The 72,089-nt window shown below is 43.3% G+C and overlaps 4 protein-coding genes across 5 annotated transcripts; 1 reads left to right on the top strand and 3 right to left on the bottom strand.

Moving 5' to 3' along the window:
- The first annotated feature begins 50,453 nt into the window (after positions 1-50,453).
- EMB2775 (ATPase family associated with various cellular activities (AAA)) lies at positions 50,454-54,845 on the top strand. The gene is made up of 11 exons (XM_048676193.2): positions 50,454-50,752; positions 50,851-50,961; positions 51,088-51,120; positions 51,458-51,626; positions 52,034-52,215; positions 52,611-52,747; positions 52,913-53,011; positions 53,555-53,624; positions 53,714-53,788; positions 54,025-54,070; positions 54,496-54,845. Exons 1-11 carry the CDS (start codon positions 50,669-50,671, stop codon positions 54,552-54,554), a joined length of 1,065 nt encoding a protein of 354 aa, XP_048532150.1. The 5' UTR covers positions 50,454-50,668; the 3' UTR covers positions 54,555-54,845.
- A 1,007-nt stretch (positions 54,846-55,852) lies between these two features.
- On the bottom strand, positions 55,853-59,403 carry LOC125510902 (BTB/POZ and MATH domain-containing protein 5-like). 2 transcript variants are annotated; one of them, XM_048676191.2, is made up of 4 exons: positions 58,771-59,398; positions 57,442-57,817; positions 57,072-57,345; positions 55,853-56,233 (listed from the first exon to the last, which is right to left on the bottom strand). In XM_048676191.2, exons 1-4 carry the CDS (start codon positions 59,247-59,249, stop codon positions 56,049-56,051), a joined length of 1,314 nt encoding a protein of 437 aa, XP_048532148.1. In that variant the 5' UTR covers positions 59,250-59,398; the 3' UTR covers positions 55,853-56,048. The 2 variants fall into 2 exon arrangements, with proteins under 2 accessions (XP_048532148.1, XP_048532149.1); XM_048676192.2 differs by having other exon boundaries at positions 56,094-56,253; positions 58,771-59,403.
- Positions 59,404-59,894: 491 nt separating this feature from the next.
- Positions 59,895-67,591, bottom strand: EGY1 (Peptidase M50 family protein). The gene is made up of 10 exons (XM_048676190.2): positions 67,111-67,591; positions 65,060-65,530; positions 64,835-64,978; positions 63,881-63,982; positions 63,173-63,384; positions 62,200-62,250; positions 62,049-62,118; positions 60,832-60,900; positions 60,453-60,503; positions 59,895-60,352 (listed from the first exon to the last, which is right to left on the bottom strand). The coding sequence occupies exons 1-10, from the start codon at positions 67,450-67,452 to the stop codon at positions 60,194-60,196; spliced, it is 1,671 nt and encodes a 556-aa protein (XP_048532147.2). The 5' UTR covers positions 67,453-67,591; the 3' UTR covers positions 59,895-60,193.
- Positions 67,592-68,299: 708 nt separating this feature from the next.
- LOC125507434 (zealexin A1 synthase-like) lies at positions 68,300-69,933 on the bottom strand. The gene is made up of 2 exons (XM_048672012.2): positions 69,019-69,933; positions 68,300-68,932 (listed from the first exon to the last, which is right to left on the bottom strand). The coding sequence occupies exons 1-2, from the start codon at positions 69,931-69,933 to the stop codon at positions 68,300-68,302; spliced, it is 1,548 nt and encodes a 515-aa protein (XP_048527969.2).
- Between the last annotated feature and the right edge of the window lie 2,156 nt (positions 69,934-72,089).

Genomic DNA, 72,089 nt, shown 5'->3' with positions numbered 1-72,089 from the left:
TTTTGGGGTTAAGCATTAGAGACAGCTGCATTCACGTTAAATAGGGCACCATCTAAATCCGTTGAGACGACACCATATGAACCGTGGTTTGGCAAGAAACCTAAGCTGTCGTTTCTTAAAGTTTGGGGCTATGATGCTTATGTGAAAAAGCTTCAACCTGATAAGCTTGAACCCAAACCGGAGATATGTGTCTTCATAGGATACCCAAAGGAAACTATTGGGTACACCTTCTATCATAGATCTGAAGGCAAGATTTTCGTTACTAAGAATGGATCCTTTCTAGATAATGAGTTTCTCTTGAAAGAAGTGAGTGGGAGGAAAGTAGAACTTGATGAGGTAACTGTACCTTCTCTCAAATTGGAAAGTAGTTCATCAGAGAAATCTGTTCCCGTGATGCCTACACCAAGTAGAGAGGAAGTTAATGATGATGATCATGAAACTTTGGATCAAGTTACTACAGAACTTCGTAGGTCAACCAGAGCACGATCCGCACCAGAGTGGTACGCTAATCCTGTACTGGAAGTCATGTTACTAGACCATGTTGAAATTACGAACTATGAGGAAGCGATGATGATCCCAGATTCCGCAAAATGTCTTAAGGCCATGAAATCTGAGAAGGGATCCTTGTATGAGAACAAAGTATGGACTTTGGTGGACTTGCCCGATGATCGGCAAGCCATAGAGAATAAATGGATCTTCAAGAGGAAGATGGACGCTGATAGTAGTGTTACTATCTACAAAGCTCGAATTACCGAAAACAGTTTTCGATAAGTTCAAGGTGTTGACTACGATGAGATTTTCTCACTCGTGGCGATGCTTAAGTGTGTCTGAATCATGTTAGCAATTGGCACATTTTATGAAATCTGGCAAATGGATGTCAAAACTACATTCCCTAATGGATTTCTTAAAGAAGAGTTGTATATGATGCAACAAGAAAGTTTTGTCAATCCTAAAAGATGCTAACAAAATGTGCAAGCTCCAGCGATCCATCTATGGACTGGTGCAAGCTCTCGGAGTTGGAATATACGCTTTGATGAGTTGATCAAAGCATATAGTTTTATACAGACTTACGGTGAAGCCTGTATTTACAAGAAAGTGAGTGGGAGCACTACAACCTTTCTGATAAGTATATGTGAATGACATATTGTTGATCGGAAATGATGTAGAATTTTCTGGAAAGCATAAAGGAGTGTTTGAAAGGAGTTTTTCAAAGAAAGACCTCGGTGAAGTTGCTTACATATTGGGCATCAAGATCTATAGAGGTAGATCAAGACGCTTGATAAGATTTTTCAATGAGTACATACCTTGACAAGATTTTTGAAGTAGTTCAAAATGGAACAGTCAAAGAAGGAGTTCTTGCCTGTATTGCAATGTGTAAAGTTGAGTAAGACTCAAAACCCAACCACGGCAGAAGATAGAGAGAGAATGAATGTCATTCCCTCTGCCTCAGCCATAGGTTCTATAAAGTATGCCATGCTGTGTACCGAACCTATTGTATACCTTACCATGAGTTTGGCAAGGGAGTACAATAGTGATCTAGGAGTAGATCACTGGACAACGGTCAAAATTATCCTTAGAAGACTAAGGAAATATTTCTCGGTTATGGAGGTGATAAAGAGTTCGTCATAAAGAGTTGCGTCGATGCAAGCTTTTACACTAATCTGGATGACTCTAAGTCTCGATCTAGATACATATTGAAAGTGGGAGTGATTTTCTAGAGTAGCTCCGTGGAGAGCATTATAGACATAGAAAATTGCAAAATACATACGGCTCTGAATGTGGCAGAACCGTTGACTAAACTTCTCTCACAAGCAATACATGATCACTCTTTGGGTGTTAATCACATAGCGATGTGAACTAGATTATTGACTCTAGTAAACCCTTTGGGTATTAGTCACATGGAGATGTGAACTAATCACATAAAGATGTGAACTACTGGTGTGAAATCACATGACGATGTGAACTAGATTATTGACTCTAGTGCAAGTGGGAGACTGAAGGAAATATGCCCTAGAGGCAATAATAAATTTATTATTTATATTTCCTTATATCATGATAAATGTTTATTATTCATGCTAGAATTGTATTAATCGGAAACTTAGTACATGTGTGAATACATAGACAAAACATAGTGTCCCTAGTATGCCTCTACTTGACTAGCTCATTAATCAAAGATGGTTAAGTTTCCCGAACATAGACATGTGTTGTCATTTGATGAACGGGATCACATCATTAGAGAACAATGTGATGGACAAGACCCATCCGTTAGCTTAGCATAAATGATCATTTAGTTTTATTGCTATTGCTTTCATCATGACTTATACATGTTCCTCGGACTATGAGATTATGCAACTACCGAATACCGGAGGAATACTTAGTGTGCTATCAAACGTCACAAGTAACTGGATGATTATAAAGATGCTATACAGGTGTCTCCGATGGTGTTTATTGAGTTGGCATAGATCGAGATTAGGATTTTTCACTCCGATTGTTGGAGAGGTTGATGACCCACAAGTATAGGGGATCTATCGTAGTCCTTTCGATAAGTAAGAGTGTCGAACCCAACGAGGAGCAGAAGGAAATGATAAGCGGTTTTCAGCAAGGTATTCTCTGCAAGTACTGAAAAAAGTGGTAACAGATAGTTTTGTGATAAGATAATTTGTAATGAGCAACAAGTAACAAAAGTAAATAAAGTGCAGCAAGGTGGCCCAATTCTTTTTGTAGCAAAGGACAAGCCTGGACAAACTCTTATATAAGGAAAAGCGCTCCCGAGGACACATGGGAATATCGTCAAGCTAGTTTTCATCACGTTCATATGATTCGCGTTCGGTACTTTGATAATTTGACATGTGGGTGGACCGGTGCTTGGGTGATGTTCTTACTTGAACAAGCATCCCACTTATGATTAACCTCTATTGCAAGCATCTGCAACTACAACAAAAGTATTAAGGTAAACCTAACCATAGCATGAAACATATGGATCCAAATCGGCCCCTTCCGAAGCAACACATAAACTAGGGTTTAAGCTTCTGTCACTCTAGCAACCCATCATCTACTTATTACTTCCCAATGCCTTCCTCTAGGCCCAAAAAATGGTGAAGTGTTATGTAGTCGACGTTCACATAACACCACTAGAGGCTAGACAACATACATCTCATCAAAATATCGAACGAATACCAAATTCACATGACTACTAATAGCAAGACTTCTCCCTTGTCCTCAGGAACAAATGTAACTACTCACAAAGCATATTCATGTTCATAATCAGAGGGGTAATAATATGCATAAAGGATATGAACATATGATCTTCCACCAATTAAACCAACTAGCATCAACTACAAGGAGTAATTAACACTAGTAGCAACCTACTAGCACCAATCCCGGACTTGGAGACAAGAATTGGATACAAGAGATGAACTAGGGTTTTGCGATGAGATGGTGCTGATGAAGATGTTGATGGAGATTGCCCTCTCCCGATGAGAGGAGCGTTGGTGATGACGATGGCGATGATTTCCCCCTCCGGGAGGGAAGTTTCCCCGGCAGAACAGCTCTACCGGAGCCCTAGATTGGTTCCGCCAAGGTTCTGCCTCGTGGCGGCGGAGTTTCGTCCCGAAAGGTTGCTTCTAGTTTTTTCTCGACGAAAGACTTCATATAGCAGAAGATGGTCATTGGAGAGCCACCAGGGGGCCCACGAGGTAGGGGGGCGCCTCCCACCCTCGTGGACAGGGTGTGGGCCCCTGGTCTTCATATTTGGCGAGGATTTTTCATTATTTATTATAAGGTATTCCGTGGAGTTTCAGGACTTTTGGAGCTGTGCAGAATAGGTCTCTAATATTTTCTCCTTTTCCAGCCCAGAATTCCAGCTGCCGGCATTCTCCCTCCTTATGTAAACCTTGTAAAATAAGAGAGAATAGCCATAAGTATTGTGACATAATGTGAAATAATAGCCCATTGCAATAAATATCGATATAAAAGCATGATGCAAAATGGACGTATCAACTCCCCCAAGCTTAGACCTCGCTTGTCCTCAAGCGAAAGCCGATAACAATAAATATGTGAAGGAAATATGCCCTAGAGGCAATAATAAAGTTATTATTTATTTCCTTATATCATGATAAATGTTTATTATTCATGCTAGAATTGTATTAACCGGAAACATAATACATGTGTGAATACATAGACAAACGAAGTGTCACTAGTATGCCTCTACTTGAATAGCTCGTTAATCAAAGATGGTTATGTTTCCTAACCATGGACAAAGAGTTGTTATTTGATTAACGGGATCACATCATTAGTTGAATGATCTGATTGACATGACCCATTCCATTAGCTTAGCACCCGATCGTTTAGTATGTTGCTATTGCTTTCTTCATGACTTATACATGTTCCTATGACTATGAGATTATACAACTCCCGTTTACCAGAGGAACACTTTGTGTGCTACCAAACGTCACAACGTAACTAGGTGATTATAAAGGAGCTCTACAGGTGTCTCCAAAGGTGCATGTTGAGTTGGCGTATTTCGAGATTAGGATTTGTCACTCCGATTGTCGGAGAGGTATCTCTGGGCCCTCTCGGTAATGCACATCACTTAAGCCTTGCAAGCATTGCAACTAATGAGTTAGTTGCGGGATGGTGTATTACAGAATGAGTAAAGAGACTTGCCGGTAACGAGATTGAACTAGGTATTTGGAATACCGACGATCGAATCTCGGGCAAGTAACATACCGATGACAAAGGGAACAACGCATGTTGTTATGCGGTCTGACCGATAAAGATCTTCGTAGAATATGTAGGAGCCAATATGAGCATCCACGTTCCGCTATTGGTTATTGACCGGAGACAGGTCTCGGTCATGTCTACATTGTTCTCGAACCCGTAGGGTCCGCACGCTTAAGGTTACGATGACAGTTATATTATGAGTTTATGCATTTTGATGTACCGAAGTTTGTTCGGAGTCCCGGATGTGATCACGGACATGACGAGGAGTTTCGAAATGGTCGAGACATAAAGATTGATATATTGGAAGCCTATGTTCGGATATTGGAAGTGTTCCGGGTGAAATCGGGATTTTACCGGAGTACCGGGAGGTTACCGGAACCCCCCGGGAGCTATATGGGCCATGATGGGCCTTAGTGGAAAAGAGAAGAGGCAGCCCTACATGGGCTGCGCGCCCCTCCCCTCCCTTGGTCCGAATAGGACAAGGAGAGGGGGTCGGCCCCTCTCTCTCTATTCCCCCCTCCGCGAATCCTATTCCAACTAGGATTGGGGGGAGGGGGGAATCCAACTCCCAGAGGGAGTAGGACTCTCCTGGCGCGCCTCTCCTAGGCCGGCCGCACCCCCCCCTTTAGTACTTTATATACGGAGGCAGGGGCACCCCATAGACACACAAGTTGATCCACGTGATCTTACTCTTAGCCGTGTGCGGTGCCCCCAGCCACCATAGTCCTCGATAATATTGTAGCGGTGCTTAGGCGAAGCCCTGCAGCAGTAGTACATCAAGATCGTCACCACGCCGTCGTGCTGACGGAACTCTACCCCGACACTTTGCTGGATCGGAGTCCGGGGATCGTCATCGAGCTGAACGTGTGCTAAAACTCGGAGGTGCCGTAGTTTCGGTGCTTGATCGGTCGGGCCGTGAAGACGTACGACTAGATCAACCAAACGCTTCCGTTGTCGATCTACAAGGTATGTAGATCATGCTCTCCCCTCGTTGCTATGCATCACCATGATCTTGCGTGTGCGTAGGAAATTTTTTGAAATTACTACGTTCGCCAACAGTGGCATCCGAGCCTAGGTTTTATATGTTGATGTTATATGCACGAGTAGAACACAAGTGAGTTGTGGGCGATATAAGTCATACTGCTTACCAGCATGTCACACTTTGGTTCGGTGGTATTGTTGGACGAAGCGGCCTGGACCGACATTACGCGTACGCTTACGCGAGACCGGTTCTCCCGACGTGCTTTGCACATAGGTGGCTTGCGGGTGACAGTTTCTCCAACTTTAGTTGAATCGAGTGTGGCTACGCCCGGTCCTTGCGAAGGTTAAAACAGCACCAACTTGACAAACTATCGTTGTGGTTTTGATGCGTAGGTAAGATTGGTTCTTGCTTAAGCCCGTAGCAGCCACGTAAAACTTGCAACAACAAAGTAGAGGACGTCTAACTTGTTTTTGCAGGGCATGTTGTGATGTGATATGGTCAAGACATGATGCTAAATTTTATTGTATGAGATGATCATGTTTTGTAACTGAGTTATCGGCAACTGGCAGGAGCCATATGGTTGTCGCTTTATTGTATGCAATGCAATCGCGTTGTAATGCTTTACTTTATCACTAAACGGTAGCGATAGTCGTGGAAGCACAAGCTTGGCGAGACGACAACGATGCTACGATGGAGATCAAGGTGTCGCGCCGTTGACGATGGTGATCACGACGGTGCTTCGGAGATGGAGATCACAAGCACAAGATGATGATGGCCATATCATATCACTTATACTGATTGCATGTGATGTTTATCTTTTATGCATCTTATCTTGCTTTGATTGACGGTAGCATTATAAGATGATCTCTCACTAAATTATCAAGAAGTGTTCTCCCTGAGTATGCACCGTTGCGAAAGTTCTTCGTGCTGAGACACCACGTGATGATCGGGTGTGATAGGCTCTACGTTCAAATACAACGGGTGCAAAACAGTTGCACGCGCGGAATACTCAGGTTATACTTGACGAGCCAAGCATATACAGATATGGCCTCGGAACACGGAGACCGAAAGGTCGAGCATGAATCATATAGTAGATATGATCAACATAGTGATGTTCACCAATGAAACTACTCCATCTCACGTGATGATCGGACATGGTTTAGTTGATTTGCATCACGTAATCACTTAGAGGATTAGAGGGATGTCTATCTAAGTGGGAGTTCTTTAAGTAAATTAACTGAACTTAAATTTATCATGAAACTTAGTACCTGATAAGTATCTTGCTTGTTTATGCTTGTTTGTAGATAGATGGCTCGTGCTGTTGTTCTGTTGAATTTTAATGCGTTCCTTGAGAAAGCAAAGTTGAAAGATGATGGTAGCAATTACACGGACTAGGTCCATAACTTGAGGATTATCCTCATTGCTGCACAGAAGAATTACGTCCTGGAAGCACCGCTGGGTGCCAGGCCTGCTGCTGGAGCAACGCCGGATGTTATGAACGTCTGGCAGAGCAAAGCTGATGACTACTCGATAGTTCAGTGTGCCATGCTTTACGGCTTAGAATCGGGACTTCAACGACGTTTTGAATGTCATGGAGCATATGAGATGTTCCAGGAGTTGAAGTTAATATTTCAAGCAAATGCCCGGATTGAGAGATATGAAGTCTCCAATAAGTTCTATAGCTGCAAGATGGAGGAGAACAGTTCTGTCAGTGAGCATATACTCAAAATGTCTGGGTATAATAATCACTTGATTCAATTGGGAGTTAATCTTCCAGATGATTGCGTCATTGACAGAATTCTCCAATCACTGCCACCAAGCTACAAGAGCTTCGTGATGAACTATAATATGCAAGGGATGAATAAGACTATTCCCGAGCTCTTTGCAATGCTGAAAGCTGCGGAGGTAGAAATCAAGAAAGATCATCAAGTGTTGATGGTCAACAAGACCACTAGTTTCAAGAAAAAGGGCAAAGGGAAGAAGAAGGGGAACTTCAAAAAGAACGGCAAGCAAGTTGCTACTCAAGAGAAGAAACCCAAACCTGGACCTAAGCCTGAAACTGAGTGCTTCTAATGCAAGCAGACTGGTCACTGGAAGCGGAACTGCCCCAAGTATTTGGCGGATAAGAAGGATGGCAAGGTGAACAAAGGTATATGTGATATACATGTTATTGATGTGTACCTTACTAATGCTCGCAGTAGCACCTGGGTATTTGATACTGGTTCTGTTGCTAATATTTGCAACTCGAAACAGGGACTACGGATTAAGCGAAGATTGGCTAAGGACGAGGTGACGATGCGCGTGGGAAACGGTTCCAAAGTCGATGTGATCGCAGTCGGCATGCTACCTCTACATCTACCTTCGGGATTAATATTAGACCTAAATAATTGTTATTTGGTGCCAGTGTTAAGCATAAACATTATATCTGGATCTTGTTTGATGCGAGACGGTTATTCATTTAAATCAGAGAATAATGGTTGTTCTATTTATATGTGTAATATCTTTTATGGTCATGCACCCTTGAAGAGTGGTCTATTCTTATTGAATCTCGATGGTAGTAACACACATATTCATAATGTTGAAGCCAAAAGATGCAGAGTTGATAATGATAGTGCAACTTATTTGTGGCACTGCCGTTTAGGTCATATCGGTGTAAAGCGCATGAAGAAACTCCATACTGATGGACTTTTGGAACCACTTGATTATGAATCACTTGGTACTTGCGAACCGTGCCTCATGGGCAAGATGACTAAAACACCGTTCTCCGGTACTATGGAGAGAGCAACAGATTTGTTGGAAATCATACATACAGATGTATGTGGTCCGATGAATATTGAGGCTCGTGGTGGATATCGTTATTTTCTCACCTTCACAGATGATTTAAGCAGATATGGGTATATCTACTTAATGAAACATAAGTCTGAAACGTTTGAAAAGTTCAAAGAATTTCAGAGTGAAGTTGAAAATCATTGTAACAAGAAAATAAAGTTTCTACGATCTGATCGTGGAGGAGAATATTTGAGTTATGAGTTTGGTGTACATTTGAAACAATGCGGAATAGTTTCGCAACTCACGCCACCCAGAACACCACAGCGTAATGGTGTGTCCGAACGTCGTAATCGTACTTTACTAGATATGGTGCGATCTATGATGTCTCTTACTGATTTACCGCTATCGTTTTGGGGATACGCTCTAGAGACGGCCGCATTCACGTTAAATAGGGCACCATCAAAATCCGTTGAGACGACGCCTTATGAACTGTGGTTTGGCAAGAAACCAAAGTTGTCGTTTCTGAAAGTTTGGGGCTGCGATGCTTATGTGAAAAAGCTTCAACCTGATAAGCTCGAACCCAAATCGGAGAAATGTGTCTTCATAGGATATCCAAAGGAGACTATTGGATACACCTTCTATCACAGATCCGAAGGCAAGACTTTTGTTGATAAATTTGGAAACTTTCTGGAGAAGGAGTTTCTCTCGAAAGAAGTGAGTGGGAGGAAAGTAGAACTTGATGAGGTAACTGTACCTGCTCCCTTATTGGAAAGTAGTACATCACAGAAAACTGTTTCTGTGACACCTACACCAGTTAGTGAGGAAGCTAATGATGATGATCATGAAACTTCAGAACAAGATACTACTGAACCTCGTAGATCAACCAGAGTAAGATCCGCGCTAGAGTGGTACGGTAATCCCGTTCTAGAAGTCATGCTACTAGATCATGATGAACCTACGAACTATGAAGAAGCGATGGTGAGCCCAGATTCCGCAAAGTGGCTTGAAGCCATGAAATCTGAGATGGGATCCATGTATGAGAACAAAGTATGGACTTTGGTTGACTTGCCCGATGATCGGCAAGCAATTGAGAATAAATGGATCTTCAAGAAGAAGACTGATGCTGACGGTAATATTACTGTCTACAAAGCTCGACTTGTCGCAAAAGGTTTTCGGCAAGTTCAAGGGATTGACTACGATGAGACCTTCTCACCCGTAGCGATGCTTAAGTCTGTCCGAATCATTTTAGCAATTGCTGCATTTTATGATTATGAAATTTGGCAGATGGATGTCAAAACTGCATTCTTGAATGGATTTCTGGAAGAAGAGTTGTATATGATGCAACCAGAAGGTTTTGTCGATCCAAAGGGAGCTAACAAAGTATGCAAGCTCCAGCGATCCATTTATGGACTGGTGCAAGCCTCTCAGAGTTGGAATAAACGTTTTGATAGTGTGATCAAAGCATTTGGTTTTATACAGACTTTTGGAGAAGCCTGTATTTACAAGAAAGTGAGTGGGAGCACTGTAGCATTTCTGATATTATATGTGGATGACATATTACTAATTGGAAATGATGTAGAATTTCTGGATAGCATAAAGGGATACTTGAATAAGAGTTTTTCAATGAAAGACCTCGGTGAAGCTGCTTACATATTAGGCATTAAGATCTATAGAGATAGATCAAGACGCTTAATTGGACTTTCACAAAGCACATACCTTGACAAAGTTTTGAAGAAGTTCAAAATGGATCAAGCAAAGAAAGAGTTCTTGCCTGTGTTACAAGGTGTGAAGTTGAGTAAGACTCAATGCCCGACCACTGCAAAAGATAGAGAGAAAATGAAAGACGTTCCCTATGCTTCAGCCATAGGATCTATCATGTATGCAATGCTGTGTACCAGACCTGATGTGTGCCTTGCTATAAGTCTAGCAGGGAGGTACCAAAGTAATCAAGGTGTGGATCACTGGACAGCGGTCAAGAACATCCTGAAATACCTGAAAAGGACTAAGGATATGTTTCTCATATATGGAGGTGACAAAGAGCTCATCGTAAAAGGTTACATTGATGCAAGCTTTGACACTGATCCGGACGATTCTAAATCGCAAACCGGATACGTGTTTACATTAAACGGTGGAGCTGTTAGTTGGTGCAATTCTAAACAAAGCGTTGTAGCGGGATCTACATGTGAAGCGAAGTACATAGCTGCTTCGGAAGCAGCAAATGAAGGAGTCTGGATGAAGGAGTTCATATCCGATCTAGGTGTCATACCTAGTGCATCGGGTCCAATGAAAATCTTTTGTGACAATACTGGTGCAATTGCCTTGGCAAAGGAATCCAGATTTCACAAGAGAACCAAGCACATCAAGAGACGCTTCAATTCCATCCGGGATGTAGTCCAGGTGGGAGACATAGAGATTTTCAAGATACATACGGATCTAAATGTTGCAGACCCGTTGACTAAGCCTCTTCCACAAGCGAAACATGATCAGTACCAAGGCTCCATGGGTGTTAGAATCATTACTGTGTAATCTAGATTATTGACTCTAGTGCAAGTGGGAGACTGAAGGAAATATGCCCTAGAGGCAATAATAAAGTTATTATTTATTTCCTTATATCATGATAAATGTTTATTATTCATGCTAGAATTGTATTAACCGGAAACATAATACATGTGTGAATACATAGACAAACGAAGTGTCACTAGTATGCCTCTACTTGAATAGCTCGTTAATCAAAGATGGTTATGTTTCCTAACCATGGACAAAGAGTTGTTATTTGATTAACGGGATCACATCATTAGTTGAATGATCTGATTGACATGACCCTTTCCATTAGCTTAGCACCCGATCGTTTAGTATGTTGCTATTGCTTTCTTCATGACTTATACATGTTCCTATGACTATGAGATTATGCAACTCCCGTTTACCAGAGGAACACTTTGTGTGCTACCAAACGTCACAACGTAACTAGGTGATTATAAAGGAGCTCTACAGGTGTCTCCAAAGGTGCATGTTGAGTTGGCGTATTTCGAGATTAGGATTTGTCACTCCGATTGTCGGAGAGGTATCTCTGGGCCCTCTCGGTAATGCACATCACTCTTGCAACTAATGAGTTAGTTGCGGGATGATGTATTACAGAACGAGTAAAGAGACTTGCCGGTAACGAGATTGAACTAGGTATTTGGAATACCGACGATCGAATCTCGGGCAAGTAACATACCGATGACAAAGGGAACAACGTATGTTGTTATGCGGTCTGACCGATAAAGATCTTCGTAGAATATGTAGGAGCCAATATGAGCATCCAGGTTCCGCTATTGGTTATTGACCGGAGACAGGTCTCGGTCATGTCTACATTGTTCTCGAACCCGTAGGGTCCGCACGCTTAAGGTTACGATGACAGTTATATTATGAGTTTATGCATTTTGATGTACCGAAGTTTGTTCGGAGTCCCGGATGTGATCACGGACATGACGAGGAGTTTCGAAATGGTCGAGACATAAAGATTGATATATTGGAAGCCTATGTTTGGATATCGGAAGTGTTCCGGGTGAAATCGGGATTTTACCGGAGTACCGGGAGGTTACTGGAACCCCCCGGGAGCTATATGGGCCATGATGAGCCTTAGTGGAAAAGAGAAGAGGCAGCCCTACATGGGCCGCGCGCCCCTCCCCTCCCTTGGTCCGAATAGGACAAGGAGAGGGGGCCGGCCCCTCTCTCTCTATTCCCCCCTCCGCGAATCCTATTCCAACTAGGATTGGGGGGGGAATCCTACTCCCAGAGGGAGTAGGACTCTCCTGGTGCGCCTCTCCTAGGCCGGCCGCACCCCCCCTAGTCCTTTATATACGGAGGCAGGGGCACCCCAGAGACACACAAGTTGATCCACGTGATCTTACTCTTAGCCGTGTGCGGCGCCCCCAGCCACCATAGTCCTCGATAATATTGTAGCGGTGCTTAGGCGAAGCCCTGCAGTAGTAGTACATCAAGATCGTCACCACGCTGTCGTGCTGACGGAACTCTACCCCGACACTTTGCTGGATCGGAGTCCGGGGATCGTCATCGAGCTGAACGTGTGCTAAAACTCGGAGGTGCCGTAGTTTCGGTGCTTGATCGGTCGGGCCGTGAAGACGTACGACTACATCAACCAAATGCTTCCGTTGTCGATCTACAAGGTATGTAGATCATGCTCTCCCCTCGTTGCTATGCATCACCATGATCTTGCGTGTGCGTAGGAAATTTTTTGAAATTACTACGTTCCCCAACAATATGTCCCCATGTTTAGAGGTAGAGGCGTCGATAAAAATAAAATACGGACATGAGGGCATCATGATTATTCTCATAATAGCAACATACATAGATATTTTCATTTGATTACTTATGTTCAAGTGATGATCTATTCACAATGCAAAAGTATGAATCAGAAACCTTATTGAGAACCAACAAACTATAACCTCAGTCATTGAAGCAATTACAATTTATCATAACACCAGAAAGAGTCTATGTCAGAGCTAAAAAGCAAGTCCACATACTCAACTATCATCTAGTCCTTCATAATTGCTAACACTCACGCAATACTTGTGGTTACGGAGTTTTAATCGGACATAGAGAAAGATAGGGGCTTATAGTTTCGCCCCACAACCTTTTTCCTCGAGGGTAATGTCAACAATAATAACGCATGCCCCCCTACATCCAATTAGGTTCTTTCCAACATGATGGGCTTGCCAAAGGATAAAATGAAAAAGGAAAGGTGAAGATCACCATGACTCTTGCATAAGGTAGAAGGTAATAATAAAAGATATGCCCTTCGCAGAGGGAAGCAGAGGTTGCCATGCGCTTTTATGGTTGGATGCGCAAAATCTCAATGCGAAAGAACGTCACTTTATATTGCCCCTTGTGATATGAACCTTTATTATGCAGTCCGTCGCTTTTATTACTTACACATCACAAGATCGTATAAAGCTTATTTCTCCCACACTAATCATACATATTTAGAGCAATTTTTATTGCTTTGCACCGATGACAACTTACTTGAAGGATCTTACTCAATCCATAGGTAGATATGGGGGACTCTCATGGCAAAACTAGTTTAAGGGTATTTGGAAGCACAAGTAGTATCTCTACTTGGTGCTGAGAATTTGGCTAGCATGAGGGGGAAAGGCAAGCTCAACATGTTGGATGATCCATGACAACATACTTTATCTCAGATATAAGAAAACATAACCCATTACATTGTCTTCCTTGTCCAACATCAACTCTTTAGCATGTCATATTTTGATGAGTGCTCCCAATCATAAAAGATGTCAATATTAGTATATTTATATGTGAAACCTCTCTTTCCTTATTACTTCCTATTAATTGCAACGATGACCAAAGCTATGTCTGCCAACTCCCAACAACTTTTAATCATCACACTCTTTCTATGTGAACTCATTACTATCAATAAGATCAATATGATCTCTTTGTTTCTTCTTATTCTTTTTCTCTTTTCTTTTACTCACCCAAGATCATAGCAAGAAAATCAAGCCCTTGACTCAACACTAATCTTTATTATATAGCTCACGGACTCGATTACATAGAGAGATCATAAGGCAAAACTCAAAACTAGATCATGCCATAAACTTTATTCTACTAGATCAAAATACTACTAATAGGATCGAACTAAGGAAAACGGTAAATATAGGAGTTGTGATTGTGATACGATACCGGGGCACCTCCCCCAAGCTTGGCGGTTGCCAAGGGGAGTGCCCATACCCATGTGATTATATCTCCTTGGTTGGTGAAGAAGGTGGAGGTGTTGTTGATGATGCGGGCTTGTCATCCATCTTCCAAGGCATAGGTTCACCATCATAGAAGGATGATCAAGTCTCCGGAATCCTCAAATCTGCAGCCAAACTCATTCTTTTGAATCTATATTCATACTCACAGTTTTGGTTTTGCAGGTCATAGATTTGGGCTTGGAGGTGCTCGATCTTCTCATGTAGCTTGAAGATGGCCTCCTCGGTGTTCTTGGCATCCGGCTTGTAGTTGTTAGTGAACTCCGCGAGCATCGTATGGCTAGCGTTGATTCCACGCTCCACCATCCCCTGGCAGTTGAAAACTTGTTGCTCCATTGCTTCGAGCCTCGTCTCAACACTTCCGGTTCCCTTTGGTCCCTCAGCATCGCGGATGTGCAGCAACCCATCACGCATCAATGGTTTGAGGGTGTCGCAGCACCTCCGCGAGGTAAGGGTTGATGACCTTCTCGAAGAACTTGTCCTTGGAAGCACTTGGGGACGTTACGATAATCTAGATCTGCCAGAAAAATAGCTCGAAACAAGAACAGAGAATATTTGCGTGGTACGGGAGTCAAAACCTTCGGGAGAATATATAGTGAATTTTTACCAACCAAAATACGTATCGTGCAAGAAAACGGAGTCCGGAAGGCACATGAGGTGCTCACGAGGTAGGGGGCGCGCCCAGGGGGTAGGGCGCGCCCTCCACCCTCATGGGGCCCTCGTGTCCTTCCCGGACTGCTACTTAATTTTCTATTTTTCTAAATATTCCAAAACGAAGAAATATTGCCTTAAAAACTGTTTTGGAATCGGTTTACTTATCGTACCACATACCTATTCCTTTTCGGAGTCTGAAACATTCTGGAAAGTGTCCCTTATGTATTCCTCCGGGGTTACGGTTTCAATAATATTGGTTTCAACATTTATGGGATTACCTGAGATATAATGTTTGATTCTTTGACCGTTTACCACCTTCGGATTTGTGCCTTCGAAGTTGTTGATTTTTGTGACACCGGAACCATAGACCTCCTCGATAACATAGGGGCCTTCCCATTTAGAGAGAAGTTTTCCTGCAAAAAATCTTAAACGAGAGTTGTATAGCAATACATAATCACCTACATTAAACTCACGCTTTTGTATCCTTTTGTCATGCCATCTTTTAACCTTTTCTTTAAACAACTTGGCATTTTCATAAGCTTGGGTTCTCCATTCATCAACAGAGCTAATATCAAATAACCTCTTTTCACCAGCAAGTTTGAAATCATAGTTGAGCTCTTTAATAGCCCAATATGCCTTATGTTCTAGTTCGAGAGGTAAGTGACATGCTTTTCCATATACCATTTTATACGGAGACATACCCATAGGATTTTTATATGTAGTTCTATAGGCCCATAATGCATCATCAAGTTTCTTGGACCAATTCTTTCTAGACCTATTGATAGCCTTTTGCAAAATTAATTTGAGTTCTCTATTACTCAATTCTACTTCACCACTAGACTGTGGGTGATACGGAGATGCAATTCTATGATTGACGTCATATTTAGCAAGCATTTTACAGAAAGCACCATGAATAAAATGTGAACCACCATCAGTCGTTAAATATCTAGGGACTCCAAACCTCGGAAAAATAACTTCTTTAAGCATTTTAATAGAAGTGTTATTATTAGCACTACTAGTTGGAATAGCTTCTACCCACTTAGTAACGTAATCAACAGCAACTAAAATATGTGTATATCCATTAGAGGTAGGAAAAGGTCCCATATAATCAAAGCCCCAAACATCAAACAGTTCAATAACAAGTGAATAATTCATAGGCATTTCTTGACGTCTACTAATATTACCAATTCTTTGACATTCATCACAAGATAGGACAAACTTACGGGCATCCTTGAAGAGAGTAGGCCAATAAAAACCGGATTGCAATACCTTATGTGCAGTTCTATCTCCCGCGTGGTGTCCTCCATAAGTTTCGGAGTGGCACTTGCGTAGGATCTGTTCCTGTTCATGCTCCGGTACACAACGTCTAATAACACCATCTACTCCTTCTTTATAAAGATGTGGGTCATCCCAAAAGTAATGTCTCAAATCATAGAAGAACTTTTTCTTTTGTTGGTATGTGAAGCTAGGTGTTATGAATTTAGCAACAATGTAATTAGCATAATCAGCATACCAAGGAGTACTACGAGAAGTACTTATGACATTTAATTGTTCATCAGGAAAGCTATCATCAATAGGTAGTGGGTCATCAAGAACATTCTCTAACCTAGATAAGTTGTCTGCAACGGGGTTCTCAGCTCCTCTTCTATCAACAATATGAAAATCAAATTATTGTAGCAAGAGAACCCATCTAATAAGTCTAGGTTTAGCATCTTTCTTCTCCATAAGATATTTAATAGGAGCATGATCAGTGTGGATAGTTACTTTAGAATCAACAATATAAGGTGTGAACTTATCACAAGCAAATATAACTGCTAAAAGTTCTTTTTCAGTAGTAGCATAATTTCTTTGAGCATTGTCTAGAGTCTTACTAGCATAATGGATAACATTTAATTTCTTATTAACTCTTTGCCCTAGAACAACACCTACAGCATAATCGCTAGCATCACACATAATTTCAAAGGGCAAATTCCAATCAGGTGGCTGAACAATAGGTGCAGAGACTAATGCTTTCTTAAGTATTTCAAATGCTTCTACACAATCATCATCAAAGACAAATGGTATATCTTTTTGTAATAAATTAGTGAGAGGCCGAGAAATTTTTGAGAAGTCCTTAATGAACCTCCTATAAAATCCGGTGTGACCAAGGAAACTTCTTATACCTTTGATGTCCTTGGGACATGGCATCTTTTCAATAGCATCAACCTTGGCTTTATCAACTTCAATACCTCTTTCAGAAACTTTATGCCCCAAGACAATACCCTCATTAACCATAAAGTGGCACTTTTCCCAATTCAAGAAAAGATTAGTTTCTTCACATCTCTGCAAAACTCGATCAAGATTGCTCAAGCAATCATCAAAAGAAGATCCATAGACGGTAAAGTCGTCCATGAAAACCTCATGAATCTTTTCACAAAAGTCAGAGAATATAGCCATCATGCATCTTTGAAAGGTAGCAGGTGCATTACATAAACCAAAAGGCATACGTCTATAAGCAAAAGTACCAAAAGGGCATGTAAAGGTAGTCTTTGATTGATCTTTAGCCGACACAGGTATTTGAGAGAAACCAGAATAACCATCTAGAAAGCAGTAATGTGTATGCTTGCATAATATTTCTAGCATTTGATCGATAAAAGGTAAGGGGTAATGATCTTTCTTAGTAGCCTTATTTAATTTATGGAAATCAATTACCATCCTATAACCTGTAATAATTCTTTGTGGAATCAATTCATCTTTATCATTAGGAACAACAGTAATACCTCCCTTCTTAGGGACACAATGAACATGACTTACCCACTGACTATCAGCAACAGGATAAATTATACCTGCCTCCAGAAGCTTTAGTATTTATTTTCTTGCCACTTCTTTCATTTTAGGATTCAGACGTCGTTGAGGATCATGAACTGGTTTGGCATCTGCTTCCAAATTTATTTTATGTTGACATAGAGTGGGACTAATGCCCTTAAGATCATCAAGAGTATATCCAATAGCAGCACGGTGCTTCTTCAGAGTTTTCAATAATCTTTCTTCTTCATGCTTGAAAGGTTAGCACTAATAACAGGATATATCTTCTTTTCATCAAGATAAGCATATTTAAGATTATCGGGCAACGGTTTAAGCTCAAACACGGGATCACCCTTAGGTGGAGGGGGGTCCCCTAGGATTTCAACAGGCAAATTGTATTTTAGAATAGGTTCCTGTTTAAAGAATACTTCATCTATTTCCCTTCTTTCATTCATAAACATATCATTCTCATGGTCTAGCAAATATTGTTCTAAAGGATCACTAGGAGGTACGGAAATAGAAGCAAGACCAATAATTTCATCCTTACTAGGCAATTCTTCTTCACGATGTTGTTTACTAAATTTAGAGAAATTAAACTCACGAGTCATATCATCTAAGCCGACAGTAACAACATCCCTTGTGCAATCTATGGTAGCATTAATAGTATTCAAGAAGGGTCTACCAAATATAATGGGACAAAAGCTATCTTATGGGGAACCAAGAACAAGAAAATCAGCAGGATATTTAGTTTTCTCACACAAGACTTCAACATCTCTAACAATTCCCATTGGTGAAATAGTATCTCTATTAGCAAGTTTAATAATGACATCAATTTCTTCTAACTCAACAGGTGCAATGTCATGCATAATTTCTTTGTAAAATTCAATAGGTATTGCACTAGCACTAGCACCCATATCACATAAGCCATGATAACAATGATCTCCTATTTTAACAGAAATAACAGTTATGCCTACCACAGGTCTAGGTTTATCTGTATCACGGGGTTTAGCAATTCTAGCAGTTTCATTACAGAAGTAAATAACATGCCCATCTATATTATCAGACAAGAGATCTTTAACAATAGCAATATTAGGTTCAACTTTAACTTGCTCGGGAGGTGTATATGTTTTAATATTGCTTTTACGAACCACAGTTGAAGCTTTAGCATGATCCTTTATCCTAACAGGGAAAGGTGGTTTCTCAACATAACAAGTAGGAACAATAGGATCATTATAAGTGACAGTCTTTTCTTGAACTTTAATAGGTGCAGCTACTTTTACTTCTATGGGAGGATGATATTTAAACCACTTCTCCTTAGGGAGATCAACATAAGTAGCAAAAGATTCACACAAAGAAGCTACTATCTCAGAATCAAGTCCATATTTAGTGCTAAACTTATGGAAAATATCGGTATCCATAAAAGATTTAACACAATCAAACTTAGGTGTCATACCTGACTCCTTACCTTTGTCGAGATCCCAATCTTCAGAGTTGCGTTTAATTCTATCCAATAAATCCCATCTAAATCCAATAGTCTTCATCATAAAAGAGCCAGCACAAGAAGTATCGAGCATGGTGCGATTATTTTTAGAAAGCCGAGCATAAATTTTTTGAAGAATTGTTTATCTTGGGAGCTCATGATTGGGGCATGAATATAACATTGATTTAAGCCTCCCCCAAGCTTGAGTGATGCTTTCTCCTTCGTGAGGCCAAAAATTATATATATAATTGCGGTCACGATGAACAAGATGCATAGGGTAATACTTTTGAAGAAATTCCAATTTGAATCTTCTATAGTTCCATGATCTCGTATCATCACATAGCCTATACCATGTCAATGCGTCTCCCTTCAAAGATAAAGGGAAGACCTTCTTCTTAGCAACATCATCGGGTATACCTGCAAGCTTAAATAATCCGCAAACTTCATCCACATATATTAGGTGTTCATCAGGATGCTTTGTTCCATCTCCTGTAAAAGGATTAGCTAGCAGTTTTTCTATCATACCCGAAGGATACTCATAAGGAATTTCATTTTCAATAGGTTCAGTAGGTTGAGGAGCAACTCTTTGCTCTACTGGTCGGGGTGAAGATACCCCGAACAAGCCCCTCAGAGGATTACTTTCCATAGTAACAAGTGACAGTAAATTTCAGCACACTATAAATTTTTCCTTACCAAATTCCACCTACCAAAGGCGCTTCACTCCCCGGCAACAGCGCCAGAAAAGAGTCTTGATGACCCACAAGTATAGGGGATCTATCCTAGTCCTTTTGATAAGTAAGAGTGTCGAACCCAACGAGGAGCAGAAGGAAATGATAAGCGGTTTTCAGCAAGGTATTCTCTGCAAGTACTGAAATAAGTGGTAACAGATAGTTTTGTGATAAGATAATTTGTAACGAGCAACAAGTAACAAAAGTAAATAAAGTGCAGCAAGGTGGCGGAATCCTTTTTGTAGCAAAGGATAAGCCTGGACAAACTCTTATATAAGGAAAAGCGCTCCCGAGGACACATGGGAATATCGTCAAGCTAGTTTTCATCACGTTCATATGATTCGCGTTTGGTACTTTGATAATTTGACATGTGGGTGGACCGGTGCTGGGGTGATGTTCTTACTTGAACAAGCATCCCACTTATGATTAACCTCTATTGCAAGCATCCGCAACTACAACAAAAGTATTAAGGTAAACCTAACCATAGCATGAAACATATGGATCCAAATCAGCCCCTTACGAAGCAACGCATAAACTAGGGTTTAAGCTTCTGTCACTCTAGCAACCCATCATCTACTTATTACTTCCCAACGCCTTCCTCTAGGCCCAAAAAATGGTGAAGTGTTATGTAGTCGACGTTCACATAACACCACTAGAGGCTAGACAACATACATCTCATCAAAATATCGAACGAATACCAAATTCACATGACTAATAATAGCAAGACTTCTCCCTTGTCCTCAGGAACAAACGTAACTACTCACAAAGCATATTCATGTTCATAATCAGAGGGGTAATAATATGCATAAAGGATCTGAACATATGATCTTCCACCAATTAAACCAACTAGCATCAACTACAAGGAGTAATTAACACTACTAGCAACCTACTAGCACCAATCCCAGACTTGGAGACAAGAATTGGATACAAGAGATGAACTAGGGTTTTGAGATGAGATGGTGCTGATGAAGATGTTGATGGAGATTGCCCTCTCCCGATGAGAGGAGCGTTGGTGATGACGATGGCGATGATTTCCCCCTCCGGGAGGGAGGTTTCCCCGGCAAAACAGCTCTGCCGGAGCCTTAGATTGGTTCCGCCAAGGTTTCGCCTCGTGGCGGCAGAGTTTCGTCCCGAAAGGTTGCTTCTGGGTTTTTTCTCGACGAAAGACTTCATATAGCAGAAGATGGTCATCAGAGAGCCACCAGGGGGGCCACGAGGTAGGGGGCGCGCCCTAGGGAGCGCCCCCCACCCTCGTGGACAGGGTGTCGGCCCCCTGGTCTTCATCTTTGGCGAGGATTTTTCATTATTTATTATAAGGTATTCTATGGAGTTTCAGGAATTTTGGAGTTGTGCGGAATAGGTCTCTAATATTTGATCCTTTTCCAGCCCAGAATTCCAACTGCCGGCATTCTCCCTCCTTATGTAAACCTTGTAAAATAAGAGAGACTAGCCATAAGTATTGTGACATAATGTGAAATAACAGCCCATAGTGCAATAAATATCGATATAAAAGCATGATGCAAAATGGACGTATCAGAGGTATCCCTGGGCCCTCTCGGTAATGCACATCACTATAAGCCTTGCAAGTAATGTGACTAATGAGTTAGTTGTGGGATGATGCATTACGGAACGAGTAAAGAGACTTGCCGGTAACAAGTTTGAACTAGGTATGATGATACCGACGATCGAATCTCGGGCAAGTAACATACCGATGACAAAGGGAACAACGTATGTTGTTGTGCGGTTTGACCGATAAAGATCTTCGTAGAATATGTAGGAACCAATATGAGCATCCAGGTTCTGCTGTTTGTTATTGGCCAGAGAAGTGTCTCGGACATGTCTACATAGTTCTCGAACCCGTAGGGTCCGCACGCTTAACGTTCGATGACGATTGGTATTATGAGTTTATGTGATTTCATGTACCGAAGGTTGTTTGGAGTCCCGGATGAGATCACGGACATGACGAGGAGTCTCGAAATGGTCGAGACATAAATATTGATATACTGGACCATGTTGTTCGGACACCGGAAGTATTCCGGAGAGTTTCGCATAAAACCAGAGTGCCGGAGGGTTATCGGACCCTCCCCCCGGAAGTTAATGGGCCACCATGGGCCTTAGAGGAGAGAGGGCCGGCCAGGAGGTGGCGCACGCCCCCTAGTCTGAATTGGACAAGGGGTGGGGGTGGCACCCCCCCTCCTTCCTTCTCTCCCCCTCCTCCTTCCTCCCCCTCCTTGTTGGACTAGGAAAAGAGGGAACCTACTCCTAGCAGGAGTAGGATTCCCCCCCCTTGGGCGCGCCCCTTGAGGCCGGCCGACCCCTCCTCCCCTCCTTTATATACGGGGGAGCAGGGCACCCCATAGACACAGAAGTTGATTTCTTAGCCATGTGCAGTGCCCCCCTCCACAGGTTTCCACCTCGGTCATATTGTCGTAGTGCTTAGGCGATGCCCTACGTCGGTAACTTCATCATCACCGTCACCACGCCGTCGTGCTAATGAAACTCTCCATCGGCCTCAGCTGGATCTAGAGTTCAAGGGATGTCACCGAGCTGAACGTGTACAGATCGTGGAGGTGCGTGCGTTCGGTACTTGATCGGTTGGATCACGAAGACGTTCGACTACATCAACCGCGTTGCTTAACGCTTCTGCTTTCGGTCTACGAGGGTTGTCGGGGATATACCCCGCGTTATGACCCGGCCGGAGTTATAACCCGGCTGGGACTTGGTAAACCGGCGGGTGTTAAGTCAGATGATAACCCGGCAGGTGTTAAGTCAGATGATAACCCGGCAGGTGTTAAGTCAGATGATAACCCAGCAGGTGTTAAGTCGGATGATAACCCGACAGGTGTTAAGTCAGATGATAACCCGGCAGGTGTTAAGTCATAACCCGACAGGCAATCATAACCCGGCAGACAATCATAAACCGGCAGGAAGTCATAACCCGACAAACCATCATAAACCGGCAGACAGTCATAACCCGGCAGACAGTGATAACTCGGTTGACAGTCATAAACCGACAGATAGAGTCGCCTGGGGTTATGAAGCCCGAGACGTTATGAATCCCATGAAGAGAAGTCAGAATAGTTTAAGTCTTAATCCAAGTCGGACTCTACATGTAACCCACCCCTTCAACATATATAAGGAGGGGCAGGTCACCCTAAGAGCACTACAAAAAAAATACACTTCTATGATGATACGTGTTTGTCATAGTAGGTCGCTTTTTTGTCATGCATGTACATCCATGACAAATTTATGACAAAATCAAGATAGTCATACCTGTGCTGTCGTAGAAGTGTTCCATGACATTACCAAAATTATCATCATGGAAGTGTCCACTTCCATGACAATAAATCGCGCGTCACAGAAGTGCTTTCGTCAAGGGTGACCGACATGTGGCATCCACCGTAACGGAACGCCGTTAAGCTATCGGGTCGGGTTTTGGATCCGATAACCCGTTAACAACCCCGACCAATGGGGATTTTCCACGTGTAAAATCATCATTGGCTAGAGGAAACACGTGTCGGCTCATCGTTGGGACAGATGTCATCCACTCACTGGACAGAAGGCGCCTATGATACGTCGACACATGGCACAGCCCAACAGTGGCCCATTCCTGTGAAAAGGCCGGCCCATTTGACTTGGTCAAAAGCTGGCGGGCCGGCCCATGGAAAGCCTATTAACGGCTTGTTCGCATATAGCCCATTTACAGCCCGCTAACCCAAGGCCCGTTACGCCCTATCCGAATTAGGCCCAGTAGCGTCATCTGGGGCATCCAATATGATTCCAGCCCGTTTTCACTTCTGGCCCATGTATAGCCCATGACGTCTTTCGGCCCATATGAGGCCCTTTGTAACTCTTGGCCCATTAGCGGCCTGTGCTGAACTGGCCCGTAATGAACAGTGTATCACTTTACACCCATTAACGGCCCATGGTGAAACTGGCCCGTAATGAACAGTGTATCACTTTATACCCATTAACGGCCCGTTATTCCGTTGGGCCGTCTCCAGCCCATGTTATCTTTCGGCCTTCTCAGAGCCCATTTATTCTTGGGCTCATTTCCAGCATTCGTTTACTTATGGCCCGTTACTGTCATTTTCTGCTTGTGGGCCAAATTCAGCCCGTGGTTACAGTCGGCCCGTTTGTGCTCCATTAATACATTGGGCCGTTTTCATAGCGTCATTAAATACGGCCTACTAACGATGGCCCATTATGGTCGGCCCATGAACGGACGATTCCAACTCTAGCCCGTTTACGGCCAGAATGCGGTCTGTTTGGCCCATGTTTGGCCAATCGATCATACGGCCCGTATAAGGCCCATTGATGATATGGCCCGTAGAAGGCCCATCGATGATACGGCCCGTAGAAGGCCCACTATTTCTATGGCCCGTAGAAGGCCCACTGTTTCTACGGCCCGTAGAAGGCCCACTGTTTCTACGGCCCATAGAAGGCCCACTGTTTCTATGGCCCGTAGGAGGCCCGGTGTCACTACAGTAAATATTAGCCCATGGTTATTGTGGCCTAGTTTTAAAAAATAGGTTATTGCGGCCACTAGCAAACCGCAAAAAAAGAACCGCACTGACTACAAGCAAACAAATAAACAAGACAACAAGGAAATAAATAAGCAAGCAACTTACACTAGGCTATCACGACTATTACACATATTACATCCACTGGGCATCAAAGTTCGCCACCAGTGCAAATATAGGGAACACAGCAGCATATAAACGCCGCAGCAAAACAAGTCCAGAACTGAAACCACTTTAGAAGAGCTCAAGAAACAATATCTTGGGTACCCATAATGCTGGCAAGATGCTTAGCAAGCTTATTAAGTTTCTCTTGTTTGGCGCTTAAGTCCTCCAGCGCTTGCTGTTGCACCAGAAAGTATGCATCTGAATTCTGCAGGGACTTCCTCAGTCCTTCGGCTTCCTGTCGCATAACATCTGATCAATGTCTTTCAACTTGAAGTTGAGACTCAAAAAGCCGAACTGATTCAAGCAATGAGTTCGAAGAGCTGGTGCCAGCAGTGGTAGCCAGTAACTCGAACACTACATCAAGACAGGACTTTGGGCTTGTCTCAGTGTCTTCAATATAGTTTTTATTAGCTTTCTTGGAGACCAACATGGATGTCTCACTATCTTGAACCTTATCTGCATTACTTCCTTTACCATTGCATAATAGGGTACTCTTCTCCAATATTTTATCCGCGTTCTAAAAGAGAAACAAAAAAACACATCTCAGGTTTACAATGTAGTATATGAAACTCATTTTGATAAACCAGTTCAGTAGTAAGGTGGACAAGATAACAGCATGAAACAAACATATATCTATGTAGTATGGTCACTGTATGGTCTATATCATTCTAGTTTATGTTGCCAAATCAAGATAGATACAGTTCGAATCATATCTATTTGAGACAAAGCAGCATAGACAGAATATAAGTGTGGGAAACTACACAGCAATAACAACACTTGTAATGTGCATGGCATGAGAACATAACTGTTTATTCAATTGAAACTGAAATCAACATAGAGCAAATTATAACAGCAAACAGCCAAACACGTTGAAGAAACAGGTTTAAAACATACCTGTTGCGCCATTGGAGTTTCAATTGCATCCTTCAAATTTGAAATTAGTTGGTATCAGTAAATACAGTGATGCAAGAGCAAAGTAGTATGAACCATAGCTACGGAACCTGACCTGAGAACAATTCTTCTTCTGCTTTAAGCGTTGACTTCGGGTTCGGAGTGGTGGTCCTCGTGATTTGGGCACTGCAGTTGCCTTACTAAGTGCTCATGTTTGGGTGCTCTCTGGTGGAGACGGTGCTGTGTCAACGGGAACTGGGTGTCTATCTGCTGGGGTTCGGGTTAGAAGGGGTGTAGCTGGTTCTCTGTCCAACTGGGTAGGGGTACAATCTGCATGAGTGTGGCTTATGTGTGGTGGGGCTGGTTCTTGGGCAAGTACAACCGTGGTTCTATCTGCATCGACATGTAGCACGATCTTTTCTGAAGACCGTGTTTTTACTCCCACAGATACTGCCATCACTCCCTCCAATGGAAATGGCTGATAAACAAGAAAAGTAATTGAATGCACAGACATTGTAAGATAGACAGGTGCAATGGATAGTAGGGAAGAAAACAGGGCATGAAATAATTCACATTTATGTTGTCTAAGAAAACAGAATAGCAGGACATAATTTCACATATATGATGGCTAATTAAACAGGATAGCATGACACAATTTCACATGTATGATGGCTAACTAAACAGGATAGAATGACATACTTCAAAATATGATGACTATGTAAACAAGATGACATGATATAACTATACAATGTGTCTATTAAAGTGGTTGGCATGCCATAAATCACAAACATGCCATCGATGGAAACATGATGGCATGATATAATTCACGGATAGAATGACATAATTTAAATATGATGACTGCAAACAGGATGAGATGATATAACTATATTATGTCTTTAGAAAATGGGTTGGCATGCCATAATTCAGATACATGCTGTCTATGTAAAAATCATGGCATGACATAATTCAAATATATGATTTATATACTAAAGAAGTGAGCATAGGGCAATCGCATATATGATGTGTCAACTAAGGAGATGACATTCAATATTGTGTATATGATGTAAAAACTAAGCATTGCAATACAACATATGCATTATATGAGTAATAATAACCCTGCCAAGTTTGAGCATACACCTCAGGGGGGTAATAGAACTGGTCATCTGCCTCTGAATCCTCCTCTGAAGAGCTATATGTAACCAGCAAGATATCTGCTTCAGCAGGTAGCATTGTCTGCTCTGAAGACCTTGTTTTCACTCCAGATTTCTCCATCACCAATTCAAATGGTTGATGCACGGGAAGAGCAGTTGAATATACAAACATTGTCGACAAAAGCAATGAGAAATACAAAAAAGGATGGCATGATATAATTCACATATATGACGCTTGCCTAAACAGCATGGCATTGCATAATTCACATACATAATGCCTTGCAACAAGATAACATTGCATAATTCACATATATAATGTCTTGCAACAAGATGGCATTGCATAATTCACATATAGGGTAATTAGACACTAAACAGGTGGCATTCACACAAAGCATGTCTAAACTAAGCAAATGACATAGCAATGCAAGATACCATACGCACGATATGAGCAACATAACCCTGCCAAGTTAGGGCATGCACCTCGGGGGGGGGATATGACTGGTCATCTGTCTCTGAATCCTCCTCTGAGGAGCTATCGGTAACCAGCAAGACATGCGCTTCATCAGATAGCATTGTCTGCTCTGAAGACCTTGTTTCCACTCCAGATTTTTCCATGACCGTGCCAAATGGCTGATGCACAGGAAGAGTAATTGAATGTACTAAAATTGTTGACAAATTTAACACGTAATAAAAATGATGGCATGATATAATTCACATATAAGATGACTGGCTAACCAGGGTGGCATTGCAAAATTCACATATATGATGCCTGGCTAGACAAGATGGCATTGCATGATTCACATATACGATAAAGAAACTAAACAGATGGCATTGACACAAAGCATGTCTAAACTAAGCAGATGACATCTTTAATGTATACAGTAAGCAATGCAAGGCACCATATGCATGATATTACCAACATCAACATGCCAAGTTAGAGCGAAGACCTCATGGGGTAAATAGGAGTGGTCTTCTCCTTCTGAATCCCCCTCATAACAGTTATCTTCCTCTTGATTACGATGCGAAATGGGTGGAGGGGGGCTGCCTTTGCGCCCACCATGGAACGACATCTGCATGAAATTTTATTGCCACGCAAGGCTCGTCTCTTTTACTCTACATGATCAGCTCCATTGTGTACAATAACTGGCATGCATAGGAATAAAACATAGTGAGATTATGTAAGGAGTGCATGCACAAATCCAGAGTGATGGTAGCAAACTGTGGATAGACCCAAAACCAATGATAGCAAGCAGATAATAGCTTCAGTTAAAAAATACAGATAATGGCTCCTTTAATGTTTGTTTGCACCCAACATGAAACTCATAGTAGACACCGGAGATTAACCAGATAGTAGACAGATAGTACTGATTGTTGCCCCAATATGTACCCCACAACCATTTAAAAACTCAAGTTTCAGCATTAGTTTGGACCTGACTCGGAGTCTAATAGGTGAACACGACGATAATGTAGCATGTCATCATATTAAGCGACGCATAATGTAAGCAGACACGGAAGAGTGCGACCTCTCTTGCGGACCCGTGTAGTCCTCAAGGTCATCTGCTCAGTTGATGATGGTAATGCAGTTGCCGTGGCTGCCGGCGGCGGTGAAGAAGATCTAAGGCGGCGAAAGACAGTCTGGAGAGCGGATCCCTGCTGTGGTGAACCCTTCCATCATTGGAGCAGCTGAGCTAGGGTGGAACACAGCGCCACAGGAGCAGGACAAACCACACAAGGTTTTCTTTGACACATATCTGTAACAGAAGTAATTGAGTAAGGGCTTGTTTGAATTTGAGGATTCTAACAATGCAGGGATAGGAAATAGACAGGAATAGGATAGGAATGCACGTGCAAAACAGAGAATTTAAAAACACGGAATTTTTGCCAATCTGGGTGTTTGATTCACAACAATTGGAAGATCACAGGATGCAAAAAAGCATGGTGAGATTAAGTCAAACCACAAGAAAATGTACGGTTATAATGCTATTATGCTACTATCTCTTAGTCTTGTGCTTGATGAATAGGAATATGAAAAGGAGGAGAGGTGGAAAATAGAATTCCTACGGTTTTTCTTTTAAGGAGACACTAAAGGAACAAATCCTACAGTTTTCCTTTGCTCCATTCCTTTGCACCAAATTCATGAAAAGTAGTACCACAGGAAACTTTCCAATTCCGATGTTTTTCATTCACTTTTCCTTTCAAGCACTGGCGATTCTAGTAGGCACGCTTGAGCAAGAAAAATCCTACACTAAAAAAATGTTTTTGTGCTACTTCTATTACTTTGGACCCAGGCCACTGCCATACTAGCTCAACTCCCAGGCCCATCGACAAATGCACAGCTCAAACGCGCAGAGATAAATAATGATGGCGTTCAACAGAGTCCATCACAGATAGCTAAGTTGCCTGGTACCTCACTGCTTGTCATATAGTAGGATAAAATAATCGTATTTCCCGTTACTACGAGTGCTCAGTGGACAATATATATAACATGTAGAGTAAAAAAGAGATGCAACAAGTGTACAACCTCTTTGGTGAAGCCATGTCGATCTCAGCGTGATTGGGTTGGCCGGTGAGGATGCTCCGGCTGACTTGGCTGTCGGAGGAGGGGAAGAAGATCTTAGGCGTCTGGAGATGGAGCCCGAGGTACTGCTCTGCTGTGATGGAGGGTTTCATCGTTGGAGCAGCTCCGGTGAGTTATACGACGCCGAGGCTGAAGCAGGACAAGAGAGACAACGAACAACGTTAACCTGAGTGGAATTCTAATAGCATCTCCAATACATGAAGTAAAATACATAAACACAAAGTGCTAGATGTAAAATACATCAGCCGCTCATCTCTGAACTTAACTGTCGAAACTAAATTTAACTGTCGAAACTAAACTTAACTGTCGAAACTGAACTTAACTGTCGAAACTAAATTTTGCTGTCGAAACTGAATTTTGCTGTCGAAACTGAACGCACTAGCAAGGTGAGGCTACACGTCGGTCGACTAACTTTTTCATCTCTGGTCAGTCGATTTTGCAGCCGTTGGATACAAAATTAAGGGCCTGCGGTTCATCTTCAACCTTCACCCCCCTGAGTCGGCCAAACAGCAGCCCCCCGCCGCCCGCGGCCGGCGGTGCGCCACCCCGCCCACCCCGAAAACACCCCCACCGTCGGTTCGCCGCCGCCCTGGCCATCCCTCTAGGCCCCCCGTGCCGAGCTTTTTCCTCGGCGATCCCCCCGCCACCGCCGGCGACCACCGCCCCCATCCTAAACCCTAAGATAGATAGTGGGTTACCTCTCTGATGAGCCCCCCTCCCTGTTGCGGCTGGTTCTTCCTTCACCCCGGCGGCATCGGAGTGAAGTGTAGCTAAATCGGAGCAGCATCGCAAGCAAGAGCAAGAGCGAGAGCAGCAGCGCGAGCAAGAGCAATAGCAAGAGCAGACCAGGCAGGGGACCGAGAGCAAGAGCAGAGCAGCAGCGTGAGCGAGAGCTAAAGCAGCAACAGGTCCTACTAATGTGGACGTCGCCGCCGAGGGAGCAACACAGTGGAGGAAGTGGCCGGCGACGCCGCCGTGGATGGAGCCGCGCTGTGTCGGCTCGGGCCCGAGCGCCGGCAGCACCGTGAGATCGAATCAAGAAGAAAATGCGGCGATTAGTGTACAACCTCTTTGGTGGCGCCGATTAGGTCGCAACTTTATCTGAGGAAACGGTGATGATGATGCTCTTCCGGTGGTGCAGGTGAAGACGGCGGTGTGGGAACGGAGGTGGCGCGAAACACGAGGGGAATGTCAGGGCAGCTCCTTAGAGGTGGAGGACGGTGTGGCTGAACCGGCGGGACGATGAGATCGACGACGGATCCTCATCCGGTACAGTGGATGAGGGACGTCGAGGTGTTGTTGTGGACGACGTCGTCGGGGAAGAGGCTCCGGCTGGGTGGCGGACGGGGCAGGGTGTGCGGTTTCGTCACGGGTTTTCGCGGCCTCGGTGTACGAATGGGTAACCCGGCAGGTGTTAAGTCCGATGATAACCCGACAGGTGTTAAGTCAGATGATAACCCGGCAGGTGTTAAGTCAGATGATAACCCTACAGGTGTTAAGTTAGATGATAACCCGACAGGTGTTAAGTCAGATGATAACCCGACAGGTGTTAAGTCAGATGATAACCCGGCAGGTGTTAAGTCATAACCCGGCAGACAATCATAAACCGACAGGAAGTCATAACCCGACAGACCATCATAACCCGGCAGACAGTGATAACTCGGTTGACAGTCATAAATCGGCAGATAGAGTCGCCTGGGGTTATGAAGCCCGAGACGTTATGAAGCCCATGAAGAGAAGTCAGAATAGTTTAAGTCTTAATCCGAGTTGGACTCTACATGTAACCCGCCCCTTCAACATATATAAGGAGGGGCAGGGCACCCTAAGAGGAGGGGAATAATCTTAGGGCTGGACATAACTAGGAGGGCCAGTTTACGACGACTCCCTCATGATCATAATAAGACCTAGCCACAAACAGCATGTAGGGTTATTACCGGACAATGTTTCCCAGGGCCCAAAGCTGTCTAAATCCTTGTCTTGTGCATTGATCCGCCTCGCGTCTCTCGATTCTGACCAACCCCTTCAAGCTACCGCATAGATGCGTTGGCCTCACGACTAAGTCCTCACACTAGGACATCTGTCGTGACAATTCCACGACAAGGGTACGTGAACACACTCTCCCCACTCGTTGCTATGCTTCTCCTAGATAGATCTTACGTGATCGTAGGAATTTTTTGAAATACTATGTTACCCAACAGTCCTAGCAGACAGGAGCTTTCTGGCGCTAAAGTCAGGGAGCAATCATCCGTCCCGAAAGTCCTCCCCTTATTTTTTTTCTAGGTCAAAATGACTTATATACCAGAAGTGGGGGACCGGAGGTGGGCCGAGGAGGGCACAACCCACTAGGGCGCGTCTTGGCTGTCTGGCGCGCCCAGGTGGGTTGTGCCCACCTAGTGTGCCCCCTCTGGTAGTTATTTGCTCCAATATTCATCATATATTCCAAAATAATTCCCCGTAAATTTTCAGCTCATTTGGAGATGTGTAGAATAGGTAATTCCGACGTAGCTTTTTTAGGTCCAAAATTCCAACTGCGGACATTCTCCCTCTTTGTGTAAACCTGGCATATTATGAGAGAAAATACATTAGAATTACTCCATGAAGCATTATTATGCATAAAAACATTGTAAATAATAGTAGGAAAACATGATGCAAAATGGACGTATCAAGTTTCATCGTGTTTGGACTCCGTTTGGTATTGATTTTCTGAAAAACAAAAAACATGAAAAAATAGAAACTAGCACTGGACACTAAGTTAATAGGTTAGTTCCCAAAAATAATATAGAGAACATACAAGATTGATAATATAATAGCATGAAACAATAAAAAATTATAGATATGTTGGAGTTGGAGACGTATCAGCCGACGCTGCCGAGGTAGTGCAGAATGCGACCGCGCGCCTTGGGCACGGGCGGCGCATGGTGCTCCTCCTTGACGACGCGCCGGGGCTGCGGTGAGAGTCGCTCCTTGTTGACGTGATGTCCGATTTGGACACTGCGGGTGCGCGACGGCGGCGAAGAGCGTGGAGGGGATGTCGGCTTCGGCTTCACGAGGAGGAGCGAGGCCATTGATGTGGACGACAGAGCGACGAAGAATCAATTCCATCTGGTCTTCGAACTTCGCATCGGTGGCGGCGTAGACCTGGACAGGCACCACAAGCGCAGACTGCTGCTGCGGCAGTTGCTAGTCCTCCTCGACGCCGGAGGAGATGACGATCTCTACTTCATCGGGGAGCCACTAGTCAATGAGGACGATGGCCTTGGAGTTCGAGGGCGGCATCGCCATGACCTGCCAGATCCCGCCCCGGAACCGCCTGCTACCGCCGAAATAGCTGGCAGGTGGAGTGATAGCTATCAGTAAATGAACATGCCTTCCTCGCTTGGCACTTTCTAGACCTGGGCCCGTTGCTATTTCTCGTGAAGCCCACTACTGAAAGAAGCCCAAAACAGTTTTTCCTGGGAAACCTCTATGTACAGGTGGGTTTCGTCGGCTGGAAAAAGGCGTGGTACAACATCGCGTATGCAGTGAGCCCAGGCAAGTTCCCAGGGTCGCTGGCGCTGGCTCCGCCCTTGGCCGGAGATGTGGAGGGATATGAACGGGGAGAGGAGAGGAGGACAAGGAGGAGGAGGATGCGATGTGAATGAAGCCGGAGCGCGGATTATATATCCGACGCCAGGCCATGCGAAGGGCCGGTTAGCCGCTTCAATGCAGCGGAGTGGCCGGAGTTGGTTGTATCTATGTTGAAGCGGCAGCTGCTAATTGCTTGTATCTATGTTGGTAATTCCCCGAAGAGGAGGGGATAATGCAGCACAACAAAGGTAAGTATTTCCCTCAGTTATGAAACCAAGGTTATTAATCCAGTAGGAGAACCAAACAACACTACGTAAACAACACCTACACACAATCAACAAATACTTTCAACCCAACGCGTGAAGGGGTTGTCAATCCCTCAGCAGTATTGAGATATATTAAATTGTAGGAGATTTGATAAATAGATCTAAGTAAAAAACAAAATAAAATAAATAAAAGAAAATTGCAGCAAGGTATTTTTCATTTTAGTATGATAGGTAATAGACCCGGGGGCTGTAGTTTTCACTAGAGGCTTCTCTCAAGAAAATAGTGAAGGAAATATGCCCTAGAGGCAATAATAAAGTTATTATTTGTTTCCTTATATCATGATAAATGTTTATTATTCATGCTAGAATTGTATTAACCGGAAACATGATACATGTGTGAATACATAGACAAACAAAGTGTCACTAGTATGCCTCTACTTGACTAGCTCGTTTATCAAAGATGGTTATGTTTCCTAACCATAGACATGAGTTGTCATTTGATTAAAGGGATCACATAATTAGGAGAATGATGTGATTGACTTGACCCATTCCGTTAGCTTAGCACTTGATCGTTTAGTATGTTGCTATTGCTTTCTTCATGACTTATACATGTTCCTATGACTATGAGATTATCCAACTCCCGTTTACCGGAGGAACACTTTGTGTGCTACCAAACGTCACAACATAACTGGGTGATTATAAAGGTGCTCTACAGGTGTCTACGAAGGTACTTGTTGAGTTGGCGTATTTCGAGATTAGGATTTGTCATCCGACTGTCGGAGAGGTATCTCTAGGCCCACTCAGTAATACACATCACTATAAGCCTTGCAAGCATTGTAACTAATGGGTTAGTTGCGGGATGATGTATTACGGAACGAGTAAAGAGACTTGCCGGTAACGAGATTGAACTAGGTATTGAGATACCGACGATCGAATCTCGGGCAAGTAACATACCGATGACAAAGGGAACAACGTATGTTGTTATGCGGTTTGACCGATAAAGATCTTCGTAGAATATGTAGGAACCAATATGAGCATCTAGGTTCCGCTATAGGTTATTGACCGGAGACGTGTCTCCGTCATGTCTACATAGTTCTCGAACCCGTAGGGTCCGCATGCTTAAAGTTCGGTGACGATCGGTATTATGAGTTTTTGTGTTTTGATGTACCGAACATAGTTCGGAGTCCCGGATATGATCACGGACATTACGAGGAGTCTCAAAATGGTCGAGACGTAAAAATCGATATATTGGATGACAATATTTGGATAGCGGAATGGTTCCGGGTGAGATCGGAAATATACCAGAGCACCGGGAGGTTATCGGAACCCCCCGGGAGGTATATGGGCCTTATTGGGCTTTAGTGGAAAGGAGGGGAAAGGAGCAAGGGGGGTGCCCCCCCATCCCAATCCGAATTGGGAGGGGGGCCGGCCCCCCTTTCCTTCCTCCCTCCTTCCTCTTCCTTCCCTCTCCTACTCCAAGTTGGAAAGGGGGGAATCCTACTCCCGGCGGGAGTAGGACTCCCCTTGGCGTGCCTCTCCCTGGCCGGCCGCCTCCTCCCCCTTGCTCCTTTATATACGGGGGCAGGGGGCACCCCATAGACACAACAATTGATCATTGATCTCTTAGCCGTGTGCGGTGCCCCCTCCACCATAATCCACCTCGATCATATCGTAGCGGTGCTTAGGCGAAGCCCTGCGTCAGTAGCATCATCATCACCGTCACCATGCCGTTGTGCTGACGAAACTCTCCTGTGAAGCTTTGGTGGATCGGAGCTCGCGGGACGCCATCGAGTTGAACGTGTGCAGAACTCGGAGGTGTCGTGCGTTCGGTACTTGGATCGGTCGGATCGTGAAGACGTACAACTACATCAACCGCGTTGTGCTAACGCTTCCGCATTCGGTCTACGAGGGTACGTAGACACACTCTCCCCTCTCGTTGCTATGCATCACCATGATCCTGTGTGTGATTAGGAAAATTTTGAAATTACTACGTTCCCCAACTGTGGCATCCGAGCCAGGTTTTATGCGTAGATGTTATATGCACGAGTAGAACACAAGTGAGTTGTGGGCGATACAAGTCATACTTCTTACCAGCATGTCATACTTTGGTTCGGCGGTATTGTTGGATGAAGCGGCCCGGACCGACATTACGCGTACGCTTACGCGAGACTGGTTCTACCGACGTGCTTTGCACACAGGTGGCTGGCGGGTGTCAGTTTCTCCAACTTTAGTTGAACCGAGTGTGGCTACGCCCGGTCCTTGTGAAGGTTAAAACAACACTAACTTGACGAACTATCGTTGTGGTTTTGATGCGTAGGTAAGAACGGTTCTTGCTCAGCCCATAGCAGCCACGTAAAACTTGCAACAACAAAGTAGAGGACGTCTAACTTGTTTTTGCATGGCTTGTTGTGATGTGATATGGTCAAGACGTGATGAGATATAAGTTGTTGTATGAGATGATCATGTTTTGTTGAAGTTATCGGCAACTGGCTGAAGCCTTATGGTTGTCTCTTTATTGCATAAGATGCAAGTGCCATGTAATTGCTTTACTTTATCGCTATGCGATTGCAAAAGCAATAGCTGGTGAGACGACCATGTGAAGACACGTTGATAAAAGATCAAGATGATGGAGATCATGGTGTCATGCCGGTAACAATGGAGATCATGATAGTACTTTGGAGATGGAGATCAAAAGCACAAGATGATGATGGCCATATCATGTCACATATTTGGATTGCATGTGATGTTTATCTTTTATACATCTTATGTCTGCTTAGTTTGACAGTAGCATTATAAGATGATCTCTCACTAAATTTCAAGGTAAAAGTGTTCTCCCTGAGTATGCACCGTTGCCAAAGTTCGTCGTGCCGAGACACCACGTGATTATCGGGTGTGATAAGCTCAACGTTCATCTACAACGGGTGTAAGACAGTTTTGCACACGCATAATACTCGGGGTTAAACTTGACGATCCTAGCATATGCAGATATGGCCTCGGAACACTGAGACCGAAAGGTCGAGCTTGAATCATATAGTAGATATGATCAACATAGTGATGTTCACCATTGAAAACTACTCCATCTCACGTGATGATCGGACATGGTTTAGTTGATTTGGATCACGTGATCACTTAGATGATTAGAGGGATGTCTATCTAAGTGGGAGTTCTTAAGTAATATGATTAATTGAACTTAAATTTATCATGAACTTAGTCCTTATAGTATTTGCATATCTATGTTGTAGATCAATAGCTCGCACATAGCTTCCATGTTTATTTTGATATGTTCCTAGAGAAAAATAAATTGAAAGATGTTAGTAGCAATGATGCGGATTGGATCCGTGATATGAGGATTATCCTCATTGCTGCACAGAAGAATTATGTCCTTGATGCACCGCTAGGTGACGGACCTATTGCAGGAGCAGATACAGACGTTATGAACATTTGGTAAAGCTCGGTATGATGACTACTTGATAGTTTAGTGCACCATGCTTTATGGCTTAGAACCGGGACTTCAAAAATGTTTTGAACGCCACGGAGCATATAAGATGTTCCAAGAGTTGAAATTAGTATTTCATACTCATGCCCGTGTCGGGAGGTAGGAGACCTCTGACAGTACTTTGCCTACAAAGATGGAGGAGAATAGCTCAACCAGTGAGCATGTGCTCAGATTGTCTAGGTACTGCAATTGCTTGAATCAAGTAGGAGTTAATCTTCCAGATAAGATAGTAATTGACAAAGTTCTCTAGTCACTATCACCAAGTTACAAGAACTTGGTGATGAACTATAATATGCAAGGGATAGCGGAAACGATTTCCAAGCTCTTCGCGATGCTGAAAGCTGCGGAGGTAGAAATCAAGAAGGAGCATCAAGTGTTGATGGTTGACAAGACCACTAGTTTCAAGAAAAGGGCAAAGGGAAGAAGGGGAACTTCAAGAAGAACGGCAAGCAAGTTGCTGCTCAAGTTAAGAAGCCCAAGTCCAGACCTAAGCCTGAGACTAAGTGCTTCTGCTGCAAAGGAACTGGTCACTGGAAGCAGAACTGCCCCAAGTATTTGGGGGATAAGAAGGATGGCAAAGTGAACAAAAGTATATTTGATATACATGTTATTGATGTGTACTTTGATAGTGTTTATAGCAACCCCTCAGTATTTGATACTTGTTCGGTTGCTGAGATTAGTAACTCGAAACGGGAGTTGCAGAATGAATAGAGACTAGTTAAGGGTGAAGTAATGATGTGTGTTGGAAGTGGTTCCAAAATTGATATGATCATCATCGCACACTCCCTATACTTTCGGGATTAGTGTTGAACCTAAATAAATGTTATTTGGTGTTTGCGTTAAGCATGAATATGATTTGATCAAGTTTATTGCAATACGGTTATTCATTTAAAGTCAGAGAATAATTGTTGTTCTGTCTACATGAATAAAACCTTCAATGGTCATACACCCAAGGTGAATGGTTTATTGAATCTCGATCATAGTGATACATATATTCATAATATTGAAACCAAAAGATGCAAGTTAATAATGATAGTGTAACTTATTTGTGGCACTGCCGTTTTGGTCATATTAGCGCATGAAGAAAATCCATGCTGATGGGCTTTTGGAATCACTTGATTATGAATCGGTTGATGCTTGCGAACCATGCCTCATAGGAAAGATGACTAAGACTCCGTTCTCCGGAACAATGGAGCGAGCAACTGACTTATTGGAAATAATGCATACTGATGTATGCGGTCTGACGAGTGTTGAGACTCACAGTGGGTATCGTTATTTTCTGACCTTCACAGATGATTTGAGTAAGATATGGGTATATCTACTTGATGAAACATAAGTCTGAAACATTTGAAAAGTTCAAAGAATTTTAGAGTGAAGTGGAAAATCATCGTAATAAGAAAATAAAGTTTTTACGATCTGATCGTGGAGGAGAATATCTGAGTTACGAGTTTGGTCTTCATTTGAAACAATGCGGAATAGTTTCGCAACTCACGCCACCTGGAACACCACAGCGTAATGGTGTGTCCGAATGTCGTAATCACACTTTACTAGATATGGTGCGATCTATGACGTCTCTTACTGATTTACCGCTATCGTTTTGGGGTGATGCATTAGAGACAGCTGCATTCACGTTAAATAGGGCACCATCTAAATCCGTTGAGATGACACCGTATGAACTATGGTTTGGCAAGAAACCAAAGTTGTTGTTTCTAAAAGTTTGGGGTTGCAATGCTTATGTGAAAAAGTTTCATCCTGATAAGCTCAAACCCAAATCGGAGAAATCTGTCTTCATAGGATACCCAAAGGAAACAGTTGGGTACGCCTTCTATCACATATCCGAAGGCAAGACATTTGTTGCTAAGAATGGATCCTTTCTAGAGAAGGAGTTTCGCTCGAAAGAAGTGAGTGGGGGGAAGTAGAACTTGATGAGGTAACTGTACCTGCTCCCTTATTGGAAAGTAGTTCATCACAGAAATATGTTCCTGTGACTCCTACACCAATTAGTGAGGAAGCTAATGATGATGATCATGTAACTTTAGATCAAGGTTACTACCGAACCTCGTAGGTCAACCAGAGTGAGATCCGCACCAGAGTGGTACGGTAATCTTGTTCTGGATGTCATGTTACTTGACCATGACAAACCTACGAACTATGAGGAAGTGATGATGAGCCCAGATTCCGCGAAATGGCTTGAGGCCATGAAAGTTGCGATAGGATCCATATATATAAGAACACATTATGGACTTTGATTGACTTGCCCGATGATCGGTGAGTCATTAAGAATAAACGGATCTTCAAGAGGAAGACGGACGCTGATAGTAGTGTTACTATCTACAAAGCTCGAATTGTCGCAAAATGTTTTCGACAAGTTCAAGGTGTTGACTACGATGAGATTTTCTCACTCGTAGCAATGCTTAAAAGTCTGTCCGAATCATGTTAGCAGTTGCCGCATTTTATGAAATCTGGCAAATGGATGTCAAAACTGTATTCCTTCATGGATTTCTTAAAGGAAGAATTGTATATGATGCAACCAGAAGGTTTTGTCGATCCTAAAGGTGCTAACAAAATGAGCAAGCTCCAGCGACCCATCTATGGACTGGTGCAAGCATCTCGGAGTTGGAATATACACTTTGATGAGTTGATCAAAGCATATGGTTTTATACAGACTTGCGATGAAGCCTGTATTTACAAGAAAGTGAGTGGGAGCACTACAACATTTCTGATAAGTATATGTGAATGACATATTGTTGATCGGAAATAATGTAGAATCTTCTAGAAAGCATAAAGGAGTGTTTGAAAAGAGTTTTTCAAAGAAAGACCTCGATGAAGCAACTTACACATTGAGCATCAAGATCTATAGAGATAGATCAAGACGCTTGATAAGTTTTTTTTTCAATAAGCACATACCTTGACAAGATTTTGAAGTAGTTCAAAATGGAACGGTCAAAGAAGGAGTTCTTGCCTGTGTTGCAAGGTGTGAAGTTGAGTAAAGACTTAAAACCTGACCACAGCAGAAAACAGAAAGAGAATGAAAAGTCATTCCCTATGCCTCAGTCATAGGTTCTATAAAGTATGCTATGTTGTTTACCAGTCCTATTGTATACCTTTGCATCATTCTGGCAAGGGAGTACAATAGTGATCTAAGAGTAGATAACTGGACAGCGGTCAAAATTATCCTTAGAGGGCTAAGGAAATATTTCTCGGTTATGGAGGTGATAAAAGAGTTTGTCGTAAAGAGTTACGTCGATGCAAGCTTTTACATCGATCTAGATGACTCTAAGTCTTGATCTGCATACATATTGAAAGTGGGAGCAATTAGCTAGAGTAGCTCCGTGCAGAGCATTGTAGACATAGAAATTTGCGAAATACATACAGATCTAAATGTTGTAGACCCGTTGACTAAGCCTCTTCCACGAGCAAAACATGATCAGCACCAAGGCTCCATGGGTGTTAGAATCATTAATGTGTAATCTAGATTATTGACTCTAGTGCAAGTGGGAGACTGCTACCTCTTGAGCACTGCGTTGGATTTCCCCGAAGAGGAGAGGATGATGCAGCAAAGTAGCGTAAGTATTTCCCTCAGTTTTTGAGAACCAAGGTATCAATCCAGTAGGAGGCTACGCGCGAGTCCCTCGTACCTACACAAAAACAATAGCTCAACGCAACCAACACGCTTAGGGGTTGTCAATCCTTTCACGGTCACTTACGAAAGTGAGATCTGATAGAGATGATAAATAATATTTTTGGTATTTTTGGTATAGAGATGCAAAGTGAAAAGTAAAAGGCAAAGTAAAAAAGCAAAGCAATAATAAAGTGATGGAGATTGATATGATGAGAAAGAGCCCGGGGCCATAGGTTTCACTAGTGGCTTCTCTCAAGAGCATAAGTATTCTACGGTGGGTGAACAAATTACTGTTGAGCAATTGACATAATTGAGCATAGTTATGAGAATATCTAGGTATGATCATGTATATAGGCATCACGTCCGAGACAAGTAGACCGACTCCTGCCTGCATCTACTACTATTACTCCACTCATCGACCGCTATCCAGCATGCATCTAGAGTATTAATTTAAAAACAGAGTAACGCCTTAAGCAAGATGACATGATGTAGAGGGATAGTTTCATGCAATATGATAAAAAAAACCATCTTGTTATCCTCGATGGCAACAATACAATACGTGCCTTCCTGCCCCTTCTGTCACTAGGAAAGGACACCGCAAGATCGAACCCAAAGCTAAGCACTTCTCTCATGGCAAGAAAAACCAATCTAGTAGGCCAAACCAAACTGATAATTTGAAGAGACTTGCAAAGATAACCAATCATACATAAAAGAATTCAGAGAAGATTCAAATATTATTCATAGATAGACTGGATCATAAACCCACAATTCATCGGTCTCAACAAACACACCGCAAAAAGAAGATTACATCGAATAGATCTCCACGAGAGAGGGGGAGAACATTGTATTGAGATCCAAAAAGAGAGAAGAAGCCATCTAGCTACTAACTATGGACCCGTAGGTCTGAAGTAAACTACTCACACTTCATCGGAGGGGCTTGGATGATGACGTAGAAGCCCTCCGTGATCGATGCCCCCTCCGGCGGAGCTCCGGAACAGGCCCCAAGATGGGATCTCATGGATACAAAAAGTTGCGGCGATGGAATTAGGTTTTTGGCTCTGTCCCCGATCATTTGGGGGTGCGTAGGTATATATAGGAGGAAGGAGTACATCGGTGGAGCTTTGAGGGGCCCACGAGGCAGGGGGCGCGCCCTCCACCCTCGTGACCGCCTCGTGGCTTTCTTGACAGGGGGTCCAAGTCTCCTAGGTCTTATCCGATGAGAAAATCACGTTCCCGAAGGTTTCATTCCGTTTGGACTCCATTTGATATTCTGTTTCTCCGAAACACTGAAATAGGCAAAAAACAACAATTCTGGGCTGGGCCTCCGGTTAATAGGTTAGTCCCAGAAATAATATAAAAGTGGAAAATAAAGCCCAATATGGTCCAAAATAGTAGATAATATAGCATGGAGCAATCAAAAATTATAGATACGTTGGAGACGTATCAAGCATCCCCAAGCTTAATTCCTGCTCGTCCTCGAGTAGGTAAATGATAAAAAGAGAATTTTTGATGCGGAGTGCTACTTGGCATAATTTTAATGTAATTCTTCTTAATTGTGGTATGAATATTCATATCCGAAAGATTCAAGACAAAAGTTCATATTGACATAAAAATGATAATACTTCAAGCATACTAACTAAGCAATTATGTCTTCTCAAAATAAGATGGCCAAAGAAAGTTCATCCCTACAAAATCATATAGTTTAGTCATGTTTCATTTTCGTCACACAAGAATGCTCTCATCATGCACAACCCCGATGACAAGCCAAGCAATTGTTTCATACTTTAGTAATCTCAAACCTATAAACTTTCACGCAATATATGAGCGCGAGCCATGGACATAGCACTATGGGTGGAATAGAATATAATGAGGGGGGTTATGTGGAGAAGACAAAAAAGGAGAAAGTCTCACATCAACGAGGCTAATCAATGGGCTATGGAGATGCCCACCGATTGATGTTAATGCAAGGAGTAGGGATTTCCATGCAACGGATGCACTAGAGCTATAAATGTATGAAAGCTCAACAAAAGAAACTAGTGGGTGTGCATCCAACTTGCTTGCCCACGAAGACCTAGTGCACTTGAGGAGGCCCATTGTTGGAATATACAAGCCAAGTTCTATAATGAAAAATTCCCACTAGTATATGAAAGTGATAACATGAGAGACTCTCTACTATGAAGATCATGGTGCTACTTTGAAGCACAAGTGTGGTAAAAGGATAGTAACATTGTCCCTTCTCTCTTTTTCTCTCAATTTTTTTGGGCCTTCTCTTTTTTTATGGCCTTTCTCTTTTCTTTGGGCCTTCTCTTTTTATGGCCTTTTTTTATTATTCCTCACTTGGGACAATGCTCTAATAATGATGATCATCACACTTCTATTTATTTACAACTCAATGTTTACAACTCGATACTAGAACAAGGATGACTCTATATGAATGCCTCCGGCGGTGTACCGGGATATGCAATGAACCAAGAGTGACATGTATGAAAGAATTATGAACGGTGGCTTTGCCACAAATACTATGTCAACTACATGATCATGCTAAGCAATATGACAATGATGAATGTGCCATGATGAACGGAATGATGGAAAGTTGCATGGCAATATATCTCGGAATGGCTATGGAAATGCCATAATAGGTAGGTATGGTGGCTGTTTTGAGGAAGATATAAAGAGGTTTATGTGTGAAAGAGCATATCATATCACGGGGTTTGGATGCACCGGCGAAGTTTGCGCCAACTCTCAATGTGAGAAAGGGCAATGCACGGTACCGAAGAGGCTAGCAAGGATGGAAGGGTGAGAGTGTGTATAATCCATGGACTCAACATTAGTCATAAAGAACTCACATACTTATTGCAAAAATCTACAAGTCATCAAAAACCTCGGCACTACGCGCATGCTCCTAGGGGGATAGATTGGTAGGAAAAGACCATCGCTCGTCCCCGACCGCCACTCATAAGGAAGATAATCAAATAACACCTCATGTTTCAAATGTGTTGCATAACGTTTACCATACGTGCATGCTACGGGACTTGCAAACTTCAACACAAGTATTTCTCAATTTCACAACTACTCAACTAGCATGACTTTGATATTATTACCTCCATATCTCAAAACAATCATCAAGCAACAAACTTTTCTTAGTATTCAACACACTCATAAGAAAGTTTTATTATTAATCTTGCATACCAAGCATATTAGGATTTTAAGCAAATTACCATGCTATTAAGACTCTCAAAATAATATAAGTGAAGCATGAGAGATCAATAGTTTCTATAAAACAAATCCACCACCATGCTCTAAAAGATATAAGTGAAGCACTAGAGCAAAACTATAAAGCTCAAAAGATATAAGTGAAGCACATAGAGTATTCTATCAAATTCCAAATTATGTATGGCTCTCTCAAAAGGTGTGTAAAGAAAGGATGATTGTGGTAGACTAACAAGCAAAGACTCAAATCATAAAACACGCTCCAAGCAAAACACATATCATGTGGTGAATAAAAATATAGCTCCAAGTAAAGTTACCAATAGAAGTAGACGAAAGAGGGGATGCATTCCGGGGCATCCCCAAGCTTTGACTTTTAGGTGTCCTTAGATTATCTTGGGGGTGCCATGGGCATCCCCAAGCTTAGTCTCTTGCCACTCCTTGTTCCATAATCCATCAAATCTTTACCCAAAACTTGAAAACTTCACAACACAAAACTTAAAGTAGAAAATCTCGTGAGCTCCGTTAGCGAAAAAAAACAAAAGACCACTTCAAGGTACTGTAATGAACTCATTCTTTATTTATATTGGTGTTAAACCTACTGTATTCCAACTTCTCTATGGATTATAAACTATTTTAATAGCCATAGATTCATCAAAATAAGCAAACAACACACGAAAAACAGAATCTGTCAAAAACAGAACAGTCTGTAGTAATCTGTAGCTAGCGCAAGATCTGGAACCCCCAAAATTCTAAAATAAATTGCTGTACGTGAGGAATTTATCTATTAATTATCTGCAAAAATAATTAACTAAATAGCACTTTCCAAATAAAAATTACAGCAGTTCTCGTGAGCGCTAAAGTTTCTGTTTTTTACAGCAAGTTCAACAAGACTTTCCCCAAGTCTTCCCAACGGTTCTACTTGGCACAAACACTAATTAAACACAAAAAAACACAACCAAAACAGAGGCTAGATAATTTATTTATTACTAATCAGGAGCAAAAGGCAAGGAATAAAAATAAAATTGGGTTGCCTTCCAACAAGCGCTATCGTTTAACGCCCCTAGCTAGGCATAACAAGCAAGAATAGATCTAGGTATTGCCATCTTTGGTAGGCAATTCTTCAATGAGGCATCTATCTCCCTTAGGAATTTCTTTCTTTCTAGTGATTATCAAACTCTTAGGCACAAGATCGAAAAATTCATTTGTAGCAATTGGTTCTTTAATGATAACAAAAAGATTGGGATGAATACTTATAGATTTAAGATCCGCAGTTTCCTTACTAGATGATTCACCCTTATTTTTAGGAACATACATAAGCTTGGAAATTTTAGTAGGAGGACTTGGAGTATTCTTTACGGAAGAAAAAGTGGTTCCCAAGTTCGTAATGATACCCTCAAGTTTATCGATTCTAGTGGAATCTAGATTTATTTTCTCATTAACTATGGGTTCCTTTTCCTTAATATTTTTCAAAGTCATTCCTACCTTAGATCCATATTGGGTAATTTGATTGTGGATCTTTTTATCTATATTTTCAATTAATTCAATGGTAGCAACTTTATTTTCAATAATTTCAAGTCTTTGCATAACATGCTCCAAAGTTAACATAGTTCCATTAACCAAAAGAGGTGGTGAGCCAAATAAATCTAGCATAGCATTATAAGAATCAAAAGTATGGCTACCCAAGAAATTCCCTCCGGTAATGGTATCAAGGATATATCTATACCAAGGACTAGCACCTACATAAAAATTGCGGAGAAGAACTGAAGTAGATTGCTTCCTCATAGATCTATTTTGAGCATTGCAAATTCTATACCAAGCATCTTTTAGATTTTCACCCTCCCTTTGTTTAAAATTTAGAACTTCATTCTCGGGAGACAACGGAGAAGATATGAGACTAGCCATGACGACAAGCGAGCAAACAAAAGGCAAACGGGCAAAAAGAGGCAAATAGAGAAAGAGAGGGAGGATAGAGAGAGAGAGGGCGAATAAAATGGCAAGGGTGAAGTGGGGGAGAGGAAAACGAGAGGAAAATGGCAAATAATGTAATGCGGGAGATAGGGATTGTGATGGGTACTTGGTATGTTGACTTTTGCCCAGACTCCCCGGCAACGGCGCCAGAAATTCTTCTTGCTACCTCTTGAGCACTGCGTTGGATTTTCCCGAAGAGGAGAGGATGATGCAGCAAAGTAGCGTAAGTATTTCCCTCAGTTTTTGAGAACCAAGGTATCAATCCAGTAGGAGGCTACGCGCGAGTCCCTCGTACCTACACAAAAACAATAGCTCAACGCAACCAACGCGCTTAGGGGTTGTCAATCCCTTCATGGTCACTTACGAAAGAGAGATCTGATAGAGATGACAAATAATATTTTTGGTATTTTTGGTATAGAGATGCAAAGTGAAAAGTAAAAGGCAAAGTAAAAAAGCAAAGCAATAATAAAGTGATGGAGATTGATATGATGAGAAAGAGACCTGGGGGCCATAGGTTTCACTAGTGGCTTCTCTCAAGAGCATAAGTATTCTACGGTGGGTGAACAAATCACTGTTGAGCAATTGACAGAATTGAGCATAGTTATGAGAATATCTAGGTATGATCATGTATATAGGCATCACGTCCGAGACAAGTAGACCGACTCCTGCCTGCATCTACTACTATTACTCCACTCATCGATCGCTATCCAGCATGCATCTAGAGTATTAAGTTAAAAACAGAGTAACGCCTTAAGCAAGATGACATGATGTACAGGGATAGTTTCATGCAATATGATAAAAACCCCATCTTGTTATCCTCGATGGCAACAATACAATACGCGCCTTGCTGCCCCTTCTGTCACTGGGAAAGGACACCGCAAGATCAAACCCAAAGCTAAGCACTTCTCCCATGGCAAGAAAACCCAATCTAGTAGTCCAAACCAAACTGATAATTCGAAGAGACTTGCAAAGATAACCAATCATACATAAAAGAATTCAGAGAAGATTCAAATATTATTCATAGATAGACTGGATCATAAACCCACAATTCATCGGTCTCAACAAACACACCGCAAAAAGAAGATTACATCAAATAGATCTCCACGAGAGAGGGGGAGAACATTGTATTGAGATCCAAAAAGAGAGAAGAAGCCATCTAGCTACTAACTATGGACCCGTAGGTCTAAAGTAAACTACTCACACTTCATCGGAGGGGCTTGGATGATGACGTAGAAGCCCTCTGTGATCGATGCCCCTCCTACGGAGCTCCGGAACAGGCCCCAAGATGGGATCTCGTGGATACATAAAGTTGCGGCGGTGGAATTAGGTTTTTGGCTCCATCCTCGATCATTTGGGGGTAAGTAGGTATATATAGGAGGAAGGCGTATGTCGGTGGAGCTTCGAGGGTCCCACGAGACAGGGGGCGCGCCCTAGGGGGGGTGCCCTCCACCCTCGTGATCGCCTCGTGGCTTTCTTGACGGAGGGTCCAAGTCTCCTGGGTCTTATCTGATGAGAAAATCATGTTCCCGAAGGTTTCATTCCGTTTGGACTCCGTTTGATATTCTGTTTCTCCGAAACACTGAAATAGGCAAAAAACAACAATTCTGGGCTGGGCCTCCGGTTAATAGGTTAGTCCCAAAAATAATATAAAAGTGGAAAATAAAGCCCAATATGGTCCAAAACAGTAGATAATATAGCATGGAGCAATAAAAAATTATAGATACGTTGGAGAGGTATCAGAGACTGAAGGAAATATGCCCTAGAGGCAATAATAAAGTTATTATTTATTTCCTTATATCATGATAAATGTTTATTATTCATGCTAGAATTGTATTAACCGGAAACATGATACATGTGTGAATACATAGACAAACAGAGTGTCACTAGTATGCCTCTACTTGACTAGCTCGTTTATGAAAGATGGTTATGTTTCCTAACCATAGACATGAGTTGTCATTTGATTAACGGGATCACATCATTAGGAGAATGATGTGATTGACTTGACCCATTCCGTTAGCTTAGCACTTGATCGTTTAGTATGTTGCTATTGCTTTCTTCATGACTTATACATGTTCCTATGACTATGAGATTATGCAACTCCCGTTTACCGGAGGAACACTTTGTGTGCTACCAAACGTCACAACGTAACTGGGTGATTATAAAGGTGCTCTACAGGTGTCTCCGAAGGTACTTGTTGAGTTGGCGTATTTCGAGATTAGGATTTGTCACTCCGATTGTCAGAGAGGTATCTCTGGGCCCACTCGGTAATGCACATCACTATAAGCCTTGCAAGCATTATAACTAATGAGTTAGTTACGGGATGATGTATTATGGAACGAGTAAAGAGACTTGCCGGTAACGAGATTGAACTGGGTATTGAGATACCGACGATCGAATCTCGGGCAAGTAACATACCGATGACAAAGGGAACAACGTATGTTGTTATGCGGTTTGACCGATAAAGATCTTCGTAGAATATGTAGGAACCAATATGAGCATCCAGGTTCCGCTATTGGTTATTGATCGGAGACGTGTCTCGGTCATGTCTACATAGTTCTCGAACCCGTAGGGTCCGCACGCTTAAAGTTCGGTGATGATCGGTATTATGAGTTTTTGTGTTTTGATGTACCGAAGGTAGTTCGGAGTCCCGGATATGATCACGGACATGACGAGGAGTCTCGAAATGGTCGAGACGTAAAAATCAATATATTGGACGACTATATTTGGATACCGGAATGGTTTCGGGTGAGATCGGGAATATACCGGAGCACCGGGAGGTTATCGGAACCCCCCGGGAGGTATATGGGCCTTATTGGGCTTCAGTGGAAAGGAGGGGAAAGGAGCAAGGGAGGTGGCACGCCCCCCAAGCCCAATCTGAATTGGGAGGGGGGCCGGCCCCCCTTTCCTTCCTCCCTCCTTCCTCTTCCTTCCCTCTCCTACTCCAAGTTGGAAAGAGGGGAATCCTACTCCCAGTGGGAGTAGGACTCCCCTTGGCGCGCCTCTCCCTGGCCGGCCGCCTCCTCCCCCTTGCTCCTTAATATATGGGGGCAGGGGCACCCCATAGACACAACAATTGATCATTGATCTCTTAGCCGTGTGCGGTGCCCCCCTCCACCATAATCCACCTCGATCATATCGTAGCGGTGCTTAGGCGAAGCCCTGCGTCGGTAGCATCATCATCACCGTCACCACGCCGTCGTGCTGACGAAACTCTCCTGTGAAGCTTTGCCGGATCGGAGCTCGCGGGACGTCATCGAGTTGAACGTGTGCAGAACTCGAAGGTGCCGTTCGTTTGGTACTTGGATCGGTCGGATCGTGAAGACATACGACTACATCAACCGCGTTGTGCTAATGCTTCCGCATTCGGTCTACGAGGGTATGTAGACACACTCTCCCCTCTTGTTGCTATGCATCACCATGATTCTGTGTGTGCGTAGGAAATTTTTGAAATTACTATGTTCCCCAACAAATAGCATACGGCGGATACACAAATTATTGTTGGGAAATTGACAAAAAAATAAATAATTATGACGACATCCAAGGCAATGATCATGCATATAGGCATCACGTTCAAGATTAGTAGACCGAAATGATTCTGCATATACTACTATTATTCCACACATCGACCGCTATCCAGCATGCATCTAGTGTATTAAGTTCATCAAAAAATGGAGTAATGCAATAAGAACGATGACATGATGTATACAAGATAAACACACGTATGAATAAACCCCATCTTATTACCCTTGATAGCAACGATACACGTGTGTCATGTCTCTTTTCTATCACTGAGATTGAGCACCGCAAGATCGAACCCATCACAAAGCACCTCTTCCCATGGCAAGAAAAATCAATTTAGTTGGCCAAACCAAACCAATAATTCAGAGAAGAAATATGAAACTATAACAATTATGCATAAAAGAGTTCAGCAAAGACTCAAATAATATTCATGGATAGATTTGATCATAAACTCACAATTCATCAGATCCCGACAAGCACACCGTAGAAAAGAGTTACATCAAATAGATTTCCAAGAACATCGAGGAGAACATTATATTGAAGATCAAAAAGAGAGAAGAAGCCATCTAGCTACTAGCTACGGACCCGTAGGTCTGTGGTAAAGTACTCACGCATCATCGGAGGGGCAAGAAGGACGATGAAGAACCCCTTCGTGATCGTTGCCCCCTCCAACAGAGTGCCGCAAAAGGCCTCTGGATTGGATCTCATGGTTCTGGAACTTGCGGCGGGTGGAAAAGTGTTTCGTCGACTCCCCTAGGGTTTTTGGAATTTTGGAGTATTTATAGAGGTGGAGGTAGGTCAACAAGGTCCCCGTGGGCCCCACTACCCACCAGGGCACGCCGGAGGCCCCTGGCGCGCCCTGGTGTCTAGTGCCCCCCACGGGCCTCCTCCCGTGTGCTCCAAATGCTTCCAGGGTGATATAAGACCCTGGAAGCTCGGCCTGGTGACGTATCAGCTGATGAACAATAAAAAAATATCGATATGTTGGAGACGTATCAGCTGCCGAGAGGTCACGTTGGTCAGCGCCGCCTTCCCTCCCTCTGGTCACATCGCGACATCAATGCCGACCTCCACGTGCTCTGGGCCGGCATGAATGCGACACGGTAAGCGGTGTGTGCATCAGAAGGAAAGCGCGGGAGGGGCAGTGAGGGTTTTTGATGAGCCAGGGCGGTCAGAAGCGGGCATGGGATCGGTCCGAACTCCCGCAAAGCCCCCCTCCCTCACTTGTCTCAGATTTGCGGGAGAAATCGCGTCCGGACCGCTCCGCGGACCGATACATTCTCGCGTTGGATGAATTCCGTGGTTCAGACAGATGCGAGCGGTTTGCGGGTTCGCCTTGGAGATGTCCTAATAACTCAACGAAATTTAAAGGGGTTGTTAGATCTATTGTGGGAAGGGTCGACGATGCTCGACAACCTTTCCACTAGGGTCTAAAAACCCTGATAGGCACTTGGTGAACACTTAGTCACTCAACTATGTATGTTACCAATATCGAAATCAATCTAAAGACTTGGATGCACTTTCATGAACATTTGAGCCCTTGACTTTACACAAACAAATTAGGGCACTAAATTTTGGGCAGTATGAGTAGTATGCTAGGGTTGAGCGTCAGATAGGCGCCTAGCGCTCGGTGAAGCCCCAAAACCCTCCTCCCCCCTCTGGCGCGAGAGGCCGCCCTCAATCCCCCCCTCACTGCCAAGTTCCCGCCAGTCTCCTCCATTCCCCTCCCCACCTCTCCCAAATCCAATCTCCAAATCCTCATCTCCCTCCCCATCTCTCTCATCGGCGGCGAGGCGGCCCAAAGGGGGGAAGAGGGGCGAAGATGCTGTGGGTGGACAAGCACCGGCCGAAAACCCTAGACAAGGTCATCGTCCATGAGCAGGTCGCGCAGAACCTCAAGAAATTCGTAAGAACCCGCGACCCGCCCCTCCTAAAATCACTCTCCTAGGGTCTCCCCCGCCTCCTTGTGTGCTGATCTGTTCTGTCGGTGTCCGTTTGGTTCAGGTGGCGGAGCAGGACTGCCCGCACCTGCTCTTCTATGGCCCGCCGGGGTCCGGCAAGAAAACCCTAATCATGGCGCTCATCAAGCAGATGTTCGGCGCCGGTGTGGAGAAGGTAGTTCCTTCTCTTCAGGATAAATCTTTGAAGATCTAGATTTTTTTTACCTTTTTTTTTTTGCCCGTGGCCGGGGTGTTTATTTTTCTGCTGACATTTTCGTGCATTTTGATGGCCCCGTTGCAGGTGAAGATGGAGAATAAGACTTGGAAGATCGATGTGAGTCGTGGCCCTTCTTTCAGCCCATCTCTGTCTTTCCTTGTTATTGTCACTATTATTGCAATGTTGCGATGGTCATTGAAGAATTGACAGAAAGTAGTATGCAAATAAAAAGTTATGCGGTTGTCACTACATGTGTCATGCATACAGGGAGTCTTTCTTTTTCAGTTTGTGCTATTGGTGAACATAGCACTGATCCACCATGATATGAAACAAAGCATTTGCCATTTCTCTGTATGCCGATAGCTCATTAGTGTTCTGTGGCATTACCTAAGTTGTCAATTTGGGATAGCTATGAATATGTCTGAGAGTTTGATGTGCAATTTCCTTTGTACAGACCGGGACGAGGACATTTGATCTAGAGCTGGCGATGTTGTCAAGTTCCCACCATGTGGAAATGAACCCCAGCGATGCTGGCTTTCAGGACAGGTATGTTGTTCAGGAGGTTATCAAAGAGATGGCCAAGAGTAGGCCGATTGATGCCAAGGGCAAGAGAGCATTTAAAGGTTGGTACTTCTTCTGATTTTGTTCTTATAACTCTCTAGTTCCAAATTTTGTTGTCTTACAAAGAAGTTGCCACTAGCTTTTCTTCCCCTGGCACCATTGTCTATTGCATCCTGTAATGATGAATCATCTCTATATAGCATGAAGTTGTCTTATACAATGCTAGATGATTTACTCGTTACTACCTCCGTTGCTTAATATAAGACGTTTTTGCAGTTCAAATTGAACTGCAAAAATGTCTTATATTAAGGGACGGAGGTAGTACTTTTCAGTGGATGATTTCAACAAGTGCATAAACAGATGATGCTATGCAAAGTGACCATGCCACTTGCTTAGGCTGTATGCTTGCTTTATTTAAAAACAAATTCCTCATTCAACATAAACTTAAACATACTTTGTATATTTGCAGTGCTTGTCCTAAATGAAGTTGACAAGCTGTCACGAGAAGCACAACATTCCCTCCGTAGGACAATGGAGAAATACAGTGCATCGTGTAGACTCATATTATGCTGTAATAGCTCCTCAAAGGTGACAGAAGCTGTAAGGTCCCGTTGCTTGAATGTGCGAGTGAATGCACCTACCGAAGATCAGGTTAGTAATGGATATTTGATGCCATTTTTACTGCAACTAGTGTCAGTTGTGGATCTTTGGCTTGATTTCATGGTCGGTGCTACTATGTCTAATAGGGTGTTCAAAACTTGCATGGGTTCCTTTGCTTCTGAGTTTGGTAATTAGTTCAGTTATGGTAAATTGAGCTTTATTCATTTTCATAAGTGTTGTGAATTGAATCTGTAAAGTCGGGACTTTACCAGGGTTGTTTGAACTGCTCTATGTAAGGTTTGAATATATGCTTTTATCAGTTTATTTGTACCATGTTCACAGCAAGGAAATGGTAGTGAAATTTTTAACTGTGCTCCAACCTCATTATTCTATGTATAGTTGAAGAAGTTATGCATACTGCACCCCTAAACCTTGCCCATTTGCAGATTGTACAAGTACTGGAATTCATTGGGAAGAAAGAGAATCTGCAACTTCCATTTGGATTTGCTGCTCGGATAGCAGCTCAATCAAACCGCAACTTGAGGCGAGCAATATTATTTTTTGAGACATGCAAAGTCCAGCAGTAAGCCCGACTGCTACCTTTAATTGTTACTGCAGTTCTGTTAATGTTGGTTGTGCTGTGTCCCTAGTTTTATATTTGTATCATGTATCTCACTGTTTACGCCCTTTAGTTTTTACATTTATCTGGTTTTCCCTTAAGTTTTTTTCTTCTGTTTCTATATTGCAGATATCCATTTTCAGCAAATCAAGTGGCGCCTCCTCTTGACTGGGAGCAGTATGTGTCTGAAATAGCAACTGAAATCTTGAGTGAACAAAGCCCTAAAAGGTCTGTCGTGTTTCATTTCCAACTTCTATTGAGCTGCAGTCCCTAATGTTTGCCTTTTCCTTTCATTTCCTGTTTACATGTTTTCATTTTTCATTTTTAGTCACCACATATTTGTTTTCCTTTTTTCTGTAAAGATACTATTACATTATTGTTCTCCCTCGAGCCCTCTTTTCATGCATCATAATGGCTCCCGGCCATCAGTGGATACCCATTGTAGAATTATTAGGAAGATCTTCAGAATTGAAGAGATTTCGTAACCTACATGCGGCCAGCAGCCAGCATTGATGTCATGAGATGTCTTGTACTTTACTTATTTAATCTAATAGGCGTGGTAATGGATCTGCATCTGCTTGGAATGTTATATTTTTGTCTTGTGTCACACCATATGGAAGCGACATCTGCTATTTTTGGTGGTTCACCATCTGTTACGCACTTTTGTTCTTCACAATATCTGTTTATTAATTTTCCTTACATAGTGAGTCATCTAAGACATTTTCTGGTTTCGCTTTGATTTGACTTTGAATAGTAAAATTAATATTTCAGGCTGTATTCTGTACGCCAGAAATTCTATGAGTTACTTGTGAATTGTATCCCACCTGAAAGCATCTTGAAGGTGACACAATGCTTCTATTGCTGCTTTACCTTCATTTTTCGATGACCTTTAATGTGGGTGCAAGTTAAACTTGTTTTTGACAATTGCAGAAGTTGTTAACCGAGTTAATGAAGAAGTTAGACTCTGATTTGAAGCATGAAGTTTGTCACTGGGCTGCACACTATGTGAGTAATTGTTATGCTAACATTTTTTCCCAGCTCCCAGCCAATTTAGTTTCATATGTTCTTTGTAACGTAGGAGTACAGTAGACTTTTCATGTTCTATCTCCACTAATTTCACATAGTACTAGCTCTACCTCTTAGTTCTATGGCCTTAATTTTGTATTTTCTTCCTTATTGATGCTTATTTTCATTCTTGTGATGAATCTGCTTGTTAAGCTCTGGTGTCATGTCTTTGGCAGGAACACAAGATGCGACTTGGGTCAAAGGCCATTTTTCATCTGGAAGGTACATGTCAGGTTTCTTGTTGGTCTAGCGTGTGCATATTTGTATTGTACCAATAGTCTTCTCACAATACGATTTGATGGCACCACGTAATAAGTAAAAACCATAGATTTGGTTGCACTATTAAAAATATAGGTCTCGTTTCAAAGAGAGACAAGTTAATAGAAACTTTCCCTCAAAATGTAGTGGAATACAATCCTACAAATTGAACCAACAACATATGAAAAACTCCTTACAATCCTCCACAGTTCTTAAGGAAATCCTTTGGATCAGAGATACCCTTAATCTGGCATATATATACCTCATGATCTGTGTACATTGTATTTCAATATTTTGGGTGGCTACCATTGTGGCGGCACTAGCCTAGTTGGTACTCAAAAACTGATCCCTGACTCGTCTGCACCCATGTTTTGCTACTGTTTCTGCAGCTTTCGTGGCCAAGTTCATGAGCATTTACAAGGAGTTCCTTTGTGCCGCATTTGGTTGAGCAAAACCAGAGCATACGGATGTTTGCCGCTGCAAGATGCTCCTAGTTCGCAGTCTCTGTCGTCGCAATCGCTTTGGTCTGATGTGTGGGCGCTTACATTTTGTATGTTACTCAGTCAGTGTAGTTTGTACTGAATTCATGTGAGCAAGTACTTATTTACTTTGAATCATCTGCTACTGAAAGGTGGAGTCGCTCACCTATGATCGTCTTGATTTTGTTCTGCCTTGTGCTTGGACGTCAAACGAATTTCAGCATCTCATCCTATAAATGCCAACAGGGTGCTAAACGATATCACTACCTCCTTTCTGGTTATAGAAGGCTTACACGTACATATTATAAGTTATGTGAGTATATCATAAATATTATAGCATTAGAAATTTGAAATATTATGATTCCTAATGGTATAACTGTTCTGATATGTGCTAGAGATACCTATAAATCAGAAACGGAATTGCTAAATCTCAGTTGACTGAGACTTAATCAAGTCTCAATTGATACTATATTCTTTTTTATATGTTCTATCATTTGACTAAGATTTGGAGCCATGCCCAATTAGAAAGGAGGGAGTAAATCGTAACAATGATTAAATACTTAAACAGCCAAGCGCTTTTTAACAACATCAATGTATTCCATTTACAGGTAATACTTGATGCATTTGTAAATGTAAATACAAGGGCCTGTCTATACACATGTATTAATTCAAAATATTCTCAGAAGAGTTGTGCTAGTATGTGTTTTAGTTCATGTTGGCGTGCACAAATGTGTCAGATTTGTATAAAAAAGGAAGGGAGGATAATGATAAGCCTTTACGTTCAAAAATGTGATTCTTACAATGTTATCTTTTGCCTTTTCAGACTTAACTAGTTCTACTTATTCTGAAATCACTATGGAATTCTAACACAGAAAAGTACTCCCTCCGTCCAAAGGAATTTTGGCAACACCATTCATCTGACCCAGAGTGTTTATTAGAAATTCTCCTAAGAAATACTGTATAATCTTTAGAAGAATACTATGAACATCATACAATCCAAATACTCCCTCCGTTCCTAAATACTTGTCTTTCTAGGCATTTCAATAAGTGACTACATACAGAGCAAAATGAGTGAATCTACACTCTAAAATATGTCTACATACATCCATATGTAATAGTCATTTGAAATGTCTAAAAAAACAAATATTTAGGAACGGAGGGAGTAGTATTCTGCGAGACCGAGTTAGCGTGGCCAGTCTCAGTTGTTCACCTCATCACCTGACGTAGTGGCTCCGCTTGATAAAGGCAAGCTTATTAACAGTTAAGCGAAGCAAAGTTCTCTTTTAAAAAAAGAAGGTAAATTATCCAACAAAACGGTTATGAACGAAGAAGGTAGTACAACAGAGCGGATGCTATTATTATTACAAGAAGATCTGTCACAAAATCAAATGACTGTTACGAATTTATACAGCAGCGACTGCTCGCTAACACATACAGGTCAGTGCTTGCTGGCGGCGGCGGCGTTAGACCCTGGGCCTCACCCTGCGCCCGCTGGTGTCGCCGCCATCCGAGATCTGGCCCCACACGCTCTGGCTCTTGCCCCCGCTGCTGCATTCCTCCTCGCACCCGGCTACTGTCCGGAGGATCTCTGACTGTAGCGCCGGGCAGTTGTCTTTGAGGTAATCGAATCCGTCGGTCCGGATTACAGCTGCAGATACATAAGGGCATCTGGAATGTTATACAGTTCAGGACGCTTGTTTGGGCACCACCAAGAAACAAACAGTAGAAACATATGCAAAGGCAGTCTACAAGTACTCCCTTCGGTCCTTTTTACTCTGCATATTAGAATTCTCTGAAGTCAAACTTCACAAAGTTTGACCGTATTTATATGAAAAAATATCAACATCTGCCATGCTAAAGTTATACAATATGAAACTTTAAGCCATGACACATCTATTGATATTGATTTCAAATTGTGAATGTTGGTACTTTTTTCTATAAAGTTGGTCAAACTTTACGAGGCTTGACTTCAGTCAAATCTTATATGCGAACTAAAAAGGACCGGAGGGAGTACCATAAAAAAGCAGTACACATTAAATTACTGACGTTATAGGATGTCTCGGATGAAAATATTGTCAAATTGAGAGCATGACACACAAATGAAAATTAAAATGCTTTGAGCCAACTACTGTAGCTTGCTGTATGATTGGCATAATGGGAGATTCAAAACGTTGCCGTCATCAGGCTAACATTGTGCCCTCAGCACAAAAAGATACATGTATCTGTATTCCTAAGTGGTACATCTTCTGTTCTAACTATTGCTACAAACAAAGGCATCATATGGGCCACTGTTCCTTTCCATGAGTATGCATAAGGGTGTATACTTGTGGAAACAAATGGCAGCATGCTGTTTCATACACCACCTTTTGGACGCAAACTGGAAACTACCGACAGGAGTTCTCAAGCAGATATGAATATAAATGCAATTATCCGATAACTACATAGGACGAGCACATCGAATTGCATCGCTTGTTAAGCCTTATTACCTGAAAGGTTCTCAGCAGCAAATTTTAGGCAGACGGACTTGAGCTCTGTAGCATGATGCCGATCAGCCAGCGCTAGAGTAGTTGCCACAGATTTTACAGAAATCTGTTTGCACAAGTAAGATTCACATAACACTCTTAGCCTTGGCAACTCATATTTGTCTGCTGCAGCCAACAATTTCCCAGCTAAAGTATCAAAGATGGGACAATCTGAGCTTGATGCAGACAATTCGTCATCACCAACAAGATTGTCCCTGTACATGAAGTGAAGCACAGCCTACAACATAGAGTATTTGCATAAGATAATAAGATATAAATCAAGCTTGTTAAACTGCGAAATCCAAAGAATAAGATCAGCATAGAAGAAACATACCTGAAATACTTTTGGCTCCATGTCATCGATGACAATCTCTTTGATTTCGTTACTTGTGTCGACTTCACTGTTTTCTTCATCTGATTCAGGATCAAGAAATTCAGATCTAAAAAAAGAAGATCGGGCAGCCAACACTAACTTATGAGCATGAAACTTCTCTCCTGCTACACTAAAAATAACATCTGCACCCTCTTGAGAGTCCAAAAGCGTCCCAAAATGGTAGCCTATGTCAGAATCCGGAACCTCTAGAGAATGTGGCCTAGAGTATTCCATGGTTGATGTTACAACGCCCACAGTACAATTTATCTTCAAGCAATCGTCTTTAAGAAAGTCCGATGTCTCAAGAGCAGTACGTCGAAAAAACCTTTTATAACCCCTGAAAACAGAAATTAAGATTAAAAACCAATTTCAGAAAAAATATTTACATTTTTACTACTTGAAACCCTTCGCATTTTTAAAAAAATCATTAACATGACCAGTCGTGTTCACACAAATTTCTATAATCAATCTACCAGGTGTGTGTTCCCACAAACTTTTATAATCAATTTACCAGGTGTGCACAAAGTTGCTAATCTCGCACTCTTTTATACAGTAGGCCATATCTATATCTATACCTACAAGTTCTCTAGCTGCTCCCAGCTTAACCTAAAGTTACTAGAAATTTTCTGATTGATCTCATTCATTGGATCTAACACCTAAAATGACACTGTAGATCTACAAGTATGTTGATCAATTAAAATAATTATATGAAATGTTCAAACAGAGGCTGATGGAAGTATGTAAAGCAAACACATTAACCAGGTAAATATCTCTGCTGAAGGATGTGTTGAGAATATCATGACAAGAGGATATCCAAATAAAACAGTCCTCCCAGATAATGTGTTTGGCAAGGAATTTAGGGTGGTACTAGTTAATTAAACATGGTTAATTTGGGGTTGCAGTCCAATGGGTTGGACAAGTAGTTAACACTAATTCGTACACCAAATCCTAATCAGTGCACTCCCAAGGAGAAACAGGCCCACAGCACAACCAAAATAACTTCTAACCGTAGCCAATTAGTAATCGACTAGTTATTGGTGCAGTGTCAGAATCAGCACCTGGCTACCTACAAAATAAGGCGAGAACCATGCCAACAGACCTAAATCGGTAGAATCACATCAGATAGTTATGAGTTGTGATCGAGGCTCATCATACATTAGGCGTAGCTACTGACCAATTGCTTTAAAATGAAAGCCAAATCGCAAGGCAACGGGAGCAGGAGACCTCGTAAGGGCCGTGATCCCCGAGAGAAAGCGATTGCGGTGGGAAGGTGAGGCTGGATGAGCATACCACATGGATCCGCGGTACTTGAGGGTGTAGGGCCCGGCGTCGAGGGCGCGGTCGAAGTGGGAGTGCACCTTGTGCTTGCCCCGGCCGCTCTGGTCCTGGAGGGTGAGCTCGAAGAGGGCGCGGACGTCGGTGCCCTCGGAGGCGAGCGCGATGAAGACGGAGACGTAGGCGGAGTTGTCCTCGGGGTTCTTCCCGTCCGGGTAGAAGTAGATCGCCCACTGGTAGCCGCCCACGGCGAAGGTCTCGCTGGCGATGTGCTTGCCCACGCCCATGCCCTTGGCGAGGGAGTAGCCCTGGATCACGAACCGGTGCGACCCGTTCACCGTCTCCGTCACCGACCGCGAGCTCGTCGGCGAGGCCGCCGCGGCGTCCCGCGCGGGCGCCGTCGCCCCCGCCCCGCGCTCGATCACCACCGCCCCGCCCCCGCCCTCGTGCTGCGGGGACGCGTCGCCGCCGCCCCCGGCGTCGTCGTCGTCCATGCGGGAGGGTGGGAGGCTAGGGTTGGCGGGCGGAGGAGGGAGGGGATTGGGGATTTCGTGGCTTGGCGCTCAGCTGCTACAGCACGCGGGGGAAACGAGGGAGGGAGGAGGGTGCGGTGGGTGGAGCGCGAGAGAGAGGGTGAAACGAGGGAGGGAGGGAGCCGCCGGGAAGGTAACAAATTAACCAACTGTTTCGGCCTGTGAGTGACGCATTCATGCTGTGGCGCCTGATTTTTTGTTGGAGAAGTATCTGGTGATACCACCATTTCATGCTCCCATTTTTAAAAATTCAAATTAAAATGTTTCAATGAATTTCTACTTTTTTTCTGTAGAAAACGGATTCTTTGAAAACATTGAATCTTTCTTGCCCAGATCCAAGTTCGAATCGAACGGTTGCATGTAGCAAAACTCCCACAGTGTATTGATTTGGTAGGATGAATTCAGTTGACGTCTCCAAACAGGCAAGCATGCTCGTCAATGTGAGAGATAATAACAAAACAGAAGGGAAGTCAAAGGCATATCAACAGGCACTCAGGCAGCGATTCTCCTCCGAACGTACTACAGCATAAATAAAGCGCATGATTTGCCGCTGCAAGGCGATACTACCGGAGAAGCAATCATTGCGCATCAACAAACAACGCTCCCTGTGCCAACTCACGCCACATTACTGTACTGTACAACCGGAGTACCGGGCAATGATTTCAAACAATGGCTACAGCCTGGATGGGGCAGCGCCTCTGCCCCGGCCGTACGGGAAAAATTCAATGGCTGTACCCCGTCCCTGTGCAAATCTCTGCATACACACGCGCCCCAGGAGTAAAAACTCGTATTTCACCTCCCGGTGAATGAACTTACAGCAATTTCGCTATCGCTTTGCTAAATTTGGGCGCAAAATTGACCTGCAACATGGCCTAGCTCCTACCGGCGAGCACCTACGTAGTGTCTCAGAACGAGCTCACAAGGCCCACGCCTAGGTCCTCCGCGAGCTCGTCCCACAGAGGGATGAGGATCAGCACGACGAGGAACACCGAAGCTATCAGGGCGCCCCTCCTCCAGGTGCCGACGTCGCTAACGTCGTCCAAGCATGGCTTCTCAGGTGTTCTCTGGGAATACACCACAAGGTAGACAGGCATAGGTTAATGTATGAAACAAATGGATCCTCCTGCCTGGTGCCTCCTAACCGTCATCCATTTTCCTGTTTACCTGACATAGTAGCACGTATAGACCCCAGGGAAGAGATAGCGGCCCCCCAAGCTATAGAAGGGGGAAAAAAAAGAACATTAGAAGTGAACGATTTGATCGTTTGAGTCTTGGGTCAAAAGTTCCCAGAAATAAATAAAAAAAGTCCACCATTTTTCTTTAGTAATGATAGTATAAAAATAATTAAGGTCACCGGTGTTATGACATACAATTACACGTACAATACTGCATGTAGTTTAGTATTACTGGAAATGTATTTTCTCTTCTTCTTTTTAGAGGTAAGAAACACAAACTGTACTGCAATGGAGACTCTGAAGCCAAAGCTGGGAAGGCTAAGTGCAAGTTGTTGGTCAGAGAAAGAAAGCAACATGGACTGACGTACCACTCCAAGTCCAAGCAACGAATAAGTCGTCAAGCCAAATCCAAATAAAGCATCCTTGCCGAAAGCACCCTGTTGAACACACCACAGAACTTCAGACTTGGTAAAGGAACCTCAGGATTTTGCTGCTAATCAATCATGTTATTTCAAAGCTACTAGCTCCGTCCAAGAGCAAGATGGACTGAGGTAGTCCAAGGTTAAGCACCAAAACGTCCAGAGGTTCCAGATATTAATTACTGTAAGGTTAATGCAGATTGATGAAACAAGCTATGGAAATTTCAATAACTCATGAACAAAAGCGTAAAAGGGGCAATGTAATGAGATGTTGAATGTATCACTTGTTACTGTGCAAATGAAGCCCCCATTGATGGATATATCTGTCAGTGAAGTTGTAAATGAATAATCAATGTTAGGTCTGAAGATTTTTCACAGACAGGAGACACTTGCTCTGTTCTGCAATGGAGATGTACAGGACCTGCCAGTGGTTGAACAGTGTACCAAGTTGTAATTCTTATTTTCTAAACATTCAAAAACCCCAATCACTCAAAGATTCACAAAGTAGAGCTTAACACTGTTTCCACTTTTCAGATCACTGACAGCTACAGGCATCTCTAAATAAATGGATTTTGTTCCTGCATACACTAGTTTCTTGACCTCTTGATCATGATCTCTTTTTTTTTGACGGGTGATCATGATCTTTTGTCAGTAGCTCATGGCTGCATGCTACTGTCCACCTCGGTAATACAAGTCACACAGATTGGACATGTCACAAGTGCAGATATTCACTACCACTAAAGATGGAAGACAACTTCTCATTTTATTAAGTTTAGTCATAGCATCCTAAGTCACGCTTAAACGACTCAGAAACTCTTATAAGAGAGGTGAATGATAAAAAGGTCCTGAAGACAGTATTAACTGTCAATGAAGGGAAACCGAGAGCCATTCTCAAAAAGAGTAGATACTGGCACATACTCCTGCCCACTAATTATGCTCTCCAAGGAAGAGCACTTGGAAGGAGATTCATTTATTCATGAGAGTACTGGTCATGGGGTGTATAGGAGGAGCGGAGGGGAGAACTCTTTGAAATTGAAACATGGACTTCATATGTGGACAAAAAGAGATGGAATGACATATTTCTGGATGAAGGGAGTACATGCATAAGGTCCAGCATGATTATTTGGTTGCATCCATAAAAAAAAAAATGGAGTATTAATTTTTACCTGTAAACCTCTTCCACCGTCAAGACATCCAACAGGAAGCATATTGAAGGCAGTAGTTGTCAAACCACACCTGCAGAATTTGCAGGAACAGTAAGACAAACAAAACCTGTTTGGTTACAAGAGGTCGGGCAATTCATGAACGATACTTCACCAGCCAGCGATCACAAGAGGGTGGATAGAAACCGTAGCAGCATGCAAAGCACTGAAAATCAATTTAGGTTCATTAGAAAATAGAAACATAGAGTTTATATCGAAACTACAAAATGCAGAGTTGAGCAGTTGATAAAGTATACAAAGTTAATAACCTCTATCATGGATGATGGGTATACTAGTATATTCATCAGAAGTTGTATCACCAACCATAGTTTTTAAAGTGGTATAAGGGGAAGCTAGGTGCCTAACCCCTGTTTTAGTTATCAAGCGCTTAAGGCAAGGTGGTAAGGTGAGACAGCAGCTTGGCAACATAGGAACAGAGCAACCGGCACATGTATTAGAGAGAAAATGGAACGTGCTGACATGGGCTACTATCCATTGTTCCACACAGAACAGAACATCCCCATGGCATAAAGGCACATTATCAGTGCTGAAGTGACGCTGAAGCAACACCTACAAAACCATGGTACTAACACGATTCGTAAGCTGTAACAATTCTTAATGCTTAACTATCCACACTCATAGAAGATCCCATTACACGTAATAATTCATCAAATATAAGTTGGGAGTTAAGAAAACCATTGACATTCTACTTGAATTGATCAAGCGAAAAATCCTCCTAAACCAGAAGAGTTTCAGCTAAATCTGGTACACTTCTCAAAAACTGCAGCTATGAGTGAGAATCAGGAAAGTAGCACACACTTCCTGAGTGTTCTAAAATGGTAGCTATAACAGGATAACACAATGGACTGAAGGAAAAAGTGCAGCTATCACATCTGAAACTAGAACAGATAAAAACTTAAAGAATAGTCTAACGAAATTAAATACTACTCCCTCCAATCCATATAAGTGTTGCAGTTTTGAACTAAGGTTGAACTAAACTTAGTTCAAAGCTGTGACACTTACTTTGGATCAGAGGGAGTAGTTCAAATGTCAGAAAGTAAATGTCCAAAATTCCAGGTATCAGTCACCTGTAACCAAGTATTGCTCTGCTAATAAGTCCAAGCAACAAAGAACCCTGGAACAGATTGCTGGGTACTTGAACCAAATCAGTTGCCCCAGCAGGATTTGAGGAGAGCCACAAGCCTACAGAGAACATTGAAAAAGAAAGTGCAGCTCCAGCCAAAGGACCAGCCATTGATACGTCAAACATTGTCTTTCGATCTGGTAGAATGGATTTGAACTACAGAAGTGAATGATGAAAATAAGAAAAACTTCCACATGTGGTTGGAGATAAATATGCACAATCGTATGACTTTTGCAACATTGTTCAATAAATTAGACATGTCAAAATAATAATAACCAATAGGACAAAAAAGGTGTTTCCTTAAGATTTAGACTCTGGAATGTACCTCCCATGAATGATGACACCCGAAGTAGAAAAAAATATATAACTACTCAAGCAACTCCCAACAGATCTAATATTATTTACCACCACACACTGGGGGGGGGGGGGGGGGGGGGGGGTAGCAGTAAAAGAAACTTAAAAAGAGGCGTAAAAGCGCAATATATTATCAAGAACTCAAGATTTTACCCAACTCTTCGTCATCATGGCATACTAGCAAATTAGTGATCAAGTATTTGAAATACAGTAAAGAAATAGCAGGAGCACAATACATTCCTGTCAGATGCAATCTTATACATATTATAACACTTCTTCTACTATTAAAGACACTAACCTGAGTAATTGAACCAAAAGTTCCAAGAGTAAAGTTCGGAATGAAGAAAGGAATGCCCAGTTTCACATTCTTTGGGTATGCTGCCAAAAAGTGTCCAACTTCCTGCATCATAATGTAACATGGTAGATCAGGTCAAAACAATTACAAACAGAGGGGCTTCATGAATAACAGCTCAAACCGCTAAATGCACCACTACTTAATTAAAGGATCCGCTGATACCATTGTCTGCTAGTTGATGCCAACGTTGAAAAGCTTGGAGCAGAGCTAATCGATCGAATACTTTATTTTTTAAACTACCAACTGTACCGAGTCATAAAGGATAGAGGAATTCCTCAACAACAAAAAAAGGATAGAGCAACTATTAACATTTGAGTCTTTACACAAACCTGTTCGTAGCAATTATGTTATGTTAATGCTGGAACGAGTTTAGCAATAACTCTAACAAAGGAAATACAATAAGAAGATGCACTTTGCCCCTAGGCCCACACTTCATATGGCAGCAAAAAAAACGTGAACACAACTGAATTTTGGGTGTCTTTTGTAACCAACTGGAGCATTGCAGAAAAGGTTAACAATGATAATTTCCATTGCATTTCTTGAAAGCTTGAACTGGTGCAAGAGATGTACTCCCTCCATTTCTTTTTACTCCACATATAAGATTTGTCTTAAGTCAAACTTCGTAAAGTTTGACCAAGTTTATAGGAAAAGACATCAACATCCACAATACCAAATTAATATCATTAGATGCATCATGGAATTAAATTTCATATTCTATACCTTTACTATTGTAGACGTTGATATTTTATAATATAAATTTGGTCAACCTTTATGAAGTTTGACTTAAGACAAATCTTATTGCGGAGTAAAAAGAAACGGAAGGAGTACTATTGCTCAAACAAGAGCTAAAAGACCAGAAGAAAAATAAATGCTCAGCAGAACTTTGATGTGATTTACATGAAATAGTTGGATAGCCAAGACGCCATAAGCCACTGGTAGAGCTGACTCCACAAATGGAAGTAAAAGTTGCATGTCAGGTGGGGGTCCAGTAGCATTTGGATCAGTGAAATATGAAACAATGTCTGGTGGAAGACTGCTTATCTGCACAGGCAAAATGAATTAGCAACATAGCATAGAAGGGTATTAAGCTCTGGTATCACATAATGGGTTAGGCCGATATACCTTTGACGCAATTCCTAGCTCAATACAGGAGAACACAGTGAGAAGGAAAAGTAACAGCGAAATAACGTATTGCCACAGGGTAGTAGGTCCAGGCTCAGAAACTTCTCTTCTGAGCAAACCAAAACTAACACGTGGCCCCCCGCGTGGGTCATCCTCTTCTGAATTGGGCTCTTCCACCATGAAAAGATTGTATTTGTCACCTGTAAGTTCACGTAGCTGCCGTTGAAGTGTTCCAAAGATTTCTTCTCTGTCCCCTCGGAGATTCCCAACAAAAAGGACTCCTTCCCCAAGATCACCAAAAGGTTCTTCTCTTGTCAACCAGAATGTTGTGTAGCCAAAAAACTTTTCCTTGATGGCCTTGACATCAGCTTGATCAACCTTTTCTGGCCCTAGGAGTTCCAATAACTTAACTGTATCGATATTATCCACACTGAAGCTCAAAAGAGGAGGCTCGCTTGATACACCAGGAGTCTGAGCAAATGGATATGTTATAAAATATGTTTGAGAAAAGAATCAGCCATGTTCATAATAAACAAATATGCATTACAAGTGAAAAGAAATGTTGGTGTACGCCTTATTAAGAAGTACTTCCTCCGTTTCAAATACTTGTCGTGGTTTTAGTTCAAATACTTGTCGTGGTTTCAAAATACTTGTCGTGGTGTACGCCTTATTAAGAAATGTTGGAGAGTACATATCATGTTTTTCTCCATTTCTTAAGAAAAGGAAATTATTCAAGCTTACTCAAAGAATTCTGAAATTTGGTGAGTAAGTTCTAACAGGTTTAAACTACTATGGCGGTATTCACTTTACTTGGAACTTGCAGTCATAATAGAATAGAGAACTAATAGCTGTAGTGATATGATGCAGTCATTAGTGAGTATAGCAGAGACAGCATGGGATTCATCATTTAGGTAGAATTTCATCTAACAACCTGACATGAGTACCTAAGTATCCAATGAAGGATACTAAATATCATAGCGCTAGGCTTTGGAAACACGAACAAGCACAATGTGGCAACATCCCTTCATTTTTGGCAACTGAATGTCGCGTCTGCCATATCAACATTAAGATAGTGCCTCTGCTCAAGAACATAGGACGTTTTGAATATCACTGTAGTCTCAACATGTAAATTTGACCATTACTTCCTTTTTATGACCATTTCATACTTGCACATGCATGGCTTAATCTTTGAGACAAGCATATGACTACTGGCAGGATCAACCAGGTAGCATGTCCTCGGTGACGTCCAGCGTCAGGAGTCGTCTTGCCCTTCCACTTGCATGGAAACGCAAAGGCAACAGTCAGGCCGGTTGTCGCTGTTGAGCGGGCATAGCTCATCCTCCCTGAGGATTGGCGCAGAGAGTTGCGTATCCTACCACGTAACTGTGGAGAGGTAGAGGCAACACTTGTTCCGGTTGTTCTCAGTTCGGAGAACTTTGGGTCGGGTCGAGGCAGCCAATAGGGCCACAAGCCTTTAGCATAAGCAGCATCCAGGCCAACAGTGTGAGCGAGGTTGCCTTGATAGCAGCAGGCATGTTACATGCCAGCACCACGAGGCAACGCCGCAAGCACTATTCGGCCTGGGTTTAGGGTTTAGGGTGGTAGCTGCAACTGTAGATGTATTATGATCTGAGTTTTTTTTTTGTGTGGCAACTCTAACAATATCCATATAATCAAACTAAATAGTCTTCTATGCCATCGTGGTCCAAGTTATAGAAGTTTGGCTACACTGGATGCTTTCTAAAATGTCGTACATATCTGATTTAAGGGATTAATTACTTCACTAGTATAGTAGTCATACTAACACTACACTATAAATCTATAATCACTGATCACAAGGATCATTCAGGAATTCGATTCCCCTTTCAAAAAAATGAGTTAATGAATGATAGCACTAATTGTGCATCCAATGACCCAATCCTGCCTCTAATTGCACACACTTCTATCTCTCAGTCCAGCAGAATGGGCTAGAAAAATACTCCTAAATCAGCAAGCTGTTCAGTCCAACTATGTTCAGCACACGAAATGGCCAATGGCTTAGTTCCTCATACCGCAGAGGACGGCGACGACGAGGAAGAGAAGCTCCCCGAGCGGCTCCGCTCCGAGCCCAGCTCCTCCGCGGCCCCCACCTTGGCTTCCACGGGCGCTGCCGCCTCCTCCTCGCCCCGCTTCTCCCCGTCCTCCCCGCCTCCGCCGCCCTCGTCGACGGAGAAGCGCCGCATCCGGTCGCACCGCCTCAGGGGCCTCCAGTCCACCAGGTAGGCGCCTCGCGGGCACCCCCACCGCGAGGAGGCCACGGAGGGCCTGGGCCTGGGGAGGCGGAGGCGGAGGCGGGCCGCGGCGGTGAGGTGGACGAGGGGCGAGCTCGCGAGCGCCGCGGCGGCGGCCGCCATGGCGGGGCGCACAGTGTGGTGGAGCGCCGCTGGGCTTGGCAGTGCGGTGGTCGGGGGCGGGAGTAGCCCCGGCGGAGTGAGATGGAGCGGTGGGAGGGGAGAGGGAGGATAGGGTGCGGTGCACGGGGAAGAGAGAGAGTGTGGAGGAGCTGGATTTGGCAGCTGAGTCGTCGGCCGCGCTTTCCTGGGCTGGACAGTCCAGCAGTCCACTGCGAAAATATCCTGAAAAAATGTTATCTTCGGCCGACCGGCCCGGATAGCCCACGCGCCGCGCCGGCCTATTAGGTTCCCGTTTTCCTTTTTTTCTCCTTCTTTCTTTCATTAATTCTGTTTTTACTGTTTCCTTCTATTTTTCCTGTACTTTTAATATTATATTTTCAATTTATAGAATATATGAACATTTTTAAGCTCAAGTTGTTTTGGATGGCTTCGGCACAACAAACTAGGAGGATGTCCTTTCACTAGGTTTTTGATGATTGCTATTTTTTGGCTTGTGATTTTCCTTTTACTAGGTTTGAGCATTGTAATAGGAGAGCAAATGAGGTGGCGCATGAAATAGCTAGACTAGCGAAAGTTTTAGTGACAAGGGACTATTTTGAGGAGCCCATGGATGAAATTGTATCTTTTCTTACGGACGATGTAACTATTATCTCTAATTAACAAAGTTCTTGGTCTATTTCAAAAAAAAAAAACTAGGAGGATGTCTGAGAAGCTGAGCATCTGCATTTTTTGTTGAGAAAACGCCTTGGAGGCTCTTTATTCATTATAAGTAGGCGAGTTCATATCTGATTAAGATGAAGAGCCTCTCTAGCCAACACATGTGCTACTACATACGATTCCATCACAATCAATTAGCGACTGGAATACGTTGCGTCGCGCGCAGCACGAGCTTGGACTTCCTCCGTATGGCCAGGCCGAACGCCTCCGACATGTCGAGCTCCTCCGGCCTCCCGCCGTCGGGGAGCTCCCAGTCGAAGTGGTAGAGGAGGCCCGCGAGCACCAGCTCCATGTTGGCCAGGCCGAGCGCTATGCCGGGGCACATCCTCCTGCCGGCGCCGAAGGGGATGAACTCGAAGTCGCCGCCCCTGAAGTCCACTGCGGCGGCGGCGCTCTCCTCCTCGAACCTCTCCGGCCTGAACACCTCGGCGTCCTCCCAGTAGGCGCCGTCCCGGGCCATGGCCCACGCGTTCACCAGCACCCTGGTCCCCTCGGGGACGTCGTAGCCCATCACCTCGCACGCCTCCCGGCACCGCCGGGGCAGCAGGAACGGCACCGGCGTGTGCAGCCGCAGCGTCTCCTTGATCACCAGGTGGAGGTAGCTCAGCTTCCCCATGTCGCCCTCGGTCAGCTTCTGCTGGCCTCTGAACGCCTCCCGGACCTCGGCCTGCGCCTTGCGGAGGAGGCGCGGCTCCTTCACCAGCTCCGACATGGCCCATTCCAGCGTCGTGGCCGACGTCTCGCTCCCGGCCGCAAAAACCTCCTGGAATTAGTAGACGATGGTACTAAGAGAGCGTGACGTGCTTCGATCAACTTTGAAATGAGAAAAGGGGAGTGGTAAGTGGTAACCAGGACGACGGTGATGATGATGTCCGTGGTGAGGGCGCCGCCGTCCTTCTGCACCCTCAGCAGCACGCCGAGCAGGTCGTCCTCGCCGTCGCCGCCGCTGCCTTGGCCGCCCTCGGCGCGCTCGCGGATGATGTCGCTCAGGATGTCGCGCGCGTTGCGGTTGCACTGCTCGGCCTCGCGAAGCCCGCTGCCGATCCAGCGCGCCAGCGCCGACGACGGGAACAGGTCGGACAGGCTGTTGCCGGCCGTCAGCCTCGCGGTCTCGTCGAGGTCGTGCAGGAACTCCTCGCGCCGCGCGCACCGGCTGCCGACGGCCGACCGCACCACGACGTCGTTCACCACGCGTGCCAGCCGCTCGCCGATCTCCACGACGGCGCCGTTGTCGGAGCGAGAGCGAGCGCACTCGTCGGCGACGGAGCGGAGCAGGCCGCCGGCCTCCTCCTCGCGGATGTGGCGGAAGGACTGGACGCGGCGCGCGCTGAGGAGCTCGAGCACGCACACCCGGCGGAGCTGGCGCCAGAGGTCGCCGTAGGGGGAGAAGAGGACGTCCTGCCCGCCGCGGGTGAAGACGGCCAGCATGGGCGTCATGTGGCGGCTGGCGAAGGCGGCGTCGTGCGTCTTGAGGACCTCCCTGGCGGCCTCGGCGGAGGAGACGACCAGCGTGGGCACGGCGCCGAAGCGGAGCAGCATGAGCGGGCCGTGCCTGCCCGCGAGCTCCCTCAGGGCCCGGTGCGGCAGGGCGCCGTGGCGCGACAGCAGGACGTGGTGGAGGCTGCCGACGAGCGGCAGCTGCCATGGCCCGGGCGGCAGTCGCTTGCGTGGCGCCGGCGGGGAGTGCGCGTACATCCTCTTCACGACGAGGTTGACGAGTAAGAAGACCAGCAAACCGAGCAACGGCAGTGCTACGAGCTCCATTGTTGGAGTATGGAAGGAGGAGCTAATCTCTTGCATGGAGGGAAGCATGTGTTTGGGTGCGAATTTATAAGGCGTCGTCGTCATCTATGCCTTCACGGCCGGCAGCTACGATCGGTCAGTCGGTCGGTGCTCGTGTACGGGTGTAGTGTTGGTGACTACGTACATGTGACTTACTGTTGAGGCCTTCTTTGCTTTTTGGTTTGTACGATTTCTATAGGATAAGATTTGCATAGGAAATTTTTTTTGAAGCCCTTTGGTTTGTAGGAATAGATTTCTATTCATATGTAGGATAGGAATCAATCCTTCATATTTTGAAGGAAAAAAACATTAGCTAAGACTCAATAGAAAAATTCCTATCCTATACATCAAATGATATCTCTTTCTTTTAGAAATTAAGATACATGTCATCTTATTTTCTATGTTTTTTCTATTTCTATAACATTCTTATCCTATGAATCAAAGGAGGCATTAGTGTTAACAATTAACCTAGGCGAATTGGAATTAATTTGTACGTACGGTGAAAGAAACCCCTGGAGGGTGGTAGACTTTTTGTTTCCAGAACGTGCTCTTGACAATCTAGGCAAAAATGGTAAACACATGGACTAAAGCAACGGGACTTTGCGGATCAGTTGACTTTTTTTTAATTGAGCTAAATAGCATTTTCCTCTGAAATAAGAGCATCTCCAATAGGAGCATAAACGTTTCACGCGCTGCGCGCCATTGTAATACTTTTAGCACGCCGGACCCAATATTGGTTTAGCAGATACCAAAAAACGCGCGTTCAAAAAACACGCAGTGCAAATTGTGAAGCGTGCAATCCAGCGCCCCAAATGTGTAGCTTGTGATAGCGCTTTTTGGTGCGTGCTCAAACCTTTTTTCTGCATGCACTATTTTACAGTTTCTGCTGGAGCTATCCAACGCCCATAAAACCTGAATTTTAGCGTGCAGAGCCGTTTTTGTGCGCCTGTTGAAGATGCTCTAACTGGTGGGGTGGGCGCCCAGCCCCGTAAAGCCCCCGTAATTGCCTGTTAATGTGGCAAAGCTCCAATCTAGGCTAACTAAAATTTCTATGAAATGGAGGCAAAAATGCTACACCTACATAACTTTATTATGTAAAGCTACATTCTGAATTTACTCAACCAATCACACCCCCCTCCCCCCTCTGAATTTCACGGGGTGGGCCTAGGCTTTCTTTTTTCCTTCCAACCAAATCAAGCCAGGTCATCATGTTCGTAAGTTACATATCAATATTTACGTAGGCGTAGCAAAGCTCGAACAGAGTGCATCTTAAACTGGAATCGCCAAATGGACGGCCCAAGATGTTCATCAAATTTTCGCTGCTTATCTGCTCTCTTCTTTCTGTCAAAATTTTCAAAATCAGTGACAATCCGTCCATACATTTAAGTACTTGCAAACAAATGCAACTCCTATTAAAAGCATAGGATGTTCAAAGTTCTATACATATCGGACTAAAATCAAAATAATTGGCCATTTGTTTTAAATGCCTCAATTCTGAGCCTGCCCCACTTCACTGGACTAAGTGCAGTGAGTTATTCTAGGACTCTCCAATGTCGATGTGGAAGTATATGAGTGTTGGAGGCAATGGCGGTGATGGTGGTCCCTCCGGAGGTGTTCCGGCGGCGTAGGAAGGGAGGGGAGAGAGCCCCCGCCTTCTCCTTCTTCCTTGGCCTCCCTTCTAGGAGGAAGAAGGTTTTACCCTCTTGTTTGTGGTGGTCAAGGTTGTGGAGGATGAGAGCCTTCTTCGAGATAGGACCTGACTCTCGAGAGAGGCTGTTTCTGGACGCTAAAAATGATGTATAAAAGCAAAAAAAAAACGATTACAGTTAGAAGAGTGTTGTTTCTAAAAAGAAGTGAAGAATCAATTATATAAGGGTGATCCAAGCGCCCAACACATTTACCATGTCCATAAGAGCACAAAACTTATTGCATAAGAATTAACTGATGGCTTACATGCATGAACCATGACGCGGAATGGTTGTGCTTCATGGATATACTATTGCAAAAAAAATGTAGCTCAAAACTTATAGGCACGGCTTGCTGATAAGGCATGATTGCATGGTTAGGAAAAATAGGTAGTTACACTTATTTTGGAAGGATGGGGGTAGCTATTTAGCATTTGAGGAAAAGTGCCGTTT

This window comes from Triticum urartu, chromosome 5A, assembly GCF_056163025.1.
Source record: "Triticum urartu cultivar PI428250 chromosome 5A, HENAU_Tu73, whole genome shotgun sequence".
NCBI lineage: Eukaryota > Viridiplantae > Streptophyta > Magnoliopsida > Poales > Poaceae > Triticum > Triticum urartu.
Note: the sequence above shows the minus strand (reverse complement) of the source record. Positions and strands in the feature narration are given on the sequence as shown.

Bases quoted from the DNA above. Each gene is read 5' to 3' on its own strand.
- LOC125507434 (XM_048672012.2), bottom strand. From the start codon at position 69,933: ATGGAGCTCGTAGCACTGCCGTTGCTCGGTTTGCTGGTCTTCTTACTC. The intron at 68,933-69,018 runs GTTACCACTTAC...TACTAATTCCAG, and splicing joins TCATCATCACCGTCGTCCTG to GAGGTTTTTGCGGCCGGGAG.
- EMB2775 (XM_048676193.2), top strand. From the start codon at position 50,669: ATGCTGTGGGTGGACAAGCACCGGCCGAAAACCCTAGACAAGGTCATC. The intron at 53,012-53,554 runs GTCTGTCGTGTT...TTAATATTTCAG, and splicing joins AGTGAACAAAGCCCTAAAAG to GCTGTATTCTGTACGCCAGA. The intron at 53,789-54,024 runs GTGAGTAATTGT...TGTCTTTGGCAG, and splicing joins GTCACTGGGCTGCACACTAT to GAACACAAGATGCGACTTGG.
- EGY1 (XM_048676190.2), bottom strand. From the start codon at position 67,452: ATGGCGGCCGCCGCCGCGGCGCTCGCGAGCTCGCCCCTCGTCCACCTC. The intron at 63,983-64,834 runs GTAAATCACATC...ATTATGATGCAG, and splicing joins TGGCTATCCAACTATTTCAT to GAAGTTGGACACTTTTTGGC. The intron at 63,385-63,880 runs GTTAGTGTCTTT...TCACTTCTGTAG, and splicing joins CTTTTGGTTCAATTACTCAG to TTCAAATCCATTCTACCAGA.
- LOC125510902 (XM_048676191.2), bottom strand. From the start codon at position 59,249: ATGGACGACGACGACGCCGGGGGCGGCGGCGACGCGTCCCCGCAGCAC. The intron at 57,818-58,770 runs GTATGCTCATCC...TTCTGTTTTCAG, and splicing joins AAGTACCGCGGATCCATGTG to GGGTTATAAAAGGTTTTTTC. The intron at 57,346-57,441 runs GTATGTTTCTTC...TCTATGTTGTAG, and splicing joins TGGAGCCAAAAGTATTTCAG to GCTGTGCTTCACTTCATGTA.